Genomic DNA, 72,089 nt, shown 5'->3' with positions numbered 1-72,089 from the left:
TGAAGTTGTAATACTGGACCAATAACCTCCAAAAGCGAACGAACCAAAACCCCCTTGATTAGTTGAACGGGATAAAGAACAATTAAAATCCTAGATCCGATGGTTTCCGATGAGAAGGGCAGCGCACTAAGAGGATGTGGAAGCTTCCGTCTAACCGCTTGACTCCTTCTTCTTCTCTTTCGGAAACCGAAAAATTACTAACTAGAGTCTCCAAATTTGAAACCCTGAGTTCGAGATCTGGTTAAAAAGTTCCTCTAGAGATATTAGCGAGAAAATTAGACAAGGAAACAAGTTTTGATTCTCGCCGGAGATCCGAGTTGAGCGGTGTAGGGTTTGTTGTTTTTGTAGAGAGAAGACAACGAGATTTTAGTGAGAGAGAAGCAGATACTTTTAAGTTTTGAGGTGTACAATATGGCATGAAAATAAAAACCTGGTAAGAGATACTCCCTCCGTCCCTTAATACTCGCACCGCTTTCCTTTTCGGGTCGTCCCTTAATACTTGCCCCGCTTAAATAAATGGAAAATTTTACCAATATTATATTATTTCTCACACTTACCTACTAACCCACCTACACTCCTAGTCCCCTACTCCGTACAAAAAATCATATAAAAATTCACACCCCCACTCACCACTCCTCACCCCTTACTCATTTGCCACTAACTATACTAAAAAAAATCTCATTCTCAACTAACACTCATTAAATTAATAAGTCAATTCAAATGTCTTAAACTCCGCATCGGTCAAACCGGTGCGAGTATTAAGGGACGAAGGGAGTAGTAATGTAACTTTATCAAGTAAATATTCCTCCTACAACGAGTTTTAAATATTAAAGCGTAAAATTTTTCACCTCTACACATAAAATAATTATTTATGATATCAATTACTACTCATTAAATATTAAAGCGTAGTATATAACTTTAAATGTATGAGTTAATATCGATCACCACTCATTAAAAAAGTATTGTAACTTCAAATTACAGAGAGCTTCATATTTAAACTTTTTGAACCATGTAATTGCACAGGTACAATACTAGACCATCGAGTAAAGAATAAACAATCTAAATATACATACATTATCCCATTGAATATAAGAATTTGTACATTTATTTAAAAAGCCGTAATTTCTTACAGGTATAACTTGTACATTGCAGGAGCTTGATGAACAACATCATTTATTTTTTTGTAAAATTAAAAAACAACACAAGGATATTAAAATTTTATCAAACCCAATTCTCTGCTATCAGGACTGCGTCAAATAGATGTATAACATAATGATTTTGGTCAAGATATTCATTTGAGCTCGCATTTGGGGTGAAATATAAGTAATCAGTAAGCTGGAGATGGAGTGTATGCAGGGGACTCGTAAGATGGTGGAGTGTAAACTGGTGATGGTGTATATTCAGGAGAGTTGTATACGGGTGATGGCGTGTATTCAGGAGAGTTGTATACAGGTGATGGGGTATATTCAGGAGAGTTGTATATGGGTGATGGGGTGTATTCAGGAGATTTGTATTCAGGGGATTTGTATACGGGTGATGGGGTGTATTCAGGAGAGTTGTATACGGGTGATGGGGTGTATTCAGGAGAGTTGTATACGGGTGATGGGGTGTATTCGGGGGATTTGTATTCAGGGGATTTGTATACGGGTGATGGGGTGTAAACAGGTGATGGTGGAGTGTATGCTGGGGACTCGTAAACTGGCGATGGTGGGGTGTATGTTGGGGGCTCGTAAACTGGCGATGGTGGAGTGTATGTTGGAGACTCGTACACCGGTGGTGACGAGTATTCCGGAGAATAAATTGGCGCCTTATACGCTGGAGTAGGGTAGTCACGAGCAGATGAAAGTGTTACCAAGGTCATGAGCATGAAAGACATGAGTGAAGCTTTATTAAGTGCCATTTTGTTAGGAGATGAGATGATTCTCACAAAAGCTTTTATTGCTTTAAACTGCTTATTTGCTTAATGAAGGATGAGTTATGAAACATATGATTTGCAAAAGGATTTATATAAGCCATTTCCTTTGATTAATTCCATGACATAAAATTCACTAAAATAAATGAAGTTGAGTAAGTCTTCGATAAACTTTTAAATAGATCCAGTAGATAATCACCCATGTAAGCACGATTATTTCAATTCAAAGACATGAATAGTTCTTTAAATTGTGAATGTAAACTTTTACCAATTACATTCAGATTACCAGATACTACATGCAATAATTTCTTTGTCAAACTTTATAAACTTTGACCATAAATTTCCGTTAATCTACGGAGTATATAAGAATAAAATAGTCCAGTAAACTCTTGTTAAATTTGTTTCAATTTGAATTTTATAATATCATTTTTTTAAAATAAACTATATGTATGTAGAATTGGGGATATCCGCAGCTTAGTTTATGACTTGAAAAATATAAGAGTGATGATAAATGTCGCAAGTTGCGATAATATTTAGTTATCGCAATTTTACGTGTCGGAGTTTAATTGGTACATACAGGGGCCACCTAGGTTATGCGTTATCAGAATATTCTAACTATCAATGCAATATCTTCACAATGAAAATATGTAAATAAGGTAATCGATATAAAGAAGAAAATAAATTAGAATATTAAGATTTTCCTACATTTTTTTGAAACATGTATAATAGGTTATATAAGTTAAATATTTTAGTTTTCAATTTAAAGCATGACACATAAGCATGTTATGTCATCAATGTGACACGGCTTAAAAGTCGCATGTTACGACCTTTATCATTTCCGAAAACGTAAATAGTCAAATGGAGCAATGTTAAAGGGTCGGAGGGAGTAACGATTACCGAATACCGAATACCGAATACGTAAGTCACAAACCTACCATCGTCAAATGTAATTATGTAAAGGCCCTCTTTTGAAGATTTAACACGAATTATCTAGTACTACTTGGATTTGATGATAAGAACGTAACGAAGAAAAAACTCTCTGAAGTTATGAACTAGTCAAATGATCTCCCTTCATTTTGTCATGAAAAATAAACTAATACTAGGAAATTGTTATTTTTGGACGAAAACACGGTGAAGTCGCTTGTTTATTGCTTGTTTATTGCTGGTTTAATAGTCGACTTTTTCTATTGAAAAAAGATATTGGAGTAGTACCAAATCCATGCGTAATATTGCATTTAATTTATGTATAAACTAATCTTATATGTACGCGATGTGTGCGAATATAAAAAAATAAATTTGATCTTCTTAAGCAAATATACAACTAGTTATTCGTTCAAAGAGCGATTAAGTAAAACAACATTTATACACACTTTAAATAATTTCGCATTCTACTACAAAGTCCCAATTCATCTCCTCCGAGACTCCCACCGTTAATCATAGGCCCGACCCTAGGGGGTAGGCGAGGGGTGCGACCGCCTAGGGCCCATGGCGGAAAGGGGCCCAAAATAATAGGTTGTTCAGTAAATTAGTAATAAAAATAAACAACGCATTAAATACACACGTTATTTCCTTGGCTCATTGGTAGAAAGCAGGTGCTATAATTTTAATATCTACCATTGGTCTAGAGTTCGACGCCCCTCATTGACATTATTATTATTTTGTTTTCGTTCCCTCATTGTTTTTCTTGTTGACTTCCATCTTCCTTTATTCGTTCAACTCTTTTTTTTTAGCTTTGTCAATATTTTTATTTTGTGTTTGTTAGCTTGTACTGTAATTTTTTATTTAATTTTTTATTTAGCAACTAATTTTGTCATTTATAATACTTCGTACATATAGTGTCTCAATTACTTAAACCCTTTATTTGTATTAGCTTTGTCCTTTAATCCTTTACAAGATAATTAAGTTTTACGTTAAGTTTATGTATGTAGTATTTGACTTTTAGTAATCAGTTCTAATTTATGTAACTATATGTGGGCGAAAAAAATGCTTAGTTGATGAACTATGTATTATTATTTTGTTTTCATTCCCTCATTGTTTTTCTTGTTGACTTCCATCTTCCTTTATTCGTTCAACTCTTTTTTTTTTTAGCTTCGTCAATATTTTTATTTTGTGTTTGTTAGCTTGTACTGTAATTTTTTATTTAATTTTTTTTAGCAACTAATTTTCTCATTTATAATACTTCGTACATATAGTGTCTCAATTACTTAAACCCTTTATTTGTATTAGCTCTGTCCTTTAATCCTTTAAAAGATAATTAAGTTTTACGTTAAGTTTATGTATGTAGTATTTGACTTTTAGTAATCAGTTCTAATTTATGTAACTATATGTGGGCGAAAAAAATGCTTAGTTGATGAACTATGGGTCTATAAGTGTTAAAATAGATATCAAATTTTAATAAAAACAAAATTAATTGATACTTTATATGCTCAAAATAAACCTTTATTTAAAATAAAATAAAAACACTTTACGCACATTAATTATCTTGTAATTAAATAAGTATTTATTTTATTGAAATATTTCAAAAGATTGACTAGAGCAGGATTTTGAAATTATAGGATCATGTGAAGGAGATCTAATAATTTTTTTTTATTGATTTGAATTTAACAATATAATAGATTTAACAAAAAAAAATTATATTATTTCATTTAAAGACGTATCATTTCGAAAGGGGCCCTGTTTCTTATTTCGCCTAGGGACCTCAAAATGTCAAGACTGGGCCATATGACACTTAATATGGTCATGCTAGCTGAATTAACTTTAGTTTTCAAGTTTCAACTGTTAACTGTCATCTCTGCCAACTTATATAGTATACCATTATCCATTTCAAATTATGCAATCTGCTTCTTCCAAAAAAAATAGCTTCTCTCTCTAAATTTTTTTCTCTCCCTTCTCTCTTCACCCACCACCTCTTCCATCGCCTAGGTTTTCAGCCTTCCTCGCCGGCGATCGGTGATAAATATCTTCATCACCCTCGCCGGCGAGAGATCTGTGTTAGTTTCATTCGTTTTCCTTGTTTTCTTCGGTTTTATCCGCTTTTCTTGGCCGATCGGTGCTCTCGAAGGTTTCAAGTCCGGTTTCACCTACCGTAGTCGGCGGCCAATTATTTTCAGCGGTGTTTAGTCAGTTTTAATCGGCTTTGGTGTTGATTGGGTTTTCTCAACGGCGGTTCGGGGCTCTATTCGGAGTTCTGAGTTTTAATTCCCCACCGGGTGTGGTGGTTTTGGGGTTTCTTGGGCCGACTATCTCCGTCGACGTTCTCCTCCGGTCCTTGAGTTTGGTGATCATAGACCGTCAGGGGTTTTTCTGGTTATCTGCTTCTTGCCGATTTCAATAAAAGCTGTAAGTTGTGTAATCTAGTTTATTAATTTCATGATGTTTTTTGTGTATTTTGTTGTATTTTGTTGTTTAGTTTGCTTCTGGTTGGTTTGAAGGAGGGTCAGATTACTGATTTTATACACACTTTTGAGGGTTTTGGTGGGTGTATAAGATGGTTGGTGATTTGGGGTTGCTTGAGTTCAAATTGCCCTGTTAGTAGTGTATGTACTATGTTATGTTGGCTTGGTTTGATCTGGATTAGTTGGTCATCTTGGGGGATTGTTTGTTTGTGGATTTGGGTGAGTCAAGGGGTCATGTTGGTTTTTTGGGGTTTGCAGGAGGAAGTTTCACCTTGTTTAAGGTGTTTGTACAAGGTGATGGACCTCTCCTATGTGGGGGAGGAAATTCAGTGTATTTTAGTTCCTAAGGATGTTAGATTTAGGTATCCTTTAGGAGGTAATCTGATGGAAGAATTGGTCTCTGGTTTAGTTGGGAGGAGGAGATTTTCGTCTGCGTACGGGGTTGCTATTCCTGTTGTGTTCATTGCTAGTTTGTTGGTGGTGATTTTGTTAGTCATCGCTGTTAATCGATTTATTGAAGGAGGCTCCCCAGCTTATTCTGGGGCAAGCAATGTCCTCCAGTTTCTTGCTACCTTCTTTAAAGGATGTGTGAGAAGAGGGCCTGCATTTAAATGTAAGGTTTCTCGCGGTAGAGTCATCAAGGAAAGTGTCTCTCTGGGTAGTGGTTTGAGTCTTCTAGGCGGTTGTGTTGATCGACCTCTAGGGAAAGACCGTTGTTCTGTGTCCGTGTGTGTTGTTCAACAAGTTGCATTCTCCGTCAGGGATTGTCTTCACTTCTTTTCATCTTCCATCACCAAAGAGCTTCTTCGTCTCTGCAATATAAAGACCTATTTGCCAATGTCAGTCTCCAACCATCGTCAAATTCACCCGTCCCTTACAATGTTTGTGATGTGGGTTCAAGTTCTACCTTTGGCTAGGTTCATCCCCACGTGGTTTTCCAGGTTCCAAGCCACTATTTTAGGTCAAGGCTTTTTCTCAGGCTTGGATATCGGCCATCATTGTTCCATGTCTTCTGTGTGTATGCTAGTGTTCTTCTCTCTTTCAATATCTTCTTGTTGTGCTTGTTTTATAATTCATTACTTTGTAGTATGATTTAATGTAGTTTCTTTAGTTTATAGGTTGTAATCGTTTCCTTTCGTTATATGAATCCTTTGTCAAAAAAAAAATTAAATAAAAAATTATGCAATCTGTTTATCTGCATCTCTGTTGGCGTATGATATATCGTGATGTTATATGCATCACTTGTTTAGTTGTTCTTATCTTTGGAGTAGTAGTGGTTGTCAATGCTTGTTGTTTTGGGACAATGCCTATTAGCTCAATTGGTAGAGCTTTGTGCGATTGCACAATGATGTAGGTTCGAATCCTACACAGGCAACTCTTTGTATTCCGCTTATGATAATAATTCTCATATTTGATGATTATTTACTTTTGAATCATTTTTATTTACTTTAGAACATATGCATAAGTTTTTAGAACATTAGCCTTAATTTTTAGAACATGAAGTCACAAAGGAATTAGAAACATAAACAATGCTTATTTTAAATTTTGAATTGCATTAAATTTCAACTTATAAAAGAAAAGAGAGGTTAAATACATTACACACTTAAATTTATTATTATTGTTATTATTATTCTATTGAAATATGATTTATCATTTTTCTTGAATTCTTGAATATATGCAAAAGAATTTAGAACATGAAACTTAATTTTTTAGAACATGGACGAAAAAGGCTTAAAATGTATTGAACATTATTTAGAACATAAGCTATAAGTGTGAGTTTGTACAAGCTCAAATAAAAGACACTTCAGCCTTGCAACAAACTACAAGCCCGGCCAAACAACAAAAAATATCTATAAGCTGAGCTAAGTTGATAGAGCTTATAGAGCTGCACTACAAAGCTTTAAAGCTAAGATTATCAAGGACACGATTGGCATTCCCGGGTCGTGGGTGGGTGTTTAAGACACTTAGCTCAGTTTGTGGAGGGTAAGTCTCTTGTAGGACCTATCCCTATAAATATATTGGGGCTAAGTTTATGTAGGATTTGAACCTACATCCATGTGCAATGACACATTGCTCTACCATTTGAGCTAATAGGTTTTAACAAAATATTCAAGACAAAATGCATGTATTACTATCTATAGAAAATATAACAATTAGAACATATGCAACAATAATTAGAACATACGACCCTATCACTATTTTCGGTGGCACATTGATACATGCATCCACTTGTCAAGCAGCTAATTGATATATGTACCTGTTGAAGGAAATAATGCCCTTGGTCCAAGTATGCATTCTATGTTAAGTCTAATAAGTGCGGTTCAGTATTAATTAACAAGTTAATAATTCAGTGAGATCAAGTGAGCTGAATGCCTAGCTAGAGGCCGCTTTAGTTCAAGTGGAATTAATGATATTAATCCACAGCTTACTCTTGACTGAACCCGTAGGGTCACACAAATAGTACGTAAACGGATCAAGTATTTAATGGCATTAAATACTCTATCTATGGATATTCGGAATCGACGGATCTTGGTTTCAGTGGGAGCTGAGATCGTCACAAGCAAGAAATGAATACTCCGGAAACGATGATATTGCCGGAAACGGAAATATGGATCGTATCGGAAATATAAATATTATCCAAGTCGTAGATGTTGCCGGAAACGGAAACATGGTACGTATCGGAAAATATTATCGGAAATGGAAATATTGCCGGAATCGGAAATATTGCCGGAAACGGAAATATTGTCAGAATCGGAAATATTATCGGAATCGGACAATAATTCCGGAAACGGAAATATTAAATATTTGTTCGAAACGGAAATTAATTCCGGAATCGGAAATATTAAATATTGTTCGTATCGGAAATGAATTCCGGAACCGGGAATTTAATCGGAAGCGTATCGTATGAATAAGCATCGGACGAGGCCTGCCGGACGAGGGCCCAGCACGAAGCCAGGCCATCGCCCAGCAAGCCAAGCGCGCCACACGAACAGCCAAGGCCACGCCAGGCCCAGCGCAAGGCCAGGCCCAGCAGGCCATGACAGCGCGCGCAGCGCGCGCAGCAATGGGCTGCAAGCTGTGCTGCTGCTCGCGTGGGCTTGCGGCTCGCGTGGGCCGAGCGGCCGTGTGGGCTGTGCGCGGGCATGGCCTGCACGCTCGTGGGTCATGCTCGTGTAGAGTTTGTGTTCACATACGAAACCTAAATTGTATAGGATTTGTTTGATGATTAAATTCCTAATCCTAAAAGGATAAAATTAATTAGTTAGAGTCCTACTAGGATTCTAGTTTAACTAATTAGTATCCTAATAGGATTCCAGTTCCTTTTCCATACCTCTATAAATAAGGGCCTAGGGTCATTATTTGCAGGGACGATTGAAGTATTCAAAGGGTAAGTTTTTGAAATAAAATTAACCATACACTTGCAAACACTAGCCGAAATTCCTAGTAACCTTAAGGGCGATTCTAGTTGGGCTAACTTGAGGCGGATCCGGACGTACTGTGGACTATCTACGGAGGGACGACATTTGGAGTCCTAAAGACTTGTTCTTGTTCGGTTCGGGCGCAGCTAGGGAAGGCACGCTACAACATGTATGCATCAATTCTATGCTAAATGATTATGTGAATATAATATGCTTTCCTGGCTTTATGGTTTTTCCGCATGATTTATGAATTGTCATATGTATCATAACCTAACAGTGGTATCACGAGCCTCTTATTATTTTCATAATATAAATTGCATGAACATGGTTAAATATTACAAATTTGCAAGAATTAAAAGGGGTGATTAATTTTCGTAATTGTTAATTAATTGCAAATTGCGTTTATTTAATTATACGTACGCAGTTTTTCGGCAGTTTCTTCGTTACTCATCTAAATCGAGTGATTTTTGTGTCAATTCCGCATGTAAAATGCATTCTAATATTTTGACAAAAAAAGTTTTTTTTGGCCGAACCCAGAATTCTCAAATTCGAAGCCTAACTATGACTTTTCGGAGGTTTTAGTTTTTCGAATGCAAAATTTCGTAAATTTAAGATGTTAAATTAAATATTTGCGATTCTTGTTGATAAATCTTGAATTTTTGATTGACCTACTGTATATGTTTAACAAGTTTGAATGCCTAGCCTTGTTAATTATGCAATCTAATTTGTAATTATGATTAATTTGTTGAAAATTGGAATAATTTAGAATTAATTTGATTTTCATAATTAGTTATAATTTAATTAGATACCTATGATTAAAAACCACCATAAAAATTGTAAATTTATGTTAAATTTTAAATTTTTATGACCTGGACTTGAATCCATGTTAATCGGAAATCAATTAAATAATAAATTTTCGATTTTTTCGCCCTAAAATTATGAAATTAATATTATTTATTAATTTGTCATTAATTTTAAATATAAATTTTTAATTTTTTATGCGATTCGCTCATATAACTTGCACGCACAAAGCAATGGACGCTACGTGTTACCCTTAAGAGGTGTTGTATAGTGCGGGCATGCGACGACGAGCAAGGGAGCTCGTCGCCCATGCGGTACGAATGCAGCGAGCAAGGGCATGGTGCACGAGCACAAGGCAGCAGCCCTGCCTTGTGTCGTGGGCTGTGAGCAATGGGCGCATGGGCAAGGGCGAGAGCAAGGCACGAGCAGTCGCGTGAGGGCAGCAAGCGTGCTGCGCCACAGAGCGCACTACCTCGTGCAAGCATGCGGAGCCTCGCGCGCAGCGAGCGCTAGTGTGCGTGCGACGAGCGCTGCGCCCAGCGATGGCGTGCAGCGTTCTTGTTGCGACGTGCGACGAGCGCTGCGCCCAGCGATGGCGAGCAGCTTGCTTGTTGCGACGTGCGACGAGCGCTGCGCCCAGCGATGGGCTGCGGCACCATGCTTGTTGCGTCGAGCGCTGGCGCGCGCAGCGAGCACTGGCTCGCGTTTTCGATTGACGCCTTGCGATGGGGAGCAGCAGCGATGCGACGCAGCGCATGGGCTGCGCGCACATGGCCAGCGATGGCTGTGTGCGTGTGGCCCATGGGCGTGCGTTGCGTGGGGTTGTTGCGTTGCGATTAGATCGTTTTGAAATTTTAATTTGAGATTTTCAGTTTACGTAATTTTAATTAATTTTAAAATTAATAATTTAAATTATTTTCTTGGATTTTAATTTTGAATATTGTAATTATAATAAATTTTATTTATTCTAATTATTTTACTAAAATTAAAATCATGAATTAATTTAAATACGACTGAAATTAAATTAAATTTATGGATTCAATTATAAATTTATATGAGCTTTAAATTTTAATTAAATTTGTATGTTTCCGGTTAGACTAGAAATACATTTTTATGTTTAAAATTAGTAAAGCATATGAATTTATTGGTTTAAGTGGGAGCCCTTTTTAGTCATAAACTCTTGATTAGGTCTACAAATCCTTAAGGTTAAAACAACTTGATTAGAATTAATAAGGACTGAATAATTTGTAGATTATTGGTGCCCTTGATTAATTGCTGCAAATGTTTATGTGATGCATAATGTGTTTTACTAACCAGCTATGTGGGCCATTCATGATAATGAATGGGTGAATGGTATATATTGTATATGTACTGTTTTGCAGGTTATGAAGTGACTAGTATGGCCCAAATAGGATAGAAAATATGGTCTGCGTACCATTAATTTGAATGTAATTGGTCTAAAGTACCAAAGTTGTTTTTCAATTCAAATATGGTCTTCGTACCATCAAATAGTTGTAATTAGTTTTAATTATAGCTTATCCTATTTGAAGAAAATGGTGCCTCCCACGGAGATTTTCAAGACGGACTTTGAAGTTAAAGCTTCAAGATGAAGTCGGGCCATACTAGATCACATTTATCTTATGCATGTTTTAAGTTATTTATTGCTTTTAAATATGTCTTAAAATGCATGAGATCAAAGCTTGATTATGTTGCATGATTAAGGATTTTAGTTCACTTAAAATCTAACCAACATAGTAAGAGCCTTAAGTTCCAAACTTAAAAATTGAGCTAAAAGGTGCCATGCCAAAATATACACTTGCTTGGATATCCTTTACATCAATCTAGTAATAGTTTTCGCTCAGCGAGGTGTTACTTATTGGTCCTAAAGGGGCAAGGTACACAAATAATTGTGAATTTGTGAGTACATGTTAGTTTTGGTGAAACTCAACGATATAAGTAAGGAGTCCTTTTATGTCGTGGCAAAATCCATAGGATTACCTAATAAGTTCTTAGACGTACCTATCAACCAAGAATAGTTTCTAGACTATTAGCAAAAGGCTTTTGCTTACCTAAGATGTTTTAGGATTAAGTCGACAAACTGAGCTTAGTTCTTCAATGATTTTAGGATCTTGGAATCATTTTATTCACACCTGCCGGAACACATAACTTGAATAAAATGCTTAATGAACATTGAATTATGCATGTATGCTAGAATTTAAGTTTATTAAGAGAAACTGTGAATGGTTATTTATTTGTTTATTCTTTTCAATTGTAGTTTTAAATATGGCAAACAACAATTCATTCAACATTCGATCAATTCTCGAAAAGGAGAAGTTGAGCGGGAAAAACTTCCTTGACTGGCAAAGGAACTTGCAAATAGTTCTTATGCAGGAAGAAAAGGAGTATGTCCTAGAAGAGGCGATGCCCAAAGCCGCAGGCGACGGGGTCACTCAGGCAACCCTCAATCGTTGGATTGATGCCAACAAGGATGTGAAATGTCTAATGCTCGCCACCATGAGTGCAGATCTGCAGAAAACGTTCATCAACTCAGATGCTTTCACAATCATCAGTGAGTTGAAGAACATGTTCCAAGATCTGGCTCGAGTCGAAAGATTCGAGACTCATAGGCAAATTCTTGAGACCAAGCTTAAGAAAGGCGAGCCCGTAAGTCCACATGTTCTCAAAATGATTGGACTCATTGAGAATATGAGTCGGCTGGATCAGCAATTTTCTCACGAAATGGCTATAGACACCATCCTCCATTCTCTTCATAGCGGGTATGATCAGTTCAAGCTGAACTACAATATGAATAGTCTGGACAAAACGCTCACTGAGCTTCACGGTATGCTGAAGACCGCTGAAAAGACGCTCAAAAGTGATAAGCAAGATGTGCTTATGGTGCGTGGGGGCAAGTTCAAGAAATCTGGAAAGAAGAGGAATGCTAAGAAAGGTGGCAACAAGGCCAGCCCAACTAAGCAAACTGGCGCCAAATCTGTAAAGAGGAAGGTCAGTCAACCCACTTCTGAATCCGAATGCTTCTACTGCAAGAAGAAGGGGCATTGGAAGAGAGATTGCTTGAAGCTAAAGGAAGATCAGAAGAACGGAACAGTCGTTCCATCTTCAGGTATTTTCGTTATAGACTGTATACTTGCTAATTCAACTTCTTGGGTATTAGATACAGGTTGTGGCTCACACTTATGTTCCAATCCACAGGGACTAAGAAGAAGTAGAAAGTTAAGCAAAGGTGAAGTCGACCTACGAGTGGGAAATGGAGCACGGATTGCTGCATTAGCTGTAGGAACTTACTATTTGTCGTTGCCCTCCGGGCTAGTTTTGGAACTGGAAGAATGTTTCCATGTTCCAAGTCTTACTAAAAACATCATTTCAGTTTCTTGCTTAGATGCTAAGGGATTTTCCTTTTTAATAAAAGACAATAGTTGTTCGTTTTATTTTAAAGAGATGTTTTATGGATCTGCTAGATTAGTCAATGGACTTTATTTATTAGATCACGACAAACAAGTATATAACATAAATACCAAAAAGGCCAAAAAGGATGATTCAGATCTCACCTATCTGTGGCATTGTCGATTAGGCCATATAAACTTGAAACGCTTAGAAAGACTTCAAAAGGAAGGAATTCTAGAACCATTTGACTTAGAGGATTATGGTAAATGCGAATCATGTTTACTTGGCAAAATGACAAAGCAACCTTTCTCTAAAGTTGGAGAAAGAGCAAATGAACTATTGGGTTTAATCCATACAGATGTATGTGGACCAATGAGTACAAATGCTAGAGGTGGTTTCCGCTACTTTATCACTTTCACTGATGACTTCAGTAGATATGGTTATGTCTACCTAATGAAGCATAAGTCTGAATCCTTTAACAAATTCAAGGAATTTCAGAGTGAAGTAGAGAATCAATTAGGCAAGAAGATTAAGGCACTGCGGTCTGACAGAGGCGATGAATATCTGAGCTATGAATTTGATGACCATCTGAAAGAATGTGGAATTCTATCAGAATTGACTCCTCCTGGAACACCACAATGGAACGGTGTGTCGGAACGGAGGAACAGAACCTTGCTAGACATGGTCAGGTCAATGATGGGTCAGGCCAAACTTCCATTAGAATTTTGGAAACATGCACTAAATACAGCTGCACTCACTATAAATAGAGCTCCGTCTAAAGCTGTCGAAAAGACTCCATATGAGTTATGGTTTGGAAAGCCTCCAAATGTGTCTTTTCTTAAGATTTGGGGATGTGAAGTATACGTCAAACGATTAATTTCAGACAAACTTCATCCAAAAACTGACAAATGTATCCTTGTGGGCTATCCAAAGGAAACAAAGGGGTATTACTTCTACAATACATCTGAGAACAAGGTGTTTGTTGCTCGAGATGGTGTCTTTTTGGAGAAAGATCACATTTCCAAAATGACAAGTGGGAGAAAAGTAGACCTCGAAGAAATTCGACTCGAACAACAAACTCTAGAGAATGCTCAAGATGACATTCAGGATGAAACTCAGAGATCTTTAGAAGAATCTGGTGAGAATCATGGTCAATCTAGAAATGTTACCCCGCGTAGATCGCAAAGATATAGATCTCAACCGGAAAGGTACTTAGGTATTTTGACGAACGAGAGCTATGACGTTCTATTACTTGAAAGTGATGAACCTGCGACTTACAAACAAGCTATGACGAGCCCTAGCTCCAAGCAATGGCAAGAAGCCATGCAATCTGAATTAGACTCCATGTCTGAAAACCAAGTATGGGATTTGGTCGATTTGCCAGATGGCTACCAAGCCATTGGAAGCAAATGGGTTTTCAAACTGAAAAAGGACAAGGATGGGAAACTTGAAGTTTTCAAAGCTAGATTGGTTGCAAAAGGTTACAGGCAAGTCCACGGTGTGGATTACGATGAAACCTTTTCACCAGTTGCAATGCTAAAGTCTATTCGGATAATGTTAGCAATCGCTGCATATTACGATTACGAAATATGGCAGATGGATGTCAAAACTGCTTTCTTAAACGGCATTTTAACAGAAACTGTGTTTATGACACAGCCTGAAGGTTTTGAGGATCCAAAGAATGCTAAAAAGGTATGCAAGCTAAAGAAGTCAATCTACGGATTGAAGCAGGCATCCAGGAGCTGGAATATACGTTTTGATGAAGCAGTTAGTGACTTTGGTTTCATCAAGAACGCAGACGAATCTTGTGTATACAAGAAGGTCAGTGGGAGCAAAATTGCTTTCCTAGTATTATATGTCGACGACATATTACTTATCGGAAATGACATTCCTATGTTGAACTTTGTCAAGATTTGGCTTGGGAAATGTTTTTCGATGAAAGATCTAGGAGAAGCACAGTACATATTGGGCATCAAGATTTACAGAGATAGATCTAAAAAGATGATTGGACTTAGTCAAAGCACTTATATCAATAAGGTGCTTGATAGGTTCAAGATGGCAGACTCCAAGCGAGGCTACCTACCCATGTCTCATGGAATAACTCTAAGCAAGACTCAGTGCCCAAAAAACACTTGATGAGCGTAGACGAATGAATGGGATTCCATATGCATCATTGATTGGTTCAATAATGTATGCTATGATATGTACACGCCCGGATGTTGCGTACGCACTCAGTGCTACGAGCAGATACCAGTTAGACCCAGGAGAGGCGCATTGGACTGCTGCCAAGAATATTCCGAAGTACCTGAAAAGGCACAAAGATGACTTCCTGGTCTATGGTGGAGATGATGAATTAATTGTTAAAGGTTATACGGACGCAAGTTTCCAAACCGACAAAGATGATTTCAGATCACAGTCTGGGTTTGTCTTCTGCCTCAACGGAGGTGCAGTAAGCTGGAAAAGTGCTAAGCAAAGCACCATTGCGGATTCTACAACTGAAGCGGAGTACATTGCTGCACATGAAGCAGCAAAGGAAGCTATATGGCTAAGGAAGTTCATAGGTGAACTTGGTGTAGTCCCCTCCATTAAAGGACCAATAGCCCTGTATTGTGATAATAACGGAGCTATTGCACAGGCAAAGGAGCCTAGACACCACCAGAGAGTCAAGCATGTACTTCGTAGATTTCACCTTCTACGAGAGTTCGTTGAAAGAAAAGAAGTCGAGATAAGCAAGATTGGAACTGATGACAACATATCAGATCCATTGACTAAACCTCTGCCGCAGACGAAGCACAACTCGCACACTGCAGCTATGGGAATCAAGCATATTGGAGAATGGCTTTGATATTCTTGTTTAATGTTTTAAAGTTTTAGAGTTTAAATCTTTGTAAAACATTATTGGTTAATCATTCACAATAAATGAAGAGAATTTATTTTTCCATTTAATTTGTGGTTTATTAAATGATGAGTCCCTTCAATTTGACGATATATTCAAGATAGACTGTCAGGACCAGTCCTGTGACTAAGAAATGTCTATCAAGTGAACTTGAATGTCAAAGGTTGAAAATGGTCCCTAGTCGGAGTTTTCTATAAAATTGGACGCATAGAAAACGTTAGACGATTAGAATGCAAGATGACTAGTAGTTCTGTTTCTTGAACTATGTGGACATGGAAATTTCATAATCATTTGCATAGATACTTACTTTGGGAAGACTAGTATCGGACAAGACCTATGAAACTTTACTGTAAGAGATGAAAATCTGTCATAAGTAAATTTCATTAAAATTATTAGACACTAAATCCTCAATACCTGAGTAATTTGAGATTACTTGTTTGAGAACTGGTTGCTTTGACGTTGACCAACCGTCGCACCGTAAAAGGAGGCTATAAAGGCAACGCTCAGGTAATCACCTATCAAACGAAGTCTAATCTCAAGATCGCAAGATTGGGATTGTCCTCCCATAAATCGGGATGAGATGCTTAAAGTTGTACAAGGCCACTCGGAGAGCTAGAAACTGTGAAATGCATGGCCGTGCTCGGATGAATCATAGGCTATGATTATCTGTTTATTTGATCAGTTGAACTCTGAAACCGAGGAACACCTCTGGACATAATAAGGATGACAACTCTTACCTTATGTTCAAGAGCAAGCATCGAGCGACAAAGGAATTAGGAAATGCACACTTGTCCCTAAGGACACGTGGGAGACTGAAGGAAATAATGCCCTTGGTCCAAGTATGCATTCTATGTTAAGTCTAATAAGTGCGGTTCAGTATTAATTAACAAGTTAATAATTCAGTGAGATCAAGTGAGCTGAATGCCTAGCTAGAGGCCGCTTTAGTTCAAGTGGAATTAATGATATTAATCCACAGCTTACTCTTGACTGAACCCGTAGGGTCACACAAATAGTACGTAAACGGATCAAGTATTTAATGGCATTAAATACTCTATCTATGGATATTCGGAATCGACGGATCTTGGTTTCAGTGGGAGCTGAGATCGTCACAAGCAAGAAATGAATACTCCGGAAACGATGATATTGCCGGAAACGGAAATATGGATCGTATCGGAAATATAAATATTATCCAAGTCGTAGATGTTGCCGGAAACGGAAACATGGTACGTATCGGAAAATATTATCGGAAATGGAAATATTGCCGGAATCGGAAATATTGCCGGAAACGGAAATATTGTCAGAATCGGAAATATTATCGGAATCGGAAAATAATTTCGGAAACGGAAATATTAAATATTTGTTCGAAACGGAAATTAATTCCGGAATCGGAAATATTAAATATTGTTCGTATCGGAAATGAATTCCGGAACCGGGAATTTAATCGGAAGCGTATCGTACGAATAAGCATCGGACGAGGCCTGCCGGACGAGGGCCCAGCACGAAGCCAGGCCATCGCCCAGCAAGCCAAGCGCGCCACACGAACAGCCAAGGCCACGCCAGGCCCAGCGCAAGGCCAGGCCCAGCAGGCCATGACAGCGCGCGCAGCGCGCGCAGCAATGGGCTGCAAGCTGTGCTGCTGCTCGCGTGGGCTTGCGGCTCGCGTGGGCCGAGCGGCCGTGTGGGCTGTGCGCGGGCATGGCCTGCACGCTCGTGGGTCATGCTCGTGTAGAGTTTGTGTTCACATACGAAACCTAAATTGAATAAGATTTGTTTGATGATTAAATTCCTAATCCTAAAAGGATAAAATTAATTAGTTAGAGTCCTACTAGGATTCTAGTTTAACTAATTAGTATCCTAATAGGATTCCAGTTCCTTTTCCATACCTCTATAAATAAGGGCCTAGGGTCATTATTTGCAGGGACGATTGAAGTATTCAAAGGGTAAGTTTTTGAAATAAAATTAACCATACACTTGCAAACACTAGCCGAAATTCCTAGTAACCTTAAGGGCGATTCTAGTTGGTCTAACTTGAGGCGGATCCGGACGTACTGTGGACTATATACGGAGGGACGACATTTGGAGTCCTAAAGACTTGTTCTTGTTCGGTTCGGGCGCAGCTAGGGAAGGCACGCTACAACATGTATGCATCAATTCTATGCTAAATGATTATGTGAATATAATATGCTTTCCTGGCTTTATGGTTTTTCCGCATGATTTATGAATTGTCATATGTATCATAACCTAACACCTGTTTCAATGGTGAGATAAGTGGCATAAAGGTTATATTTGGTCAAAGAGAGGTTGGTCAAGAAAATAGAGGACTTGGGTTGTTTTGGGAGCTCAACTATGTCAATCAAAACCTGTAATACATGTTTGGATCAGTCCTCTAATTCTTATTCTGAAGAAGCTAACTAAGCAAGGTTCTTTTATAGAAGATTTGTAAATTGGTAAATCAGAGACATAAAAGACAATTTTTCACATAATTTAACACTTCCTTTCATCCTTGTCACCTGTATAATGCTGCTTCCTACACCATTTTAACATGTTCCTAATTAATAACCCTTTTAAATGAACAAGGTTGTCTGTATCAATTATCTCTCCACCTTCTTAGCTAGTTATCTTACTATAAACTTGCGAGATGTCTCTGCCACATGTAACTACTATCTATATATTTCCCCCTTTATCTAGGAGTTTAAGGAGGGTTGCTTACCCATAAGCAGAGGGAAGATTGGCAATTCAAGAGGTCTGTCTGGAGCACTAATCATGAATAACTTTCGGTGAGTTTTCCAGAGTGCGATCAAAGGTAAGAGACTGTATCAATTATGCCATCCATTGTTCCAACAGCAGCCTATACACATTTCTACTCATTATTAGGAACCATTCATGTAAGCATATGTACATAGATTCAAGGGTCCAATTTTAAATAGTATTAAATAGAGTTACCTGCAACTATTGAGGGTCACGGCTGACCAAAAAGAAATCAGCACCAAGACGATTGACAACTTCCTCCTCCTTGTTAGGCGAGGTACTGATAAATGTGACCTTAGCACCAAAAGCCCTAGAGAATTTTACAACCATGTACTTTGCCTAGACCACCAAGCCAAACAACACCAAAATGGAGTCCAGGTTTGTCAGCTCAAAGTACTTCAAAGGGCTGTAGACTGTGATACCAACACATAGAAGAGGCCAGAGGGGCAGTGGTATCGAGTTCCATGTTTTCTCTTAATGTCTGGAATTTTATTGTCCTCCAAACTAGGTAAACCACAATGACTTGCTTCCGTGAAGACTGAAAATGAAAACGGTCTCTACTTATATGGGCCATGCTAGGATGCACCGTTTGATCAATTCCTGCGGAACTTAACTGCTGCGTTTGGTGTTGCTCTGTAACATACCCGCTTTGCAGCACGTACTACATCTTAAATTTGAGTCACCACTCGGTGTAGGAAAAGTAACTGTCGAATCAAGAATTTATGATTAACAATAAGATAAGATGTTACCCGATTATTGATCTCATAGGAAAATAGTTGTGTCGTGGTATGGAGGCCACTGACTTAGAAGCGAATTTCGCCACTACCGGTACATGCTCTCAAGTGACGAACGCCCCCCAAGGTTAACACAACTCTCCTTCAAATCCGTGCACCCGAACTTGAAAGGTGGAACTGCTCAAGAACTGCTCAGATCTCTAATAGAATTTAAGGTTTGTATTTTTGGTATGTTATGTTTTGGGTTAATATCGGGTATTTAAATATATGCTTAAACGGAAGGTTCAATTACACGTACACTCGTCAATTGCCAATGACCAAAAACGTGAATAAGGAAATCATTGATTCTTATCCTAAAGAAACATTTTGAAAAGAATTAGGAAAAGTCAAAAAAAAAATGGGTGGGAGAGTTTTGTATCCACCAAACTCTGACTTCCGTAGGATTTAAGGAAAACAATTGGCATTAATTACTTGGTATATTTTCTTCCTTCATTAACAGCCAAGCCCACGGCCTTCCCGTGGCTCAGGATACAAGCCACACCTTGGCTGTGATATTAACTGACCATCATCCAAATAGTACCAAGTTTTCTAAAATTTGCATTACGACTAACATTCCCCCACTAATGCAAAATAACACGAGACTTAGAGAACTGAGCAGTAAATAATAGGCTTAGTACTTAAATGTTAGTATCCAAAGGTTTGAACTAACACATAGTGGAGTAGGGTGTTTAACGGTCAAGAGAGTGTCCAAAGGATTGAACTCCTAGATTATTAAAGTGACCCAACAACACGTACCTTCCCATAAGAGCTTGAGCAATTCCTCGATAAATAACACGGCCGCTCATCTTGGGACTCTTAGTGAACGCTATAGAGAGATATCCCATCACTCATAGAAGGAGGGCATCCCTTCACATTCACCGCAGGTGTTCCACGAACATTAAGAACTTTTAAGTTCAACCTTCCATCTATACAACTCACCGGTCATCTCACGACACCACTAACTCGAGTGATCTATGTCTGTGAGGCTAGTTGTATAGATCTTCTCATGACACCATTAACTCGAATGGTCACGGTCTATGAGGCAAAGCAAAGAAACCATTGTATCTACACTCATGACATCACTTAGACATGCAAGTGACCTCGGTCTATGAGGCTGGATACCAGAAAATCAACAAGAACATCTCATGACATCACTTTGACAAGTGACCTCGATCTATGAGGCTAATCATAAATATTAGTGTTCACGTCATCTCGTGACTCTGTCCATCAGAGAGGCCAATCGGATCTATGAAGCTAACACATTAAGCAATGTATCCACCATAACTTCTCATGACACCATCCAAACAGGAGGCCTGGGTCTGTGAGGCCAAACAAATGCAAAGCCTTAAGCTCTGACTCGTCATCACCCTGTAAGGGATGGATCAACGCATGAATTTTTAAAACTCATTCCCCTCAACGGGTTAGACACCATCACATAGTGATTCATTCTTCGCATAAAGATTTGAGTAGTTCTTCTCTTGTCTAGCATATATACTCCACGTGGAGTACCACGTTCACTAATTGCTCACGTCTCACACTATAGTGTTTTTTACCTTCAGAAAGATCAGAATTTCTGGATGCACATGCAAGCCAGTGAGTTAAATTATAGAGAATCAGAGGAATTACCAACCCCCACATCGAACTATCATGCAATAATAATCACTTGACTTCTTGACTAGCAAGATCCACCAATAAGAAATTGTCTTCATAGTGGAACTTCAATACTCATTTGCTTTTCCGACTCCAAAGATAAATACAAATGATTCATCGCCAGGTCTGTCCGAATACGTGACATAAAAAATCAGTGAAAGTCGACGTATCAAAGAGGGAACCTATGCTGCCCAGTCTGAAAGGACGAATCTATCCCCAACCGATCGCGAACCCAAACCCCAAAACTCAACGTCAATCACTGTCATTGTCAATGAAATGAAGATTTCCCCGGGTGCCCGAGTCACTCCGCCAGACCGTTCATGAATATGAGAACTCCTAGGTAATAAAACACGACCACTCAAACATGAAAGTTGGCTCTGCTAGCAAGTTTACTTCATTGTAAAAGCAACACCTGGTCAAGAAAATTTGTCAAGTATTAGAATCTCAAACTCATAGCATACACAACTTTTTGAGACATACCTTCTCAGTTACTTTTAACATCAGTTGGCTAGAGTCACAATAAATGTTTATTAACTAATATACACAATAGTTAATTTACCACATATCTTCCCTACACAAAGAGATTGATTTTATATGTACCTTACCAATTCATTGGTCTTACCACCAATAATGCATTAAACTCAATTAACCAACACTTTGGCTTGAATGGATTCAGCTTTAGTCTCTAAAGCTTCCTGTGTATACTTTATGTAACACCATGTGATTAGTCAATCATCAAAGTCCAACAATACATACACAACCAATAATAATCAAGCCAATGAGGCAATACAAGTTACATGAAACTACTCATACCACGCTTAGGTATCTGCAACTGACCTTAGACTTCTCAAGACCACTACCAAACATTCCTTACTAGGAAACAACTAGCAGATAATTACACTATTTACACTTCCTTATACAAGGTGCCACACAACAATGCAATTTGAAAATCTCTTTGAACTTCAATCACACATGTAACCATGTTGATGCAAATAAACCCCTAAGTTAGGAAAACTTAGTCACAAGAGATACATAATATGTGGTCAATACTAAACCTAGAGTGAATCCTCTAAATACCTAACTTGCGCTGCCCTTAGCCTTTTACAAGCTCTTACCTTTCAACTCACACTTGAGAGAAACTTAGTAGTCAACCCTGCTAAGATTATTGCGCAACCCTGGTCTAACATATCCAAGGCACAATATGTCTTAATTAAAAGACTCATAATCACCTTTATATTACAACACTCGTCCAACTAGTCCCAACTAATGCACATGACCTCTTAAAATGATTCATGAAAGTTATCCATTACTTCTCGACCATAAACTTCACTGGTCCATCATAACTTCTTTAAAATAAAACAAAAGATATTATGGACTCCACTAGTTATGCTCTTACCTTTGCTACACCTCAGTAAAACTGGCTCATCCAGCACATTAGAAAGGACTGGAAGCAAAGCGAAATTAATAGAAATGAGTGAATATAAATGTAAATTTAGCATATCCCTGCAGGATTGTTAATCAAAAGATGACTTCACGAGATCCACAATTAGTGATATCATTCAATTCAAATAAATGAAAAGACAAGCATAATCCAAATCAGCTTAGACAATGTCCACAACATTACAAGTACATAAGCCAATTTCAACACACTGTAAGGATAAAAAGGCTCACCTCCTTATTAAACACCCCCACAGCTCCAAGAACTCACAGTCATAGGAAAAACAGTAATACAAGACATGGGTGAATTAACTAGATAAGATCTAGTGAGACCATCCTCAACCTCATGAAAAGTTAAAATCACTGATACCCCATATATTGGAACTTACACAAATTCATGAATCTCGTTATCTTTACCAGACCACCAAGTATAGTCTCCTATACAAAATACTCACCAAAGTAAGCCAAGTTGATTTTCTAGTTAGTCTCAAACTTAACTCGCCCCAACATTGCATAATAATTCACCAAAAATATTACCATGCATAAAAAAAACATAATAAACATATTATGTATAGTTAAAGTTTGACAATAAATAAAGTGAGAATGAACTTTCCTGTTAGCATGTTGCAGTCCTTGAGTCGTTTCATAAACTTGATCACTCACTTGAATAGTAACCTGTATGCGTGCCATTAAATGTCTGCACCAACCAGGCCACGACCACCACAACACCTTATCCAGAGCCCCTATGTGGAATGACTAAGCATCATAGAACGACAAGTAACTTCTTATGACTCAAATCAGCAAGTTCTCTTAATTAATTTTGGGGTACCGACGATGAAAAGAAGGCGAGACATATACTTCGGATTATGTTGTAAACAACAACTACTGTGCTGATTGAAAATCCAAAGCCACGTTCATGTCGCAGACTCTACTGATCAAATTAAAGCTCTAAATCAATTTCCTTCCCCGGAACCCGCAAAGCCACAATGAGGACGAGGAGTCTACTGGTTATGGACACTCAAGCCCCACAACACTACCGAAAGTACGCAACACCTCTCACATAAACACACAGTAATATACACATTAACAACACCCGCATGCCGCAGTGAGTGATCAAAAGACTAACCGTCGCATCTACCAGTATAGGAATACACTTTCCTTATTTTATGATGGCATTACCAGTTAGACCCTAAGTTTCCCAATAAATTGAAAGTTCAAATCAATTGGTAAATTGTAGTAGAAATTTGATTGATGACCGAATAATAAATTAGGTAATCCATGAAATAAATTAACCTAAATTCACCGCCATAGAATTAGTACTTGTTAGATTGAACATGATTTCTCTCACTTTAGCCATTATACTATTGATCAAAACTCATACTCCGTATAATCCAGCCATACCTTAGGCATACACCATATGATACACACCTTGGTATTAATAATCAATTCATTACTGAAGTCAATTCAGAGATCAATTTGACGACAACTAAAAAGTAGTAAACTTTATCCAACCAATGCAACGAATTAGTTAATTCGGATAATTAACCAATTCCCACACACAATAGTTCTTCATCTCCCAATACAAATTGTGTATCTCATAATAAAGAATCAACAGTAAAAAATTCGCTTCTAAATTGTAAGAAAAGTAACTGTAGAATCAAGAATTTATGATTAACAATAAGATTAGATGTTACCCGATTATTGATCTCATAGGAAAATAGTTGTGTCGTGGTATGGAGACCACTGACTTAGAAGCGAATTTCGCCACTACCGGTACAGGCTCTCAAGTGACGAACGCCTCCCAAGGTTAACACAACTCTCCTTCAAATCCGTGCACCCGAACTTGAAAGGTGGAACTGCTCAAGAACTGCTCAGATCTCTAATAGAATTTAGGGTTTGTATTTTTGGTATGTTATGTTTTGGGTTAATATCGGGTATTTGAATATATGCTTAAACGGAAGGGTCAATTACACGTACACTCGTCAATTGCCAATGACCAAAAACGTGAATGAGGAAATCCTTGATTCTTATCCTAAAGAAGCATTTTGAAAAGAATTAGGAAACGTCAAATAAAAAAATGGGTGGAAGAGTTTTGTATCCACCAAACTCTGACTTTCGTAGGATTTAAGGAAAACAATTGGCATTAGTTACTTGGTATATTTTCTTCCTTCATCAACAGCCAAGGCCACGGCCTTCCCGTGGCTCAGGATACAAGCCACACCTTGGCTGTGACATTAACTTACCATCATCCAAATAGTACCAAGTTTTCTAAAATTTGCATTACGACTAACACTCAGAAATAATAACCACCCTCAAATAGTCAAATACATATAATCCATGGAACCAAAACAATGTCTTTGAAGTTAGTCAAAGGGATGACAACGTAAATCCCCCAAAACTATGAAAGTAATATATATAGTTATATACTCTGGAATTCACGTCTGTTTCCTCACTATGATTCAGTCAATAAGGTCAATAGAGTGTGAACCTGCCAAAATTTACAAAGAAATGTAGATAAAGGTTTAGAACAGATATAGAAATCTTTAGAACATATGCAAGCGATAATTCGAACATACACAACAATAATTACAACATACGATATGATAAAAGTTTGTGCTAGACGAGCTCTTCCATCAACAACCTGCAAATCTGCAATAATTAACAAATAAATTCAACTGAAATCTTGAACTCATATAAAAAATTTGATATTTTATGGAAAATTTGTCAGAAATGACCTTTTAAAACACAAAAATTGTGAGAAAGGATCTTTTAAAAAAAAGTTGTGAAAGAAGGCCCAATTGGGTTTTTTTGTTGTGAATAAGGACCATAAACCATATTCCGGTGGTCAACGACTGTTTTCCGGCCTTGACCATCACGTGACATGCACGTGTCTTAAACTTTTACAATTTTTTTTAAAAGTTTCCCTCCATATTTCCCCCACCCCCCACCTAACTTATTCAGATCTTAAAAAAAAAACGATTCTTGAAATTAGGTAACATTAAGAACCTTAATTTCAAGAACAAAAAAATTGGAGAATTTGAGGAAAAAATTAAGAATATCACCCAATTTCGTAGGTTCTGTCCAGGTGCGACCACGGACAAAGCGAAGCTCAAAACGAAGCCCTATGTGTCCCCAACAAGCTGGCCAAATTTCAGGCAAAATTTAATGGTTGAATCTCCGGAAATCGACAACTTCGATTCGTGCAGGTTGTCATGAAAAATCCGAGCAACTCTTCTCTCTTTCTCTCATCTCCTTTTGGGTGTGTATTCTGATTATTCTTGTTGCTGACCTAACCCTCTCATAGATCATACATAGCTCAAAAACAGTCAAAGGCATCCAAGATAAGCTAATCTATTAAGCCACAAGTGGACTAAACACATAACCCATCATTTTGGGCTCTCCAACACAAGTCAAAAGGACTTACTTTAAGAAAAAAAATCCTCGTGAAAATGAATGGACCATATTTTTTTCGTATATATATATATATATATATATATATATATATATATATATATAGGATCCGGTGAGAACCACCCCTTAAGATGAGAACTGAGAACTAATCTCAGCCATCGAGCAATTCAATCCAACGATCCACATCTCACCCGAACAAAACAAAAAAATAAGGGTAATATGGTAATATCGCATAGTTGAATGACCTCCTCCCCCTGAATCCGATTTTCAGTTTTCGTTTCTCTCTCTTCCCCCGTTTTCTCTCTCCTCCTGCAATTCCCCTCTCTTCTGCGATTCATGTTGACCCAGTTCATAGCTTTGCACTTCTAACATTCGCATCTTCTCTCATGCAGCAATTTTTCGTAAAGTAAGTAATTTATTTTATAATCGTTTTTTTATTTTCTGATTTTAGATTCAAGTGTTTGCGATGTTCATTGTTGGAATTAGGGTTTATAAATTTTTTGTTTTCCAGTATTTTCCATTTTGTTTTCTCATATTAGGGTTTCATTTTAAGTTTTTTGTTTGCTAAAATTGGGGTTTGTTCATTTCAGTTTTTTCGATTTTGATTGTTGAAATTAGGTTTTACAGTTTTTTTAATGCAAGCTCTATTCGTTTTTGCAGAGATGCTCGTCAATTGGGTATTAACTGGGTGATCCCTGGTCATCTAGAGAGAAGACCCTGTCAAATGCAACAAACGATGTATGATGTGCCACCTTCAGACTTTCTTGTTGTTCGATAGATTATTATGTCTTGTTTTGTTGACTAAGGTGTCTTTTTTGGACTTTTTTCTTATATTTTCTCTTCCAGTTTGTTGCAGACAAGATTGAGTATGAACAAACCCAAGGCCTGGAAGTAATTGCTTGCGTAGGTGAGACTTTGGATCAACCTGAAGGAGGGACTACAGTGGAGGTAGTTGCAACTCAGACAAAAGCTATTGCTGGTAAAGATGATGCTATTTGTTTTGAACTGGTTTTAGAGGAAACTTATCCTTCTCAAATCCTCCAATAGGCAACTTATATTTTCTTAAATCCTCCAATATCCATTCTCCAATTTAGCGATCCTTTACTTCTGAATCAATTTTGTTTACTTTTGTAAGTTATTTGTCTACTTTTAAATTGAACAATAGACAAAATTCACTATTACATTCTAATTCTTCCTACTATATTTCTAAATGGAAATATATAAGACTGCAACTGGTTCTATTTGTTTTGCGTTGGATGTTTCTTTTTCTTTTTAATTCTGTTTTTGGCTTTTGTGGGATTCGACAGTTGTTGGGGTTCAGACTAGATGATGTGAATTGATGGATGGAGCCATGTGAATTAGTTTTTCAGGGGTTTTGGCCTTGCAGAGATAGTGTAGCATATCTCATTATGTTAAGTGTGTGCATTACAGTGACGAGACTCTTTACTGGAGTATAGTTGTGTGTTCAATTAGTTTCTACTAATATTTACTTTTTGTATTGTTTTATTTACTTTTAATAGGATAATATTTACTTTAAATATTTTGAGAATGATAATGAAACATTCTGCATATGTCTGCATCAAGCTAGCAAATAGCTACTGCCAACAGACCTCAAAACTAGTAGACCAGAACATAGCGTCCTAGCTGCTTAGAACAAAGGGGCATCTGATCAACATTAAAACTACATCAGCAAACAAGCATGTTGTGTGTGTGTGTGTGTGTGTGTGTGTGTGTGTGCGCGCGCGTGTGTATGTTACTTTCAGTGTTCAACATGCCTGATGCCTGTAATACAGTTCTTGTTTCAGAAAGGTTGAGTTTACTATTTTCAGATTGTTCGGTGTGTGTGTTCACACATTTTGGTGATGACTATGGGCACCATATAAGAAATTATACTCAATGACATGTCTGCAAACATTAGATGTGTAATTTGAGCTACCATTCTCATTGTTCTGGACTAATAGAGAGCCTTCCAAAGCTGTGATATATCAATGGACATTGTTGGCTGCTGAATTGCAGGTGACATGAGTTGACTATTCTGCTGGTCAATATAGGGTGGTTTTGTTAGGTTGCCTTTGTGTCTCTTGTTCCTATTGCCTTATTCTGTTGCTGTTATGTTATGACAAGTCACTTGTCAAGTCTGTGCTGCTTTTTTGCTGGTTGTTGGTGGTCAGAAGATGAGAGGTGTTCTGGGATGTGGTTAGGTTTGAAGACAGGGTGCTCTGTTGGGCTTCCAAGTTGAGTATTGTTTACTGATGCTTGTTGTTTTTTGATATCCTTTTACTTTTACGAGTTATTTATAAATATATGATTGCATTCTAATTATTCTTACTACTCTATGGTCATATAACACTAGCCTACTAGCTCAATGGATAGAGCGTTGTGCAAAAGCGCAAAAATGTGGGTATGAATCCCACGTAGGTTATCTTTGTAAGGGTTTCATTACGGTTCTTTTCCTAATAAAAAAAATTAAATGGCTTTGTTTGTTTTGAGCTTTTTAGTTTACTTTTGAATTCATTTAGTTTACTTTTAGTAGTATTCATTTACATAGCAAAAAAACTCTTTTTCAATTTCTATGAGTAATAATGAAACAATAGAGTCATTCAATTTTTATGAGTAATAATGAAACAATAGAGTCTTTGAACGATTTCGACTCAAGGAGAGGCTTCTGAAAATACACATACCTCTGATTTGATATGCCATTTTCTTTTTTTTCTTTTTTTTTTATGGAAATTTGATATGCCATTTTCCAGTGCAATGTTAACAACGTTCAGATAACTTTTGAAATTTTCATATTTACTTTTAAGATTTTCTTATTTACTTTAGTGTTTTTTTAATTTACTTTTGAGTTTATTATCTAATTTTGAGTGTTTTTTTTTTGTATAGATCACCAACCTATGTATAACATAACTTGATAAAACAACTTGATCACTGAAAGACAACAGTGGTAATCGGGCTTTCTATAAGAAAGGTGATATGTGAGGAGCTCAAATAAACCATAGAACATAAACTATCAATACATAACCATTCCTTGACAACATTTAGATAAAAAGGTCATCGCCCATGATTATGTTTAGTTTCAAATAAACATACAAACAAAATCGAGCTCTCATATCTCCCACATCTGATAACTCGACTAGGTTAATTGAGTTCTTCATGTTGAATTGTTAAAACTTTATATAGAAATTAAAAATCTTTAACTGTTGAACTGTTAAAACTTATGACCTATGTAGGATTTGAACCTACATCCATGTGCAATTGCACATTGCTCTACCATTTGAGTTAATAGGTTTTCATAAAATATTTAAGAGATATTTATATTTGAAGTTTTGTTATTATTTAGTTTACTTTTAGAGAGATTTTGTTTACTTTTGAAGAGATTTAGTCTACTTAAGCACAATTTAGTTACTTTATATGTTGGGTCAACACACCATCTTTGTTATCAACTATTATTCCAGCTTCAGAAAAGTGCTTACTTAGAGATTTAGTAAGCACAGGGAAAGGCACTGGTTCTGCACTAAAATCACCATAAGCAGGATTCGCAACTAGGATAAAACCCATGAATCCCAAGATCTTTGCAGTGTTGATGATGGAAGTGAGAGAGGAAGTCTGGTTGTAAAATCCAGCTGAGAAGTTGCATATCAGTATATCACTATTCCGAATTCTCCAACATACCTCAGTTTGGATTCTTTGATCAGGAGTAAAGATAATACCACCACATCATTCCACATAATTTTTGCAGGTGATCAGGCATTATCAGTAGAGGTTATAGATGTATAGCCAAGATGCCTGGTAACCACGCAAATAAAATGCTATTTTCTCTATCTGAAACCCAAAAATCTCTTAACATTGCACGTTTTTTAGCTCCAAAAACAACCAGCTACAATAATGAAGCACAACAGCAAGAACAGAAAGGGAAAACAAAGAAAATGAAGCACAACAGCAAGAATAGAAACTACTGCCAAGCCAACAACATCTAGCGCTCCCAACTGACTGACACAACCCCCAAGAAGCTCCTTCTTGTACTCAACCACTACAGTTTAAACTAGCAATCAAAGCACAAAAAAAGAACCAGGCTGCAAACCAAACCCTAAAAGTAAACTAAATCTCTTGAAAAGTAAAGTTAATCTCTCCAAAAGTAAACAGAACACGTTAGGGTATAAACTAATTGAACACACGCCTAAAGTTCAACACAATCTCGTCTTTGCCTACATACATCTTAAGTACAAACCATCACCTACCTCAACACACATTCTCCCAAAAACCACTAAGAAACACCACAACTTTTCTGCATTCATACATGACCAGGTCTGACAACGATTGCAACAACTAGAAGATTCCGACAACTCTGAACCTAGTTCCGAGATTGATTCTAAGCCACCAACACTTAACAAAATGCAGTCACACTGATGTTGGCCTACTACTAAGCAGAAACAAACCAAGCTCACAAAATGTACACTCCAAACTCAAGCCAGAAAAAAATAACTCACAGCCACGAGAACTTACCTCTATCTTTGAGAAATTTTATCAACATGTCTAAACATTGCACGTTTTTTAGCTCCACAGCCCAAGCTTAGAACATACACAAAAAGATCGGCAGAAACAAAGGCCGAACAGAAGCAGATCTGCAGCAACACAACAACATGGAATAAAACAGAACACCATTTATTAATAAGCCATTGCATTTCTCATAATAGTCGTCATAAGAATTCAAAACCAGGAAACCAGCCTCACGAGTTTACTTCTGAGCATAATTGATTTACTATTACCAAGTTTCGATCTACTTTTAAAAATAAGAGAAAAGAATACTTCTTGAGAGACTATTTCTAGCAACTTACCTATGTGAACCTATACTTGCCGCAGGCAGTAATATATGATAACAAAATCACCACCAGAAATAACCATAAGAACATGCTCTCCGTAAGGTCATCTAAAACTAGGTGGTGCATATTCATGTAATTGCAAAATGATAGACACCAACATTCCTAAGATAATTGTCACTTTTCAAAAGATATGCATCATAGTATATTACAATAAGATTTTTTTGTTTACTTTTAGAGGGATTGAGTTTACTATTAGAGAGATTAAGTTTACTTTAGTCAATTTGGTTACTTTCATTTTGTAACCAACAACAGCATCACCCTCAATTAACAGCGCAAGCAGGAGAAAGTGTTAGGTTATGATACATATGACAATTCATAAATCATGCGGAAAAACCATAAAGCCAGGAAAGCATATTATTTACACATAATCATTTAGCATAGTATAGATGCATACATGTTGTAGCGTGCCTTCCCTAGCTGCGCCCGAACCGAACAAGAACAAGTCTTTAGGACTCCAAATGTCGTCCCTCCGTAGATAGTCCACAGTACGTCCGGATCCGCCTCAAGTTAGACCAACTAGAATCCCCCTCAAGGTGCTTAGGATTTTCGGCTCTTATTGCAAGTGTATGGCTGATTTATATTTCAAAAACTTACCCTTTGAATACTTCAATCGTGCCCATAAATTGTGACCCTAGGCACTTATTTATAGGAGTATGGAAAAGGAATTGTAATCCTACTAGGATGTGGATTTGTTAATTAGAACTTTATTAGGACTCTAAATAACAAAGAAAATCTAATAGGATTAGGATTTTAATCTTTGCACAAATCCTAATAGGATTAGGATTTCCCGCACACGCATCGTACAAGCCGTGCACCCGCGCAGGCCTTGCGGCCCACGATAGGCGCACAACCCATGTGAAGTGCTGCGCGCGCGCGCGCCCTTGGCTGGGCCTGGTCGAGGCGTGCGTTGCTGCGTGCGGCTCGCTGGGCGATGGCCTAGCTTCGTGCTGGGCCTTCGTCTGGCGGGCCTCGTCCGATGCTAATTCGTACGATACGCTTCCGATTAAATTCCCGATTCCGGAATTCATTTCCGATACGAACAATATTTAATATTTCCGATTCCGGAATTAATTTCCGTTTCGAACAAATATTTAATATTTCCGTTTCCGGAATTATTTTCCGATTCCGATAATATTTCCGATTCTGACAATATTTCCGTTTCTGGCAATATTTCCGATTCCGGCAATATTTCCATTTCCGATAATATTTTCTGATACGTACCATGTTTCCGTTTCCGGCAACATCTACGACTTGGATAATATTTATATTTCCGATACGATCCATATTTCCATTTCCGGCAATATCATCGTTTCCGGAGTATTCATTTCTTGCTTGTGACGATCTCAGCTCCCACTGAAACCAAGATCCGTCGATTCCGAATATCCATAGATAGAGTATTTAATGCCATTAAATACTTGATCCGTTTACGTACTATTTGTGTGACCCTATGGGTTCAGTCAAGAGTAAGCTGTGGATTAATATCATTAATTCCACTTGAACTGAAGCGGCCTCTAGCTAGGCATTCAGCTCACTTGATCTCACTGAATTATTAACTTGTTAATTAATACTGAACCGCATTTATTAGACTTAACATAGAATGCATACTTGGACCAAGGGCATTATTTCCTTCAGTCTCTGTAACAACAGGCTACAAAAGCAGCAACAAAACCATTAAGTCATCTGATTTTCTAGAGATTTAGGGTTACCTTTAGAGAGGTTTAGTTTACTTTTATAGATATTTAGTTTACTTTTGATCGAGCAGTTCTAAAGACCTGAAATTCAGTGAAAAATAGGCACATATTGAAACAATTCAGCAGAAAACCTCCACTGCTTCATATTTACATAATAGTGTCTGGTACTGGCCTACCAGTTATAACTCAAGTATGCTAAATCACCCACATGAATGGATCTTCCAACTAGGCATTAACATTCATGTGATCCAATTTGCTTCCTTTGGTCATTCTAAAATCTTAACAGTCTCTACCCCATACTTCCTGTTTTTCTATGATTATCCTATACAAGTGTAACAGAATGTGAAATTGCTAGTTTTAACACAAGTTTACTTCTTACCGTATTTGATTTACTTTTACTATCTTTCTATCTACTTTTCTAAATAAGAGCAAAATAATACTTTGGAGTCTAAATGATTTACTTTAGATTTCTATCTACTTTTAAAACTGACATTATTGTAGGAAACAATGATAGTTTAAATTCAGCAGAACTTATAAGCAACAATTTTGGACAAATTAAAGAAGAATTAAGATACCTAAAAACAATCAAGCCTGAAACATGATTTCGAAGTCAATTCGATCAAATCAATATCTAATAATCTGAGTGAAGAAAATTACCAAATCACACAAATTCAAACCAAAATTCACAAAAGTTCAAGCGCAATAAACCTCGACAAAATTGACTAAAAATTCACTGAATTTGTAATTATAGGTTGCGATTTTGTAGTGAATTATGGAAAAACACAAAAAAAAAAAAAAAAAAAAAAAAGGTGAAAATTACTTCTCCAAATCATATTACGGAACTCAAGTAATACCTGATTTTTGGCTTGCTCTTGCGATTGGAGGGAGTTATTATTTGTCGCCTGAGAAACTAGAAGTAAATTCTTCAAATTAGCATTCGAATATGCAGAAAAACTATGACGATCTCCAAATTTTCGGGATCAATTTTCTGAAATTTTGAAAGAAAAATTTAAGAGAGAAATCGCAGTTTCAATGAATTACTGAGGGGTTTGAAATTAGGTGAGGAGAGAGAAATTGATGTGAGTGGGTGCGTGAGGGAGAAAGGAACCGCGTATTGAAATTCATTTAATTCGCGAGATATAATCTCAGCCGATCGTTTTATTTTAATCCAACGGTCATGTGAGGTTCTCATTGTAAGGTAGTTCTCATCTTAAGGGAGGTTCTCACCAGAACCTGGTCCTATATATAATGGGCCATATTTACTATTTCTATCGCTATAGGAAACTGTTTGAGAAGTTAATTAATTTAAATGCATGTGGCCATGATTAAATAAAAGCAAAGGTGGTGTTTCATCTTTCATGTGTTGCATGCAGGATGACGTTAAATGAAAGAATTATTATTGATTTATGACTTACAAGAGGAATGCATATTACATCACTGTACTAGTTTAAATAATTAATTAGGAAGAAACAAATTAGAATGCATTTAAGATAATGGTTACATTAGCTGAACCGTGGACATGCGATCGATGTTGGACTTGACAAATGTGGCTTCCCGTGCTCTCTAAGAGACAACCTATGGTAGGTCGGTAGCCACCTCAAGCTCGGCAACTTCATCCCCACTAACCAACTTGGCTGACTGGCTGGCTAGCTGCTACACCACTACATCCGTAAAGGCCGTAATTAATTAGCTTAATAATTGGGTTCGGACTTTAGAAACATAGAGTAGTAATTATGACGAAGATAATAGAAAAACTATTTATAATGGGTTATAAATTTATTTTACTTATGTTTCTAAAGGTGAGTTAAGCTAAAGGTTGGGGTCCAACCTTTTGGTTTTTTCACCCTTTAGGACCTCAACTTTTTTTTTTTCACCTTTTGGGGACTCATATACATTTTCGGCCAGTTAACCATAGTTTAACTCACCGTTAACTATACTATCACTCAAATACTAAATTAAGAAAAAGGTTAGGGTCCAACTTTTTGATTTTTTCACCGTTTAGGACCCGAATATTTTTTTTCACCTTTTGGGACCTCATATCCATTTTTTTATACCAACGTTATTTACTATAAAAAAAATATCAGAAAATGCAAAAAAAAGTTAGCGCTCAAATTAATAATTATAATAATAGTTATTAATATTTTTATTTATATTAATTATTATGTAATAATTGTTATTAATATATTTAACAATAATAATAATAATAACAACATTCGTTCTTTTTTTTCATCGTTTGTGTTTTGCTTTGAATAAGGGTGTTGGAGCCCAATTAGTGGCTAGGCTCCCATCCAACTTTGTGTAATCGCTTCTTCATAATAATAATTCATCTTCCCCAAACCCCATCATACAATTAAAACTACATAGTACTCTTCTCCAAACATCATAGATAATCTTTACTCATTCATAAGACCTTTAATAGTTGAAACTTAATTTACGTAATCCAATACAACGGATTTGAATATGTTTATAGAAAATTTGAGGTCATAAATTTTAATTCGGAAATTGCTGATTAATTTTGATCGAGTTAAGCATAAATCATTTAAATACCTCATCAAATATGAGCATAAATAATCCAATTGTCTTTACTCTCATAAAACAATCAAGAACTAGTATGATATATTAACTTGTGATCAAAATCAGAATTCGTTTAAAATTAACCTATTTTTATTATTTTTACATTTTTGTGTGGACATTATTAATATTCTTCAAACAAACCACAAACAATTATGAGGATGTACCATCAATGGCGGATCTTCCTAACAACTTGGGTCCCGGGTGGAAAATTTCGTAGTGTATTTTTAGTTCCACCATCCACGTAAACCTTTGAGTATAATTGTATGAATATCGTACTCTACTATATAAATTGCTTAATTCTTCTATTGTCATTGGACACCATACCGAATTTATAAAATATGATCAGCTTGTAAATAATTATTTGCTTCTTTATTCATTAGATTATTTGATACCCAAATCAATTTATATATGGGCTAAGTTTATGAATTAAGTTACATATTATTTCAATTTGAGCTTATTATATGTTAATGATTAGAAACTTTAATAATTGAATTGGAATTACATGAAAACTTAAATGAGGTCTCAAAAGGTGAAAAAAGAAAGTTCAGGTCCTGAAAGGTGAAAAAACGAAAAGGTTAGTCCTCAAACTTTTGATTTACTTTAACCTTTTAACCCAAGGACCTATCCTTTTAATGTACTCTAGTTAAATTTGGCCGGAAAAGAGAAATGAGGTCTCAAACGGTGAAAAAAAAAGGTATAGGTCCTAAACGGTGAAAAGTTTAAAAGGTTAGACCCCATTTATTAGCTTAACTCTTCTAAAGGTAGTCAGAGCCCTAATTAAGAGTATGACGTTACAAGCAATGTTAAGAGCTCAAGACCTAGGCCCATTCAATTAAGAGTTTAACGCAGTGAGTGAGGAAGGAGCTTTTCTTATTTAAATAGTACTCTCTGTTTCTTTTTTGTTATTTACGTTTGACCAACACTTACTATTATTTACCAAACAAGACAATGACCAATTGACCACATTACCAATGATCCCATTTGTAATTTATATTGCCCTTGTGGCTCATTCGCACCAAAAAAAAAAAAAAAAACAATTGACCACATTAACAACCAATTTCCAATACTCATCCCACCTCTTAATCTTAAACCCAAAACTCTCATTGGCATATATCAAACGCACCGTGATTACTTTAGATTTCTGGGTCAGTCAGTCCCAATTAAAATTCTCCCTAATTGCCTAATTAGCCTTAGCAGTTAGCAAGGGCCATCTTCTAATTTATTTTAGAATTATACAATCTGTGTTTCTGTGTGGCAAAGTGCCCTTTCCCTTCCTTTCTAGTTTCTACAGGTATATAATTTAGAGCATAGCCACCTTCAAAAAGGGGTATTAGCCATATTTTACAGTCAAGCTCCTTGTTAACTCCGCACGTCTCTCTCTTTCTCCCTCCTCTTACCTCAAATTTCAGGTTAAACCCTCCTCTCTTCTTCTCTTTAATTAATCAAGTACTTTTACCTGTTTCTGATCTTTGTCTTTGGATCTGTGTGTTTTATATGACTGCTTCACTTTTATTCTATTTCTTTATTTTTAAATATTTTTGAATTGATTTTTTATTGGTTTTTTTCTTTTGAGAGTGAATGTTTTGGATTCATGTTTCAATCTGAAAGTGACCCTCTTCAAAACAACAACAACAAAAATTAAAAACCAAAATTTGGTGATTCGCTTCATCTTCATCGATTTTCCGATCAATTAACATCGGGTTCTTCCCAATTTCATTCACAAACGGTAGCATTTATCGACTATTAGTAATCTAGGAAAATTTCTGCATTTTGAGAAGCTGTGAGCTATGATTTGATAAATTAATCATCCTTTTTGGATTTTGGCGATTAATCTTTAAAGATGAGTGCAGCACCTTTGTCTTCACCTTCTTCATTTTGACGATTAATCTTTAAAGATGAGTGCACCTTTGTCTTCATCTTCTTCATTTTGGCGATTAATCAAAAACCTCAAATTCAACTACTACAACTCTTAATACTCCCACAATCGGCTTACATTTATCAAACACATAATCAATCGGTTATTTTGGAGTTTTTAGTTGTTGGGATTATTTGGGGTTTTATAGTTGCTGGGATTATTGTTTGACCTTGAAATGTTGATATCTTTAGCTAATTTGTTGGGTAGTAGTTCAAGTATGTTATTCCTTTACCTTGAAATGTTGATATTTTATAACAGCAGCAAGAGTAGTATTTTTATGCCAAACAACATGATTTTATAACCAGCATCAGTAGTTTCTTTTGATTTATTCTTTTCTATTGTACATGTATGATGTAGAACATAACACTACAAAATTTATTCCTTTCCTTATTACTTACCAAACATTAAGTAAGGAAAACGTATATAAGCAATTCCTTTCCTACGATATACCAAACAACCCATAATAGTAATACTTAACCTTACCCTTTCCCCTTCTTATTTGTTTCCATTCCACTCCCTTTCCAACATTCATACCAAACACCCCCTTAAATTCCGATTTTATTGATGGTAACGGCAACTAAACTATTAATAAAAAAGTTGGTCCGCTTTGGCATGAATCAGAATTAGGGATTGGAGGGATTGATGATATGATGTTTATCATTGGTTATATTTTTAAAGGAAATCAGTTTATTTTTATTGTGATATTTAAGTAAGTGTAAGATTGCAAATTGGTTGCCTTCTGTAGTGTAATCGTAATTGTTGCGAGCTATAGTATACCGGGATAGCATTGGAGGATACTAGTTTTAGATGATACTGAAGTTATGCTAAATCATCTAGATTTTTTTCCCATCTTACATGCATCTGTTAGCAGCTTCTCCATTAGTTGTAGTAGTATATATGAATTTCTGAAAGTAATACACAAACTATAGGTGGAAAATATTTTTGAGAGTGATAATCTAATGTAAACTAGATAAACTGATTTGAACTGTTAGCTAGACAATGAAGTCTAAACTCTGGCATTGCTGCGAGAAAACATTCTTCAGAAATGTATATTGACAACATGACCCTTAAGGCTATTGTTTTGTGTCTATTGACTCAAAGCAGTTACTTATAGCTCATATTCAATCCTATACATGAGATTGAATTTCTCCAGCTTGACTGAATAGTTCAAGATATTATTATGCAAATCATCTAGATTTTTTTTCCTCTTATATGTATCTGTCAGCAGCTTCTCCATTAGTTGTAGGTAGTATTATGAATTTCTGAAAGTAATCACAGTCTTATACACTAATTATACGTGGAAAATATTTTTGAGAGTGATATTTCTGATGTAAACTAGATAGTTTGATTTGAACTTGTTAGCTAGACAATGAAATCTAAACTCTGACATTGCTGCGAGAAAACATTCTTCAGAAACATATACCTAGTGCACTGTGCACCCCTGACAATCAATTTTTACATTGTTACCAAGGTTTGTTCTCACAAAGTCACAAGTAGAGGAATGGGCATAAATATTGCGTGATAGAGACGTTATCACTGATTTTTCCCTTCATCATGCTGTAACTGTTTTACGAATTGCAGTACAAGTACTCCCGGTGAATGCTTCCAGATTTTAGAAATAATTACTCCGCATGAAAAATTCTTCTGTGCTGCTAATAATAAATACAATACGAATTAATAGAGTCTGTGTTGTTTAATTTCTAGATGAGAAATATTACATGTAAGAGACAATAATGATTAATCCACTTAGACAAATAGATTCAGAAGATCAAGAAATAATTTTAATCCACTCATCATACTGAAAGACAGTTTATTTCAATACTTGAACAGCTGACTTAAATGTTGTGTATAAGCCTATTGTATATTGGCTTCCCATAGACAGGCATTGGTATTGGAGTGTGATGTGGTATTTTGTGCATTGGGAACGGGTGGTTGTGCCTGGGCATCTTATGCTCCGGTGATGGTGTAGTCACAGGTATCTTTGGTATGGGTATCACCGTATCAGACTTGTTGATGTAAAATGCAAAACTTGATTGAATTTGTAGTATTGATTTATGAATTACGTAACTGCATTTATAGAGTTGAAGTGAATTTAAGCCTTGAATTGTATGCTTGCTTCATCTGGTGTGTGTCAAAAAGTTGTCCCATTGTTTATGAATGTTATTCATACTGAAGTTATTGGAGGTCTTGAAAATTTCTTTCTTGCTACTCCTTAATTTTGTGTTAACAAAGTTTGAGCTATTTTCATACTAAGCTATGTGTCTTTGATGAAATTAGGCCAAAACATGTCGACTGTGAAAGTTCCTGCCCAATGTGTGATCAAGACCATTCCAAAGGCAACAGCGATGACCCCCATGGTGAAGTGCCCTGTATCTTTGGGGTCTGTAAAAAGTATCTCCAAATCATTTGGGTTGAAATGTTCATCGAGCTATAGAACTACTGCAATGGCAGTATACAAGGTTAAGTTGATCGGACCAGATGGAACTGAAAATGAGTTTGAGGCTGCTGATGATGTTTACATCCTTGATGCAGCAGAAGAAGCAGGAGTTGAGTTGCCTTACTCATGCAGAGCAGGTGCCTGCTCAACCTGTGCTGGTCAGCTAGAAAGTGGAGAAGTTGATCAGTCTGATGGTTCCTTCCTTGATGACGGTCAAATGGAAAAGGGTTATTTGCTCACATGTGTGTCTTACCCGAAATCTGACACTGTAATTCATACCCACAAGGAAGGTGATCTTTACTGAGGTGATAGTCTGGTGTGTGTTCCTCAAATTGCGTAGAGACCATATATATTGCGTGCTGTTAATGGGTTGGATGGCAGGATCGTAGTTGTATGATGTAATAATTTCGTGGCTTTTGGTTTTAATTTTTTTCCATAGATTTTGCCTGCCTTTCTTTAGTTTTGCTTCTGTTGATCAAAGGAGTGTCCCCTAGAGTAGAAGGTAAACTCTAGTGTCAAAAGACGCAAATAATTTGGAATCGCGAAAGTCATTTACATGGTTGTCTGATGACCCCGACCACTTCAGTATGATTTAGAAACTTTATGATTGTCATGACATTTATGGTTCTAGGCCCGATTTTATGATCACCTGCTGGATAATTCATTTTCGATTGGATTGGTATTTCTAGGGGTGTAAATTGGATGGATTGGATTGGACTTGGTCAAGTCCAAATTCAATCAAAAAAAATTGGACTTGAATATTTGAGTCCGAGTCCAATCCAAACTTTTTTCGAGTTTGATCCGGTCCAATCCAAACAAAATTGCTTGATTGCGAATCCAGTCCAATCCGATCCGATTTTTTTAGAAAAAAAAACTTTACTTTATTTTATTTTTTAAAAAGTAACTCAAATGGTTAGAATAAATTCAAATAATATTGTTAGCGGCTAAATTTTCTGACACTTTAAATAAAATATACGTGGATTAAACATTGGGTATGAAATGCTACAAGGCTATAACTACAAGTCACTTTTCTATAAAGGATAATTAAATAGCCATTAAGTAATAGATATAATTGCAAATAACAATATGTCTTGCACATATAAATACTTAGCCAAAAAAGTTACAGTTCTTAAAAACAAAAATTTAAAATATATTAAAGCTCAATAATCAACCATCACAGCCAACTAGAGAAAGCGAAAGAGGATGATAGAACATTTTTGGGTTATGGGTTTTATATGGAGTGTAAATATGGTTGTGTTTTGTTGTACGCAGTAAATAAAGGCCCAAAAATCACATATTTCACAATAGTTTCTAAATTACATATGTTTATTTATAAATAAAATTTTAAAACTTTGGACTCAATTGGATTTTTGGACTCCAAAAGGTTGAGTCCAAGTCCAGTCCGAAAATAATTGGACTTGGTAATTTGAGTCCGAGTTCGATCCAAAAAATTTCAAGTCCGATCCAGTCCAATAAATTTAGACTGGACTAGATTAGAATTTGGACTTTTCTCAATCCACTTACACTCGTAGGTATTTCCTTTACCTTTAGGCAGGTTTATTTCAGGGTCAGAAGTTGATTCACTTGATATTTCGCATATACATGGAAGTGCACACTCTTTTATGCTTTCAACATCATATGATATACTTGACCGGTAACGGTGAGGTTATGTACATTTATAATTCTATATTTTAGTGGGTTACGGAGTACTCATTGTTAGCGGGTTTTTTTGAGGGAAAAGTCGGGGTTAATTGAGGGCGATGAACTTATGACTTAGCTCATGATCAAAATTTCGAAACAAGTCCAAATGTAATGCTGATTTTCGTGTGCAGTGAGGCTGTTAAAAAGTCACCCAATTCGAGAAACCGACTGAATCCAACCGACATTTGAAATGAATATATTCGAGAAATAAGAACCTCAAAACCGACCCAAACCGATCCAAAGCTAAACCGAAATCAGATATAACCCGTGAACCCACAAACCAAACCTGAACCGCTAACAACCCGAGGAGACCTGTAACCCGATTGCATCCGATACCTTTTATCCGAACCGAATCCTCCTTCAACTCGATAACAATATGAAAACCAACTTTACCCGATAGCAAACCGTAATCGACCCAACCCGGTAAATTGCGATATATGATTTGACCTTACCCACGTTAAACTGAGTCCGAATTCAACCGAGTTGTTGTATGTCCGATTCAATTATACCCGAAATCTGAAATGATAATCAGACCCATTGACCCGATAACTGAAGGCCATCCGAAATAAAACAGGCCCGATACAACTTGGACCCGATTTAATTTTAATCATTATTAATTTGACTCAAGTAAACCAAATTGCGTTACTAATAATTTAAATTCAAAACAATATATGAAAAAATATTCTTTGTTTTTTTATTAAATAATTTGGAGAAGTCTGAGAAATCTTACTTGCCATGAAATATTAGAAATAATAAAGTGATCCAAATTTGATTGTGAACTTGACAGTCACTCGATTCATAGAATACATGCATGCCTAACCTGATCTAAACTCGAATTACAAACACAATCCGCAATTGACCAGTCTTAGATACGTCCGATCCGAACTTGACCCGAATCCACTCAAGACTTATCCGATCCGAACTTGACCCGAATCCACTCGAGACTTATCCGATCCGAACTTGACCCGAATCCACTCGAGACTTATCCGATCCGAACATGACCGACATCGATAGTAAACCGGAAAATTATACCTGAACCAAATCAAACCCGTATGAAAAAGTTTTAAATGCTAACCATGTCAAACCGACCCGAGATTGAACCGAACCGAAATTATCCGAACCGAAGCCGACTCAAATCCAGAATAACATATGACCTGACTTCATCTAAATTCAAAGTTTCGCAACAATCTGAATCGACCTGAATAAAAGCATTGACCCGACATTATCTGATTTTGTCTTGACCCGACATATATATCCATCTGAAACCAATCCGATGCCGCAATTTAACAGCCCTAGTTAACGTTATGCTAATTGGATTTACATTAATAGATAAGTGGATTAGCCCAATGGAGCAACGCCTTTCGCTATAAGTCCAATATCCATTAAGGATAAAGGAAAGCAACGAATCGGCCCAAATTAAAAAGGTCCAATTATCTGGATGATTTGGCTTAATTATAAGCAGAATCGTTCCACATTTCCAATTATATAAAAGAGTGAGCTTTTTGACAATTAGAGTTGGGGAAGAATAAGAATAAAGTGTCATATATTTGTAATCCAACTTCCACATTTATACAATTATTAGTAGTACTAAAATCAAAAGAAGTTTGACGTCTAGATGGATATGCCATTGCAAGATTTGTTTCGTAATGTCTCAAAAAAAAAAAAAAAAATATGATGCCTTGTTTTCTTTTGGAATTGACATGCATGTCAAAATTACATTTAACACACGAGTTAAAAATATATAACGAACTTTTTCTATACATATTGAAACAAAAATTTATGATTCTTTTGGTCGTAATAGTCTAGTATTAATATGATTAAATTTGAAAAATGTATTCTACTTGAATTTAGCTCCTCTACTTCACTAATTAGTTTGTACAACGCGGTAATAATTAAGTGTCATGTGGACTTATGTCATTAATTGAATAGTTTATCGATGAAAGCTATGAAAATGAGAGGTGAAAAATGATAGTAGCTCTTCCATTATACGAAAACAAATAATTCAAAGGCCAACAAATTTGTGTACTAATTATAAGAGCATCTAATCAAGTTGACCTTTTTGGTGGTTGGTTATATCTTTTCAGTCTCTCAATTATGATTAATTGATTATGATTGCACTTTCCCTCTTTTTAATTGAGTAAACATCAATTTTTATTATTAATAATTATTATTATCGAATCATAACAAAGATACAACCAGTGGATGTGAGGAATTGGAGATGATGTATGGTTTCTCTAACTTCTTTGCTTTCATCAATTTTTATTGAAGATTGGTTAATTAGTTTGTGCTTTGTAATTTAGTGTTTTGACTATCTTGGTATGCATGATGATGCATTGATAATGCCTGTGAGCCTATCTATTGCAACATTTTTTTTCTACCTTTCCTACTCTCTGTGTTTCGTAATAATACTAGTGTACCAATTTGACATATATATTCATCAATGCATAACTTTGACCACTAATACTATCTAATTTTTTGTTATGAAAAATTATAAAAAAAAAATTGATATTATGAAATATACGTTGTGACTAATCAACAACATATTTTATCCACGTTTTTTTGACATATTAATAAATATCAACTCAAAGTTAACATATAAATAGTGTAAAAGTCCAGATAATACATTTATTCATAAACAAATGGAGTAATATTACCTTTTAATCATCAACTACACGAAAACAATGGAGTAGTCAATATAGGGTATTTCTTTTTTCCAACTGACTTGTTGATTTGCCTCGATATACGCAGTATATACTTTCAAAAAATTTACGGAGTATTTTTCAAAAATATAATTGTTTCTTACAAAGATAATTAATAACGGACAATAATCCAAGTAGTGTATTGACTTCAGTGAAAATTCAAATATTTGCAATAGATAAATGACAGAGGAAACATTATCTAAGCTAACTAGTTTTTGGGCCTGTTCGACGAACGGGCTGGTTATGTGTTGGTTGGGTAATGAAATTTAGAAGTTATATTGTTCTTAAGTAGGTGTTAGAAGGTGTTTAAACCAATGACAATAATTAAAACTTTAACATATGAAGTCTTGTCTTTTTAATCATTATATTTTTCTGCTTATATTCATCTTCCCTGAAAAAATAGATCCACTTTAAATCACTTATTACCACCAATAACATATCATTGGTACAAATACCAAACATATTTGCAACTGTTACAGTTTACGACTATACTCATGTTATCCAATTAAGGGAAAGACTTAACAAAGTCTAACTATTGAACTATACTGACAAAACTTTTCTTATAGAAGAACTAAAACTAATTGTAAGTTCCCCTAACAACAAAAATATACAAATAAAACCCACCTAAAAGTCTCAAAATGTCGATGACGATTTGCATGCATGAAAATAAACAATAGAAATGTTGAATTAAAGCACCCTATAATCTCCTACCGTTTCAAAACGGATCAGTAAAAAGTCTATTAGTGAGGTTAAATTTTGAATTAATGCTACAGGAGAAAGGGAGAAGATTTGGGGATTGAATTAAATTGACATTGAAAATAATTAAGCTTGGAGAGTTAATGGGAAGGTGAAGAATGGGGAAGATGAAGTAGGGGGCGGTAGTTTAGGCATAATCAAGTTGAGTATCGATCCTAATTTTTGGTAATCCCTCCATCTCATTTTTGTAGTCCTGATTCTATTTTAAGCGTCCCAAAATTATAATCATGTTTCTATTTCTGGCCATTAAGTTTTCCATTTTCCCATGCACTATATTAATTAAAAATACACTGAAAACCCAACACAACTTCTCCAAGTACTATATTCCTTTGTCCATGTATTATATTTCACTTTCTCATACAAATCAATTATCAATGTACTACTCCGTATATTCTAAATTTTCGTGTACTATATTACACTTTCCTTAAAATCCGTGTTTTTAGTCAAATAATACTATAAATATGGGATGGATGCAGTACAATTCTAGTAAATTAAAGAGACGGAGATTAGTAGTATACTACGTAATAACTAATGACAATAAAGTAGAATAATGAATGACCATTATTTTTTTTATAATAAAAAGTAAATAGAAAGATTAATAAGATTGAGACACGTGTCATCAAAATAGTATTGCTTATGTGTCATTGAAATGATGATGGTTATACTTTTTAAATATTAGGTATTGATTACGTATGATCTAAAGGATACTTGCTTTCTCTTCAAGGCCCGGCCATAAATGATTATTATTGATGATAGACTTTTCTTGTAAGGTTTTTACTAATTATTACTCCTTCCGTCCCGGAATACTCGACCCGGTTTGACCGGCACAGATTTTAAGGGACTTGAATTGACTTATTTAATTTAATAGGTAGTAGTTGATAGTGGGGTATTATTTTAATGTAGTTAGTGGGGGGTGGGTTAAGAGGTGGGGTTGGGGGAGAGTAGGGGTTGAATTTTTAATTATTTTTTGTATGGAGTAGGGGGTAGGTGGGTTAATAGGGGTGGAGTGAAATAATATAATATTGTTAGAATATTTTCATTTTTAGAAACATGTCAAGTATTAAGGGACGGCCCGATAAGGAAAACAGGTCAAGTATTCCGGGACGGAGGGAGTAGTTTTAAGTGTCGATTAAAATAAAACTTACATTATAATTAAGACGATGAAAGGAAAAAATAAACAGGCTGATGTACGGTGTGTTAAAAAGATTGATACCAATTTTATGGAGTTAAGCTAAAGGTTGGGGTCCAACCTTTTGGTTTTTTCACCCTTTAGGACCTCAACTTTTTTGTTTCACCTTTTGGGGACTCATATTCATTTTCCGGTCAGTTAACCATAGACTACAAGAAATTGTACCATTAACGACAGGACATCCCGTCACTAAAGGCCAATAATCGATGATTAATGACGAGATTTTCTGTTGTGAATCGTCACAAAACGGGGCCGTCGTTAATGAAAATCTCGTCGTTAACCCGTCGTAAAAGACATTTGTGACGGTTGTTCCCGTCTTTGTTTGGCAGTTAGCCCCGTCGCAAAAGGCTTTTGATACGGGATTTTTGACCCGTCGTAATTAGGTTGTCGTTAAAGATACAAATTCTTGTAGTGATAGTTTAACCCACCGTTAACCATACTATCACTCAAATAATAAATTAAGACAAAGGTTAGGGTCCAATTTTTTGATTTTTTCTCCGTTTAGGACCCAAATATTTTTTTTCACCTTTGGAACCTCATACCCATTTTTTGCATACAAACGTTATTTACTAAAAATATCAGTAAAATGCAAAAATAATAATTAGCACTTTAATTAATAATTATCATAATAGTTATTAATATTTTTATTTTTATTAATTATTATTATGTAATAATTGTTAGTATTATATTTAATAATAATAATAATAATAATAATAATAATAATAAATAATAACTATTATGATAATTATTAATTAGAGTGCTAATTATTATTTTTGCATTTTACTGATATTTTTAGTAAATAACGTTTGTATGCAAAAAATGTGAGCGGCATGTCTATGCTTCTGGTTGCTTTTATCAATGCCTTTAACATGATGGACCATAGTACTATGCTTAGAGAAGTCCGACGTCGGTGTCCTTCGCTCGCTCCTTGGGTTGAATTCTGTTATGCACGGCCTGCTAGGTTGTATTATGAGGGTTCTATCTTGTTATCTTCTCAGGGGGTTCAGCAGGGTGATCCTTTGGGGCCTTTGTTTTTTGCGCTCACTTTGCATCCACTTGTCCATCTGGTCCACGAAAAATGCAATATTGATTTCATGGCTTGGTACCTCGACGATGGTACCATTATTGGGGACACTGCTTTTGTTTCTTTGGCTTTGCAGGTGATCACTACTGAGGGTCCGGCAATGGGGTTGCATTTAAATGTTGAGAAAACGGAAATCTTTTGACCTACTCCTAATCCAAGGAGCTACGATTCCACACTTTTCCCTCCTACTATTGCCCGCCCCAGGGATGGAGTCAAGCTTCTGGGTGGGCCAGTTAGCTTGGATGCTGACTTTTGCAACCGCTTGATAGAGGACAGGGTCACTAGGACTGTGGGTTTGATGGAGGCCGTGGCTGGGCTTAATGATCCTCAATCGGAGTTGCTTCTTCTACGGAGTTGTGTGGGGGTTAGTCGTTTGTACTTCTCTTTACGGACTTGTCCGCCGCATATGCTCGGGTCTGCTCCTATTTCCTTTGATCTCGCCTTAAGGAAGGTTGTTCAAGATATTATTGTGGATGGTGGTGCTGGCTTTGGAGATTGGCAGTGGCGTTGTGCCACTCTACCTTTTCGGTTTGGTGGTTTCGGGGTCTACACCGCGCAGGATTCTTCTGTATATGTGTTTGTTGCTTCGCGTCTCCAGTCTCTTGGTCTCCAGAACAGACTGCTTGGGCATGGTGGTGACTCTGTTTTGGGCCTTGCTTGTGATTTAGCTTTGAATAGCTTTCGGGATTTGTGTCATTTTGATCCTCTCGATCTCTGTCGTGTGGTACCAGCCCCCCCCCCCCCCCCACCGTTTATGAAAAAGTTGGCTACAGTGTACTTTGATATGGTAGAGAAGAAGATGATGGCACAACACAACCCGAGTCCTAGGGAAAAGACTATACTCATTAGCAACCGAGCGGCACACTCCTTAGACTTCTTGAGAGCACTCCCAATTGAGGGGTTAGGGCAGAAGATGCACCCAAGAAAATTCAGGTGTGTTTTGTGTTATCGCCTTGCGATTCCTATGTTCCCTCCTGACTTTACTTGTCCTTGCTGCTCTTCCAAAATCATAGATCGTTTCGGGGATCACGCAGTGCATTGTGGTAATGATGTTGGCCTGAAATTCCGCCATAACTTGGTTCGAGATGTGTTAGGGGATATTTGTTCGCAGGCTGGGGTTGTTGTGCAGAAGGAGGTGCCTTTGGGGTTTCTGTTTGAGGAAGGGAAAGATCTCCGACCTGCAGACCTTCTTGTCTACTCTTGGGACAAAGGGAAAAATGTATGCTTAGATGTCACGAGTATCTCTCCATTCACCGGGCCAGGAGTTGATGCTTTTGCTCCTGGGGTTGCTGTCGCTAATGCTGTTGCCAGGAAGAAGAAGAAGAAGTATGAAGCGAAGTGCATAAGCAACGGATATGGTTTTATCGCTTTTGCTTTCTCCACTCTTGGAGAACTAGGGAGTGATGCCCTCGAGTTCATGGCTAGGGTCGCACGGGTTGCTCAGAGTAACACGGCTACTGCTAACATTCGTTCTTTCTTTTTCATCGTTTGTGTTTTGCTTTGAATAAGGGTGTCGGAGCCCAATTAGTGGCTAGGCTCCCATCCAACTTTGTATAATCGCTTCTTTTTATAATAATAATAATAATAATAATAATAATAATAATAATAATAATAATAATAATAATAATAATAATAATAATAATAATAATAATAATAATAATAATTCATCTTTCCCAAACCCCTTCATACAATTAAAACTACACATTACTCTTCTCCAAACATCATACATCATCTTTACTCATTTATAAGACCTTTAATAGTTGAAACTTAATTTATGTAATCCAATAACAACTGATTTGAATATGTTTATAGAAAATTTGAGGTCAGAAATTTTAATTCGGAAATTGCTGATTAATTATGATCGAGATAAGCATAAATCATTTATGTACCTCATCAAATATGGGCATCAATAATCCAATTGTCTCTACTCTCATAAAACACTCAAGAACTAGTATGATATATTAACTTGTGATCAAAATCAGAAGTCATTTAAAATTAACCTATTTTTATTATTTTTACGTTTTTGTGTGGACATTATTAATATTCTTCAATCAAACCACAAATAATTGCGAGGATATACCATCAATGGCGGATCTTCCTTACAACTTGGGTCCCGGGGCGGAAAATTCGTAGTGTATTTTTAGTTCCACCATCCCCCGTAAACCTTTGAGTATAATTGTATAAATATCGTACTCTACTATATAAATTTCTTAATTCTTCTATTGTCATTGGACACCATAACCGAATATATAAAATATGATCAACTTGTAAATAATTATTTGCTTCTTTATTCATTAGATTATTTGATACCCAACTCAATTTATATATATATATGGGCTAAGTTAAGAATTAAGTTACATATTATTTCAATTTGAGCTTATTATATGTCAATGATTAGAAACTTTAATAATTGAATTGGAATTACATGAAAATATGAATGAGGTCTCAAAAGGTGAAAAAAAAAAGTTCGGGTCCTGAAAGGTGAAAAAACGAAAAGGTTAGCCCTCAAACTTTTGATTTACTTTAACCTTTTAACCCAAGGACCTAACCTTTTAATGCACTCTAGTTAAATTTGACCAGAAAAGGGGAATGAGGTCCCAAACGGTGAAAAAAAAAGTTATAGGTCCTAAACGGTGAAAAGTTCAAAAGGTTAGACCCCATTTATTAGCTTAACTCATTTCAATCTTCAATGTACTATATTCCAATTTCTCATATACTATATTTTACTTTTCTTACAACGCGTGAAGGTCTTATAAATTCAGATAAGTTCAGTTAAGATAATTTAAGGTTATATAAGTTGAAGAGAACAAACCATTTCTAATTTCGCTACTAGATGAGGGAGTTAGAGAGGATCCTGACTCTTAAAATCGACCAAGAAAGGAAGAGCATAATTTGCCATAAGGTAGAGAACCTTCATTGAAACATAAAACATTAAATCAGACGTAGCAATAGGAGGAAGTATTTTCGGATATCTGATATGTGTGGCAACACATATATCAGAGAAAATACAAAATACCTAAAAGAAAAAAATAGGGAAAATGAAGTATCATTCATGTTTAAAAAAAAGTACCACTCTGATAAAAAAAAAAGTATCATTTTTGTTTTAAAAAGTACAATTCAATTTCTTTTTTGTCTTTTTTCTATTTTTATCTTTTACTATGATATGCATTTGCAAACACATATAAAATATCCGAAAATACTTCCTCGTAGCAATAGCGCGAAGCAGGACATGGTGATCGAATATACCAAAGTTGAATAATTGACGAGGCTTTAAATCTTTAATCCTTAATGAAAAAAGTCATAATGTTAAAATGGATAAAATACGGTTATATTACGTGGAAGATAACAACCTCTATGGGTGTATCTACGCATATTGGTAAACCAAAATTGAACTGAAAATTTGGATAACATAGAAAGACACTAGCTTAGTCCAATTACTAATTAAATAATATAAACGAGCAATGTAGCACAAGTGCACAACTAGCCCAACACTTTTGAAATAAAGGGGGCTTATTTATTTATGTTATCCTCTATAATTCAAAATTTGCAATAGCTACTTAATTCTTCCACCAAGAGGGGCGGGATTAAACCATGTCTTTATGCAATCCTAACTATTTAATGCATCTTTAAAATGAGTACTACTCGCTCCATTTTTTAATCTTAATCTTGTTTTCTTATCGAGTTTTTTTTTTCTATTTTATTAGTCTTACTTGATATCTTTCCCTTTTTTTTCGGCTAATATTTATCCTCGTTATACCTGCATATCAAAATTATAATTTCAATTACGTCCCAAGTAAATTCCCTTAACCTTAATCCATCATCTCTCTTACCTACAAGGGTGAGCACATAGTACAGAGTATTAATTTACAAAAGGTCTTGCGCGCACAAGGTGTACAATAAATTTAGTGTACACCAAGATAACTTTTTCCCATTTTTTTAGAACTTTAACCTAGTTTTGATTAACTTTTATATTAGTAAAAAAATAGTTGATAGAAAACATATTAAAGGTTTAAATGATTAATTTTATACATTATTAGTGATTTTGAAAAAATAAGTTTTACTGAAATGAAAAAACTTATCACTAAAAAATTAATAACTTTTACCTATATAAGCTTAACTTTTAAGCATTTTGTGTTAACTTTTACTTAGGTGTACAATATTTATTGTACACTCTTTTTAAATAAGAATTTGTGATTAATTTAAGAGTACTTGACAAAAAAAAAAAAACACGTTGATCGGTATAATTAATTTTTATTTTAATAGTTGGTGAAATAATTTAGCAATAACAACTTTTATAAATGAAAGAAGAAAGGTTAGATGAGTAAAATTGATCATCCAAGTCTAAGAAAAAACGGCACTTAGAGGCTAAGAAAGGAATTATTATTTACTTTTTCTTCTCGTCTTCTTTTATTATTATTTAGGAAATGACCACATGTCCGATTACATTTGTCAAGATACATACTTAGAGAGCAAAATCTAAGTTGATAATCTTTGAGATGAGATAGAGAAAATAGATACCGAGAGAAGAATAAGTATTGGCGGCTGCTAGTACGTAGTTAATTTAAGTTTTTCATATTTATAATTTGCAAAAAGTAAAAAAAAACACAAAATTACATTTTTATGCGAGTTGGTCGGGTTAATCTGAACGAATTAGTTATATGCGGGTTGCTTTTGGGTTGAAAATTTTAACATGACCCAACCCATTTAATTAAACGGTTGGGATGGGTAGGCCCATTTAATTAAACGGGCAAAAAATCTTGACCCAACCCTTTATCATTGAGTTGGTTTCTGGTTAGGTTGGTGAGTTGGGTCAACTTTGGCCAGCTCTAACTTTAGAAAGGATTGCCAAAACTGACATATAAAAGCGGAGGGAGTACATAGCACAATATTAATTTAAGAATATTTGACAAAAACACGTCTGTTTAACTAAGCAAAATATTTTAATTTGTTTTAGCTTTTTAGGGCATTAGTTATTTCAAAATATTTTGACTAATTTCAGTCAAAATAAGTACATTTAAGTTCGGTGATGATTCTGACAAAATAAATTGTACGGAGTAATAACTTAAGCATAAAATCTCAATAAATTAGAGATATAAAATTTTCATAATATTTCATATAGTTTAGAAAAGAGTAGTTGAATGTAAGTATTGGCTCATATAATTTCTATGTAATATCAAATACGGATTTTTCATGAAATACCCCCGAATTATGGCGTAATTCACCAAATGCCCCCGAATGTAAGTTAGTCCTCCGTTAGCCTAATTTTTAAATTCACCAAATACCCCTATTTTATTACTTATTTCATATAATACCCCTATTCTGAAACTTAATTCACCAAATACACATAACTTAAAATTACCCATTTTGATGCTCAGCGGCTAGTTTTTATGTTTGAAAATTAGCCGTTGCTTATTGTTTGCTTATAAAAACCCGTTTTCTGACTATTTATTGTAGTTTTTCTATTGTTTTGTTAATTTCATATCATTTTTGTCATGAGTTTTCTTTCAAAATCATCATCCACACCCATGAATCCACATATGTAAGAGTCCCAAACAATTTCTAATATTATGGGAGGAAATTTCCATCTGAGGCTCCGATACAACACTCAGTAAGTTTCAATTATGATCCAATAAGTTCAGGCCTCATCCAGTAAAGACAATGCACTTTAGCTGAGCAAAAGGCCAAAAAACCCCATTTTCAAAGGGATCTTATGTAAGTGAAGCTGAAGTAATTCAATCTAAAGCTAACACCTTAATTTTCTTATTGTCCGAATGGTAAAGAAACTAAGAAATCAAGTTCAATAACACATACATTTTTATCACAACCTCGATTTCAACTTGGATTCATGATGTGAAAATCTTGAGTTTGGAGGCAAATCTTTGTGCCAAGATTCATGTTTTTTCACTGGTTCATGAGCTTTGGAACATACCTTAGTTTCATTTTTTTTTCTTGTTCCCTCAAATCCAAAAATAGACATTTGTCCATAAATCTGACCATGTCAATAGGACCTAGCTCAAAAGAAAAGTGGGAAAACCTTTATGCCTCGACTGTAAGGTTGAGAGAAAGTTAGGAGATTGAAGAAAGATGTTTGGAGGCAGTAGAGACAGGAGACAAAAGGGAGTTAACGTTAAATATGTGGCATGGAAGCAATAGAAGCCGAGGTAGCTGGAACATATGCGTTAGAATAAAATTAATAAGAGCTTTATTTTTAATCTGTTTGCATATGTTAAAGATATTTCCCATATTGAAAAAGGAATACCTTCCGATTGCGTGGTAAATATAATTAATTGGTCACATAAAGAATAAGGTACAAAAGAAGTAGCTATTTTCTTGAAGAGTTGCGACGTTTTGAGGTGTTTTTAGGAGTGTTTTCTGTTTTAGTGTTGTACCGGAGCTTCAGATTGAGTGTTGTATCAGATATTCGGATGTCAAATTTTCTCCCATGATAACAAAATTTATTTGGGACTCTTACATATGTGGACTCATTGGGTGTGGATGATGATTTTGAAAGAAAACTCATGACAAAAATGATATGAAATTAACAAAATAATAGGAAAACTACAATAAACCGTCAGAAAAAGAGTATTTATAAGCAAACAATAAGCAACGGCTAATTTTCAAACACAAAAACTAGCCGTTGAGCATCAAAATGAGTAATTTTAAGTTATTGGTATTTGGTGAATTAAGTTTCTGAATAAGGGTATTTGGTGAAATAAGTATTAAAATAGGGGTATTTGGTGAATTTGAAAATTAGGTTAACGGAGGACTAACGGCGCATCATTAGTAAGGGTATTTTGGGTATTAAGTCATTTGTGAGGGGCATTTGGTGAATTTCTGAAAGTCGAGGGGCATTTGGTGAATTACGCCAAAATTCGGGGGTATTTCATGAAAAATCCGTATCAAATATAGTGTCTAATGTTTACTCTTTGTATTTAGGTTCAGAACAAACCAAATTAAATAAAATTTAATCAAACAATCAAATTTAATTTGGTCTAATAAATTCAGTAATTCGTACTCTATAAGTCTATACGGAGTAGTTATTTCTTCATCGATCTAGTAGTAAAGAAAAGACACCTCTGAGTGAAGGGCTTTAATTCTGACTTCTGTGATAGAATTACACGTGAGAAATAATAGTAAGTGAAATTACACGTGTAGTCTGATAATCTGATGTAGATTCGTGTCAGCACCAATTTTCCACATCATCTAAATTCTACGCTTTTTTTCTTTTTGACTATCTGTGACTCAAACCAAAACCCCCTGTTATCGTGTAAACACAGATTCTTATTTACAATGGGTGTACAATAAATATTATAATCGGAGTAAAAGTTAACCCAAAATGCTTAAAAGTTAAGCATATATATGTAAAAGTTATCTATTTTTAAGTGATAAATTTTTTCATTTTAGTAAAACTTATTTCTTCAAAATCACTAATAATGTATAAAATTAATAATTTAACCTTTTAAAATATTAATCTATCAATTTTTTTTACTAATATAAAAGTTAAGCAAAACTAAGTTAAAGTTACAAAAAAAATAGTTAAAGTTATCTTGGTGTACAATAAATTTATTGTACACCTTGTGCGCGCAAGACCTTTTGTTGTATAAAAAGGTATTAGTGGTGGGCCCCTAGTGGTCTTACTTTTAACTAAAGAATCAAATATTCAACAATTTTATCTTCACGGTTACTCTTTACTATTATCATCATCATCATCATCAATTTATAGATAAAGTATTAATTCCAATGTGTTAAACGTTACTCCTAAATTAGTATTCCATGTTTCTTTTTGTTTATTTCGTTCATATATGATCTTTTGGCCCTCTTCTGCTCGATAATATAAAAACAAATCTGTCAATACCAAATAAAAATCTTCTATGTGAATGAGCTAAATCTAACAATGTGGCAAATGATTAATATCCGTTGCAAAATTCGCGTAATCGATTCTCAATAAAGCTTTATCAAAATTAAATACCAAGTATAAACAAACATCCTACCTAGACCTGTCAAAAATCAACCCGACCCGAACCCGACCCGAAAATACTGGGTCCTGAACAAGATTTTGTGACCCGTAACCCGATTTTATCCGAACCCGAGCAACCCGAAAAGTAATGGGTCAAAACCCGACCGAACCCGTTTTGGACCCGACCGATTGAAAATCATTGTATTTATACTAAAAAATGAGATTATGAGAAAATTTAAGCATAATAAGCACATTGATTTTACTATTGTTGTGTGTAATATGATTTTATTTATACTTATACGTCATTTTATAGTTGAATTTGGCTAAATATAAACTTGTGTAGGAAAATTTGTTAATTTCTGCTAATACTTTGTATATTTATCACCTAAATTAATGAAAATATAATGCGCGTTTTAAAATCTCTCAACCCGTTGGGTCGACTCGAACCCGAAAGTTCTGGGTCTTGAACAAGCATTTGTAAACCCGAACCCGAAAATGACCGACCCGATTCAATCCGAACCCGAAAATAATTTTTTACAACCCGACCCGACCGACCCGTTTGACGGGTCTAATCCTACTCATCGTTTGAATAACCGGATGTGTTATTTTTCCTACAACAACAACACTATTAGCAGACTCTTAAAATAAACAACAAAAAATGAGTTTACCTTCACCGAAAATGATAGATGAGAAAAGGGGGAGAGCGGCGGCAACTAAAAATATACCTACATAAAATGCAAAGTTACTTTATACTACGTATGCGTAAAAATTATCTATTTATTAGTGATAAAAAATTTCATTTTAATAAAAATTATTTCTTCAAAATCATTAATAATACTTCCTCCGTTTCGGAAATATCGCACCATTCGACTTTGGCCATTTTTTGTGATTCGTACGTAAGGTAATTTTAGTCATGTGGGGTCATGTTAGATTCGTTTCGATATATATTTTCTAAATATTATTTTTTTTATAATTTTTACTTGCACACGATTTTAGATATTACGAGTCAAAGTAATGGTTAGAAGAGTAAAAGTCAACCATGGTGCGATATTTCTGGAACGGAGGAAGTATATAAAATTAATTATTTAATTCTTAAAAATATTTATCTATCAACTTCCTTTTTTATAATATAAAAATTAATCAAAACATATTAAAAATTACAAAAACCTAGGTAAAAGTTACAAAAGTTTAGGAAGTGAACACTAGTAGAAAAACATTCATTTGCTGCCATGATTTTGCTGCGTTAATTACTTAACGCCTCTAACTAAACGACAAATTCGAAGAATTAGTTAAAAATTAACACTTTGCGGCGTTATTTACTATTATGACGCAGCAAATTAATAAAAAAATAAACGTTTTGCGGCGTGGCTCCTTTAACGCCGCAAAGTTGTCACCTGTCCCCCACACAGAGACACGCGTATTAACCCCATATTTTTGGAGCCAGCTGCTTCTCTCTTTCGTCTCTTTCGTTTGGCTTGTCTCACTTCACAGAAACACCAACACCTTCTTCTTCCTTCATACGACTGACCCTGACCTACTCTCTTCACCATCGAATTTCGCCGGAAAACTTAAGCTCCACCGCCGCCGTGGTCATTCGAACTCATCTCCGCCGCCGCCGTTCTCAATTGAGGTAAATTATGCTTCCACTGCTCCTCCTCATCCTTGCCGTTTTTTCGTTTAATTGCTCTATTCCCCCTCATATCAGTCTCGCAATTAACATGAATTGTGTTTGAATTATCTAATTAGTACTCTCTTGCTCTGTCCTCTCCTCTCCTCTCTCCCCTGAAACTGTAAATTAATTAACCCTAATTTTCAATGTCAAATTTTGGCTTAATAGAACCTTTAAAATGCCTAAACTTTATCTCTGATTGTATCCTACAAATTTGGTATTGGTTCAGGCTCAAGACTAAGAAACTTGAAAATTTACCTAGTGACTGCAGCTTCTCTTGTAGCCCCTGAGCTGGACCGACTTCCTCGCTGTCTTTGAATATGTAAACCCGTAAAGGTTGTTTCTAGACTCTGTACTCAGATTTTAATTTCCTTTAACTCTTTCAGGTTAGCATTTTCTCTTATATATATGGCTTTTTGCATATTTTCAGTTGTGCTTGGAATTGGGGAACTTGCTGATTCATCTTTCTGGAGATAACATTTCTCACTGAAGAGGTAATTGACTGTTGAGGATTGCATCGTTATTTTGATTAAATAATGTAAAGCACTTATATACCGTTGTATTCACGCATATCTCTGCTTGTCAAGTTGAATACTCTAGCAGAAAATTGATTTCAATTTGTACTTCAAAAGTAAAACTTAGATTGACTGAATGCTACAATGAAATTGCATATTCGATTTGACACAGTTAGCCTATTATTATTTGTAGTCCGACTTTTTTCCATGTTTAAGCTCAGTTTGCTCCAATTCAAATGAATACTCTTCTTGGCCACCTTGATTATTTTCCTCAGTAGGCCTTCACTGGTAAATCCTATGCCACCATGACACAGGTCACAGGAACTGAAAGCCATGAATTTGTTATTTGGGTCCAGGTTTTTTGTTCATGTTGTTGGGTGTAACATGTTGTTCTCTGTTTTTTTGTTTTGCTAGTTCTGATTTGCTTAGTTTTTGTTGTTGATCTTATTGTTGTTGCTTGCTTTTGTTGTCGTTGTTGCTGTTTTTTCTCTTGTTGTTCTTGGTGTTGTATGTTCTTTTTGTATAGTTCAACTATGTTTCACGAAATTCATTTAAGCATGTATACAACGTGTTACACCAATTTCAATGTGAGTTGCTATGTGTTAATGTGTTGACAGTTTGGTTGTATCATGACTTTAGCCGGTGAAACAGAAGGTATGAGTCGAAGTTGGATGTATGAGAAGCGAACTTCGTCGGGGTTCTTGAACGGGGTAGAGGAGTTTTGTAGATGTGATTTGGAGCATCAAGAAAATGTACAAGATAATGGGTTTTATTGTCCATGTGTCGATTGCGAAAATGTGAGTAGGGTTAGTAGTATCAAAACATTAAGAGATCATGTGATTCGTCGTGGGTTTAGGCAACAATACCATGTGTGGATATGGCATGGTGAGATCGGAGGATATACGGGAAATTCCAGTGAAAATCCAATTATTGACCACCATGTACACACTGAACCTATTGATCGGACCGAGGATATGTTTTCGGAGGAAGATGATGAAGGTGAAGAAGACGTGGATGATGATATTGAGGAGGATCATATAGATGAAATGATGGAGGCAATTCAAGATAAGCCTCATTTATTTGAACGTTTGTCAGAAGCTGCTGAGAAACCTTTGTATCCTGGATGTGTCAAGTACACTCAGTTGTCGGCTGTGTCAGTGTTGACCAACCTGAAAATAAAGGGCGGTGTGACTGACGCAATTTTTTCACAATTTTTGGAGGCATTAGAGGACATGTTTCCCGAAGGGAATGTGTTGCCTAAGTCGACTTATTATGCCAACAAGTTGATGTGTCCTTTTGGATTAGCATATGAGAAAATAGATGCTTGTCCAAATGATTGTATTTTGTATCGAAAAGAGTTTGCAGATTTAGAAAAATGTCCTCGGTGTGGTAAGTCTCGTTACAAGCTCCCAGATGGAGTTATGCCCGGGGAAGGCAAGAAAGGTCCCTCTGCTAAACTGCTTTGGTATCTTCCAATAATACCAAGGTTTAGACGATTGTTTTCAATAAAGAAGGAGGCAAAGAACTTGAGGTGGCATGCAGATAAGAGGAAGAAAGATGGGTTGCTTAGACATCCGGCAGATTCTCCTCAATGGAAAGATATTGATGAAGAATTTCCAGAATTCGGCAAAGAAGATAGGAATCTTAGGCTTGCGCTTTCTACTGACGGAATGAACCCATTTGGTAGTCTAAGCAGTCAACACAGCACTTGGCCTGTTCTGTTAGTAATTTATAATTTGCCTCCTTGGTTGTGCATGAAGTCAAAGAATATTATGTTATCCTTACTTATACAAGGGCCGAAACAACCAGGAAACGATATTGATGTATACCTTGCTCCGCTCATTGATGATTTGAAAAAAATGTGGGATGAAGGTATTTCTGTTTTTGATGCGTATGGTGATGAGATTTTCACGTTGCGTGCAATGTTATTTTGTACCATCAATGACTACCCGGCTTATGGTAACTTGTCAGGGTATAAGGTAAAGGGAAAGATGCCATGCCCAGTTTGTGAAGATGATATGGAATCAACCTGGTTGCCAAATTCTAGAAAACACGTGTATCCAGTTCATAGAAAGTGGCTAAATAGGTTTCATCCTTATCGAAAGAAAAAATCTCTATTTGATGGCAACGTGGAAGAACGTAGATTTCGTAGACCGTCATCTGGAAGAGAGGTTTACAACCGTGTTAAAGGCATAGAGACGGTTTTTGGAAAATCTGGGAAAAATAAAAAAGATGGAATTTGGAAGAAGGAGTCTGCCTTTTGGAAACTGGAATATTGGAAGCATCTGTCAGTTAGACATCGTCTCGATGTAATGCACATAGAAAAAAATGTGTGTGAGGCCATTTTGGGTACATTGTTGAACATGGATAAGAAATCGAAGGATGGCATTAAGGTGCGGAGAGACATGCAACACCTGAAGATTCGACCTCATTTATGGCCAAAGCTTAAGGAAAAGGCCAGAAAGGGGAAAGGTAAGTCTTACTATTTACCCCCTGCTTGCTATACATTGTCTAAAGTTGAGAAAAGAATATTTCTAGAGTGTCTTTATGGAATTAAAGTTCCTAAGGGCTACTCATCGAATATAAGAAAGCTTGTGTGTATGACTGAATTGAAATTACATGCAATGAAATCCCATGATTGTCATGTCATGATGCAAGTATTGTTGCCCATTGCAATTCGTGGGATTTTGCCTAAGCATGTAAGAGATGCCATCACGAGACTTTGTTCGTTTTTCAATACAATATGCAACAAGGTACTTGATCCGGAGGAATTAGACAAACTACAAGCTAATGTAGTTGTAACACTGTGCCAGTTTGAGATGTATTTTCCGCCTTCGTTTTTCGACATAATGGTTCATTTAGTTGTCCATCTTGTTCGAGAAATCAAGCTTTGTGGTCCAGTGTTCATGAGATGGGCTTATCCTTTTGAAAGGCATATGGGGTGCATGCAGAGAAAGGTGAGGAATCCCGCACGACCAGAAGCAAGTATGATTCAAGGAACTGTGTCGGCGGAGATTGGTGCGTTTATTGCTGAATATATGTCCAGAGCTGAACCAATCGGACTTCCTAAATCTCGACATGAGGGGAGACTTGAAGGCAAAGGCACAATTGGTGCTAAAGATATCAGTGCTCCATTAGAGAAACAGATGCAAGCCCACTTATGTGTGCTACAACAACTCACAGAGGTTAGTCCGTACTTAGAAAAGCATATGCAGGAGTTAAGAGCTCGAAATCCGACTAAAACAGAACGTGCCTTGGTGTTGGAACATAATCGTACTTTCAGTGATTGGTTTCAAAATAAAGTGATGGCTGAGTTGGATGTTAAAGGCCACAAAATCTCCAATACGATAAAATGGCTATCATATGGTCCACAAGATACTTTGCACTCATATGAAGGGTATGACATCAATGGATATACCTTCCATACGCTACGTCAAGACAAAAAGTCAAGGTCTACGCAAAATAGTGGTGTTACAATGGTTGCTTCTTCTAGAGATTATGCAAGTGCTAAAGATAAGAATCCAGTTGATGCAACACATCCATATTATGGGGTCATTCAGGAAATATGGGTGCTTGATTATAGTGGAAAAATAAAGGTACCACTTTTTCAATGCAAGTGGGCAGAGAATAGTCGGCGCGGTGTTAAGCTTGTTGACAATAATATGACTATAATCAATATGACACGGTTGCGCGACACTTCAGAGCCATTCATACTCGCATCCCAAGCAAAGCAAGTTTTCTACATAAGAGACAATGTCGATCATGATTTGTCTGTTGTTGTTAAAGGGAAGAGATATATTCTTGGTGTTGGTGATGTCGATGATGAAGAAGAGTACGATCAGTTTGATGACTCACCACCGTTCTCAATTTCAGAGAGCGGTGTGCTTGATGGAACGGATAATGATACCAATTATATGCGCTTAGATCATACAGAAGGCATAACTGTTGATGAACCTTGATGATGATTTAGGTACTCACTGTGTAGACATATTTCTCATGTTTTGTAGTTGATTGATTTCTTATTTAAAGTACTTGTTATTTTTGTTCAATTTTGTATTATTCTGTCTGTTCGGTTATTTTTTTATACTAATTCTGTTGTGTTCTGTTTATTGTGCTAGTGTTCTGTACAAAAAATACTTTAACTTTTTTTGGTTTTGTACTGTTTTGTAGTGTGTACTTTAAGTGTGTTGGGTTATGTACTTTTCTGTTTTGTATTATCCTTTTAGTTTCGCTATTGTACTAAAGTTAAAAGATTCAAATTTTGCAGAGCTATGGCTAGAAATGGGGATGAATCTGATGAAGAAACGCCAGAAAAAGATAAGGACTATGATGCCTTGAACGAGAAAGACCAAGGTGAACCAGAAGATATAGCTAATGACGAGTATTTGCGTCGACTTGATGAGTTTGAGGAGCTGGCTGATGCTGCTGCCCTTCTCGGAGTTGATACTAATCATCCTACAGAGGAGTCAGGTAGCAAGAAAGGCAAGGGTAGGGGAAGGGGGTCAGGAAAAGCTAGGGGTCCGACAAAAGGGCTAGGAAAGACCGGGCCCATGTTCCTGCAGTTTGACAGCCTTTTGCGTCCATCCGGCAAATGGAGATTGAAGTATGGTCAACAGATCGGTTTGTGTAGTCGCAAGTTGAATATTAATTGGGATTGGCCAAGTGTTAGTCAAGGTTTAAGGAGTAAATTATGGGAGGACACAATGGTAAGTGCTAAAATTATTCTTTTTTTCATTTTTCTATACCTACTGCCTTTATTTTTTGAAATTTTAAACAGCCCGGTCGTTGGTTTCTACTTGATTTAGTGTGATTTTGTAGAAGTTGGGAAGGTTTGGGGTTATTTTTTATTCATTTTGCCTCTGGTTTCTGTTGAGCTGCTTAGAATATGTTAGCTGGTTTTTCTGTTTCAGCTGGCATGATCATTGTCCAGCGATTCTTTTGATGTTTGGGCTACATGTTGAGTGAGCATACTTGCTTCTACTTGACATGCTCTTGGCAATTAATGCTGTCGGTGTAGTTTAAGGCTTGAGATATAGGGGCAGCAGGTTCATCTAGTTCAGTAGTTTAGTTATTTGTTTTGTTCACTCACATCTGTATTACTGGTTCATCTGTCAGTGTTGTTTAAGGCTTGAGATATAGGGCAGCAGTGTCACATTAGCTTTGGATTACTGGTTGATTATTTAGGACTAATAAGGATTTGTAGTTTAGTTTTAGTATAGCTGATGGTTGCTGTTAATTAATTATCTGAGTGTTTTAGTTTTTGTCTCGTGTTCTAGGTCTGTTTAGAAACTACAGTTGTATATCGTGTATTCCAGCCTCATTCTTCAACAGGGCCTCATTCTAGCATGCAGGTCGCGGTCCTTAACAGTCCTGGTCCATGCCTAGCCCGGCCACTCTGTTTTGTGTCAGGCCCTGCTGGGTTGAGTAGTTCAGCTAGTTGAGTAGTTCAGTAGTTCAGCTAGTTCAGTAGTTCAGCTTTAGTAGGGCAGCAGGTTCAGCAGTGAACCTGGTTCAGTAGTTCAGCTAGTTCAGTAGGTCAGCTAGTTCAGTAGTTCGGCCTGTATTTCAGCTAGTTCATTAGTTCAGTAGTTCGGTAGTTCAGCCTGTATTTCAGCTATTTCAGACTGTATTCCTGCCATCTCTTGATTGTTTTGTTTTAAACGTGCAGGCAAGATTCCACCTTGAAGATGATCCAGTAATCAAAAAGAATTTCCTCTCTAGTGTAGCTAAGAGATTCAGGGACTTCAAGGGAAAGCTAGTGAGTGGCCATATTATTTTTACAAGAAAGTTGAGCAAAAATGAGGTCAATCGTCAACCATATGAGATTTGGAAAAACATCCAACGAGAAGATTGGGAGACATTTAAAAAGTCAAAAACATCTGACATAGCAGTGGTAAGTTTATATTTCACTATTTTATATGATGTGTATAATTGGCTATGGTATGAAACTAACGTAAAAATTTATGTTTGTTAGCTTAAGCGTCAAAAGGCCCAAAAGAGTGCAAAATCGAATGATAATCCTCATCACTTGGGACAATATAACTATGAGGATGCTCGGAAAATATGGATCCACGAGGGCTTTTACCCAAATTCTGAACAAAATCGAGGTGATGATTGGTATTGTTCAATGCATAAGAAAGACAAAAAAACAGGAAAAAGATCTATCCCAAAGCCCAAAACAAAGGCAATTGCTGACAAATATGTAAGTAATTCAATTCTTGTGATTTTCTATATGCGGCCCACGAGATAAAGTCTAGTTCATAATGTGATACACTGAATGATAATGGAGTTAATATCTTGCCACTTATTATATGAACTAGAGCCTGTGATCGATACTTTTTTTAAATCAATGGTGCTTATAGTGCTTCCTTTGTTGGTTTGCTTGTGTATAAGTTTTGATGCCTATTCTTTTATATAACAACTATGAACAGCTGGAGATTAAAGAAAAGCAAGCAAAAGGGGAATTTACTCCACATCGGAACCAAGATGCCTTATCCGAGGCTCTTGGGAAGTCAGATCATTTGGGCCGGGCACGTGGATTTGGAGGGGTGAATGTCGGGGTCAAAAGGGCGTTTGGAAAGGCAACATCAAAGCCTAAGTCTGATCATGAGACAATAAAAGCACAACTTCGGGAGGAACTTCGAGAGGAAATGAGAGAAGAGTTAAAGGCTAGCATGAAGGCCAATCTCCCTTCCATTTTAGAATCTATGGGTTTAAGTACCACATTGCCTTCAACAACTCCTTCGAACCACTCTCAACGTTCACCACCCAGGCAAATTGAGCTACCCCATGAGAAGGCTCTGCCATCTGAGTTGGAGGAGGTTCTGCCGCCCTTCGAGGTAACTTATCACTCACTGAATGTCTATTATGAGCTTATGCATACAGATTCTAGCTTTTTCTAGACTCAAGATTTTCATAGCTAGAGTAATGCCCGGTTTTTTGAGCTATACGAGAACCACTACACTGCAGCACTGATCCACTTGTCTACTGCACAGCAGCACTGCACCACTGCATCACAGCATCATTGCACTGCTTTCCTGCTGTGCATTGCACTGCTTGCAGTAGGACAGCAGTGCAGTGCACAGTAGGACAGCAGTGCAGTGCTGCTACAGGACAGCAGTGCTGCTACAGGACAGCAGTGTAGTGATGCACATGTCCGGAAAACTGACCAAGTTGTTCAGCAGCCAATGCACTGAGAGTGGCACTTTAATCCAATTCACAAAGTTCTGTTAAAAATTGAGCATTAGACGCCGTATCATACAAGTTAAAGTTATAGAATCCCAATACACAAACATATCCCAAAATTCCGACTTAATTAGAAAAAAAATCTAATATATGTGTCTAGGAATCAAATTCACATTGCAAATCTGATGCCATTCTGTTGTTAGTTCTGGTCAACAGGGTTGACTTTTTTGAGGTTCAGGTCAAAGTTGACCAGAGTTGACTTTTTCAAGAATCTAGTCAAAGTTGACCAGTGTTGAAGTGCAAATGTTTTGCCTTATTTTGTGTAAACTTATTTGAAGTTTACTTATCTCTAATATATATGTCTAATGTGATAAAAATCCTTACCCAGGTAGAAACTACATGCCAACTTCTACTTAAAGACCCGGAATCTGGAGCAATGTATGACGTGGCGAGTGCTACCGCATATCCACCTCGTGAGAATGAAGTTTGTCACACTGTACCGTTACTTCCCGGTCATTTGAAGGTGAAAATTCAGAAAGTGCCAGATGAATTCTTGGGCTTGCCACTTCCTGTTCCTGTTCCGGCGTTCGAAATTGAGGCAATGGAGAATGCTATTGTTACATATGTGCAATGGCCTACTACATTAATTAGGTTTTCAGTTGAGGTAATAAGATTCTAATTGTATTTATTCAATTATATGTATTTCATATTCACCAATCATGTTATCGATTATAGTTTATATTCTTTGATTTTAATTTTTAGGCGACACCGAAAGTTAAGAAGTTGAAGCGGATGTCGCCAGAGATGATTTTTAGCAATGAACTAGCCTCTGGCTTGTCGGCTTCTCGAAAAAGCCCGGATATTCCCGATACAATTGTAGATTCCCTTAGTCAAGAATGTGAGTGGTTGCGGACATTTGTTGCCTCCATGCCAAATGGTGATTCTTTTGAAGTGATTCTAGATGGTACCCCGTTCCATTACAATGAAAATGGAAAAATTCAAGTAGACAAGAATGATATTTCACAGTTCTTAAGAGGAGCAAAGATAAATATATCCATTATTCAAGTTTTCATGAGGTAATTTTTTTTAATCTCAAGTAGGTAATATATTTAACTTTCTTTCACGTAAATCATGTAACCTATTCAATAATCGACCGCTCAGAGCACTCCAACATGAATTGAACTCAAATGACAAGGCTTCCAAAGTTGGGTGGCTATGTCCAGACACTACTTCTGACACCAAAATAAAATCAAGCACAGAGGAAGTCAACGCATACATTTTCAAAGCAATGAACGAATCAGTAAAATCCAGAAATGAGTTTGTTCTGGCACCTATTTTTGAAAAGTAAGTATGAAATGAGTTCGTTTGTTGCTTCAATTCTATTGTATGAAATGGTGTTCACAAAATAAAAATTGGCGAAAGCAGATGCACGGTGTACAGATTGAATAACTACTACAATGGGAGGGGCAGCAGATTGCCTTTGATCCAATACTCAGTCACCGTTTACCAATTTCTAGCTGCATTTCATCTTCTAAACTACATTACTCAGTCACCGTTTACCAATGAACTCTCTTGCAAGTAGCCAGACTTTCAGCAACAATAATACATCTGATGTTCTTTTTATTATGCTGCTGCTGCTACTCTTTTGAAATGGCATTCAATTCTGTTGTATTGTGTTGCTGCCACACTGTTGTTGTTGCTTCAGTTCTGATGTATTGTGATGTTGCTATCTGATATGTCTGATGTATTATTGCTTCTGAAGTTCTTGTTATATGCTGCTATTGTTATGCTAAGTTGCTGCTGCTATGCATGATCAGTTATGCTAAGTTGATGCTGTCTGATAGTTACTGTTCTAAGTCAGTGCATATGTTGTTGTTCTAAGTTGTTGCGCCTGCTGTGTTGCTCATATTCTTACTTATATTATTAAAATGGTAATGGAATTGTTATTGGATCCAGCGACCATTGGATGCTCCTTGCAATATCTGTAAAAAATTGCACCATATATCACTTCGATTCCATTTGCTTGAGTTTAGGTCGAAAGATATAGATGAAGACAATAGTGAGACAGTAAGTCCTTTTAGTTTTTTCGTTATGTAATTATGTTTTTATCAAGTATCCATCTAAGGATATAACCAAGCAATAACTTAAGATTAATTGGGAATTTCTAGTTTTTTTACAAGGTACAAGATGTGTGGCAACCGTGTCAACAGGAAAGAGCCTTTATGGAAATATGTGGAGGTAACTGCACACGTAAAAATTATTTGATATTTATAGTTTGTATATATTCCATTTTTACTTAATCTAAATTCTACCCTTGTTTCTAGTGCGCTCAACAAAAGGGAGGCCTTGAGTGTAGATTTTACGTAATGCGGTACATGTTTGATTTAGTCTCTTGCTGCAATGATGTTTCAGACTTAGAGAAGGTAAGGGTGTTATCCTTGTTATATAGTTTAATTTATTTTTGGATTTTAATTTGGTTATGTTTTAATTTGGTTTAAAATACCAATCTAAGTTCACGGGTTAGAGTTGGGAGCAAAAACGACTATAACGGTCAAAATATGACCTATAATGATCATTAAAGCCTTAAACGCGCATAACTTGACCAAAGTAGATGGTAATGATTCTAAGTAACCTAATACTAAGTATATTAAACATTTTAAGGGTTTAGAATACCAATCTAAGTTCACGGGTTAGAGTTGGGAGCAAAAACGACTATAACGGTCAAAATATGACCTATAATGATCATTAAAGCCTTAAACGTGCATAACTTGACCAAAGTAGATGGGAATGAGTCTAAGTAACCTAATACTAATTATATTAAACATTTAAAGGGTTTAGAATACCAATCTAAGTTCACGGGTTAGAGTTGGGAGCAAAAACGACTATAACGGTCAAAATATGACCTATAATTATCATTAAAGCCTTAAACGTGCATAACTTGACCAAAGTAGATGGGAATGAGTCTAAGTAACCTAATACTAAATATATTAAACATTTAAAGGGTTTAGAATACCAATCTAAGTTCACTGGTTAGAGTTGGGAGCAAAAACGACTATAACGGTCAAAATATGACCTATAATGATCATTAAAGCCTTAAACGTGCATAACTTGACCAAAGTAGATGGGAATGAGTCTAAGTAACCTAATACTAAGTATATTAAACATTTAAAGGGTTTAGAATACCAATCTAAGTTCACGGGTTAGAGTTGGGAGCAAAAACGACTATAACGGTCAAAATATGACCTATAATGATCATTAAAGCCTTAAACGTGCATAACTTGACCAAAGTAGATGGGAATGAGTCTAAGTAACCTAATACTAAGTATATTAAACATTTAAAGGGTTTATAATACCAATCTAAGTTCACGGGTTAGAGTTGGGAGCAAAAACGACTATAACGGTCAAAATATGACCTTTATTGATCAATAAAGCCTTAAACGCGCATAACTTGACCAAAGTAGATGGGAATGAGTCTAAGTAACCTAATACTAAGTATATTAAACATTTAAAGGGTTTAGAATACCAATCTAAGTTCACGGGTTAGAGTTGGGAGCAAAAACGACTATAACGGTCAAAAAATGACCTTTATTGTTCAATAAAGCCTTAAACGCGCATAACTATACCAAAGTAGATGGGAATGAGTCTAAGTAACCTAATACTAAGCATATTAAACATTTAAAGGGTTTAGAATACCAATCTAAGTTCATGGGTTAGAGTTGGGAGCAAAAACGACTATAACGGTCAAAATATGACCTTTATTGATCAATAAAGCCTTAAACGCGCATAACTTTACCAAAGTAGATGGGAATGAGTCTAAGTAACCTAATACTAAGTATATTAAACATTTAAAGGGTTTATAACCGTAAGGCACACAGAACACCTAACTATAAACAGGCTGGAAAACTACAGAAACTATAACAGCAAATATGAATCTTTGCTAAATCCTCTGACAAATGGTAAAATCATATGTCAAGCATTTCATTCTTGCATGAAACTAGAGCTTTTCAGCGTAACATCGTCGCACATTCTGCTTTATCCCGTTACTAGAGACACTGGATAAGTTGACAACTTGACATGGGCATCAGTATTGAATCTAACCGAAGATAACTAATTTTATGATGTATATATTATTTTGTTAGGTTTGCACATCAATGAGTGGAGATCCTTTCACCGATGAGCAAATTGATGAAATACGAGACAAATGGGCATCATACTTCACCGAACATTGTGTGTAATTAACGCTTCATCGATCTCTTTTTGTGGATGTTTCATGCTATTAAAATCATATATAATTGCCTTATTATATTTTTGGTGCAATTTTGTAACGTGTGAAGTGTAAAAGATATATTTATTATAGACTTGAAACTATTTAGGTGGTTTATTTTGTAAACATATGATGGTTAACTTATATGTAAAAATCAAAGTTTCTTGGAAGTTATTGGTGGTTGATGACACTTTTGAACGTTGTATAAATGTGGCGTGAGTACAGGTTTTATATTTTTGGGATTGTTTAGTTCACAAAAAATATATTATTTATTAAAAAAAAATTACAAATTATTTGCGGCGTATAAACTCCCGCAATTTTACCAAAGTTTGAGGCGTTCAGGTAGAAACGCCGCTATAGAATTCATATAATTTGAGGCGTTTTTGTTTAATAGCGCCGCAAATGAATGATTGATTTGAGGCGTTTTTTAACGCTGCAAATCAATACCATTCATTTGCTGCCACTCTATTTGCTGCTACGCCTAAAACGCCGCAAATCAATATAAAAGTGACGCCTCAAATCAATATTTTTCTACTAGTGGAAAATTTTACTTCTTCCAAGGAAATCCACATTTTTTAGGAAAATGCTATATGTACACCTAGTGTACAAGATTCTCTTGTACACCTTCATTAATTTGTTGACGTATCATCAAACCCACTTAAAAGTTAAGAATAAAAAATACTCCCCCCGTCCCGGAATACTTGAAACGCTTTCCTTATCGGGCCGTCCCGGATTACTTGAAACGCTTCTAAAAATGGAAATTTTACATAATATTTTATTATTTTCTCACCTTACCTAAGGGCCCACCAACAACCCTACTACTCCAAATAAACATTAAAAAATTCATGAACCCCCACCCAACCCCTTTGCACACATCCCACTATCTATATTAAAAAAAATCCCCACTACTATCTACCTTTCAATTAAATAAGAAGTCAATTATAATGAATTAAACTCCGTGCCGGTCAAACGGTTTCAAGTATTCCGGGACGGAGGGAGTAATAAATATGTCATCTCAACCAATAGAAAAGCATGGTGTACAAGATGTCTTGTACACTAGGTGTACATGTAGTAGGATCCCATTTTTTAAAAGGTGATTTCCTTGGAAGAAGTGAAATTCTTCCTTGGATTTATCATTTCCCCAAAAGTTTGGGTAAAATTATATTGGTGTACCATAAATTTATTGTACACCTTGTTCGCTCACGACCTTTTGTAAATTTAAGTAATTAAAAGTGATTTATTTTTATTGTTATTATTTTAAGGAAAGAAAATTAATAAGACGTAGGGTGTTCTCTTTATTAAAAAAAAAACTTTTAGGTCTAATAAGTCCAAATAAGTTACAATTGGATCCTTTAACTTCAATAAGTTTCAATCTGACCCTATAAGTTCTTTAGGTCCTATAAAATCAATACTTCTAATCAGGCCACATAAGGATGAGTTTTATTCACCTGTTTTCACTTATTTTTCTAAACTTAACTGAACTTATTATAGTTATAAATTGTATTTGGACAATTCTTAGTTTTTTTAAACTTATCTTATCTGAACTGGTCGTGAACAGAGCATATTCTAAATTTCAACCAGGTTTTATAAATTTAATTTCCAAATTTACTATCTACTAATTAGGTTTGTTCAAGTGTAATAAATTTCAGTTAGGTCCCATTAAATTAAGTGATCGAGTTAAATTAGTTCTAAAAAATTGAAATAAGTTAATTTATATAAGTTCAATTTTCATCCGATAAAAAAAACGCCGAATAGAGTGGATAACGTTTCCATAAAATGTTAAACGGATAGGCAACTCAAGAAACTTGATCTTTTCCATAATAATCTAAAATAGTCGCTACTTTATAATTTATTTAATTTAAGTATCCAGTGTCAAGACGGCATGAAACGTATCGAGTCATCATTGTGTTCTAACGCGCCATGCATTCTTTTTCCTGTAGATTGGAGAGGAGACAATGGAGTCGCGTACCCGTGTTGCCGTCTACGTATGAACGCGCTACTCGTACATCACCGCAGGCCACAGTTGTAACTTTGTCACCCGGGTTTGGGGTATACAACTACGAAGTATATCGTATATGTGGTTCGGCAGGGGCGGATCTAGGAATTGGAAAAAAAAAAATTATGACTTGCTTTCTAGTTTCTCATATTTGCTCTTTTTAGGGGGTTAAAGTTGAGAGGTAAGTACTCAAAATATTAAAAACACCATAATAAAATATGTGTAGGATTTATGAACTTTGATTTTGGATTTTCATAACAATAAAATTCAAAAACTAATCCAAATTGCAACAACAATATGGCACGATTTCAATTTAAAATGGAAAAAACGACTTTTTCATACTTTGAAGGAGATTTACTTTATTACAATAATTGCTACTGAACAAATAGCAAACAAAGTCACTATTTTTTTTTTTTTTTTTGGTGTTTTGGTAAAAGCAAAATCATGAACCATTATAGAAAAAGAAAAAAAAAAGCGATGAAGGAAAATGACTTGCATATGAACAATATAAACAATATAATTCATGCGGAAAAACCATAAAGCTGGCCAGAAATCCAAATTAATTGCCACATAGTCAATTAGCATAATTCAGGATACATACTATGTGATGCGGGCCTTCCCTAGCTGCTCCCGAACCGAACAAGTACATGACTCCAAATGTCGTCCCTCCGTAGATAATCCACAACATGCATGTTCGGATCCGCCTTAGATTCAACCAACTAGAATGATTTGCTTTCTAATTTCTTATATTTGCTCTTTTTAGGGGGGTTAAAGTTGAGAGGTAAGTACTCAAAATATTAAAAATGCCATAATAAAATATAGGGAGGATTTATGAACTTTGATTTTGGATTTTCATAACAATAAATTTCAACACCTAATCCAAATTGCAACAATAACATGATACGATTTCAATTTAAATTGAAAAACGAGTTTTTCATACTTTGAAGGAAATTTACTTTATTACAATAATTGCTACTTAACAAATAGCAAACAAAGTCACTAATTTCTATTTTTTGTTGTGTAGTAAAAGCAAAATCATGAACCATTATAGAAAAAGGGAAAAAAAAAAGCGATGAAGAAAAATGACTTGCAAAGAGAAAGGAGAAAAAAAAATAAACATGAAGAATTTAGAAGATGATTCGATTCAAACCCAGACTTCCTGTATAGCATAGTATTTAACCAACCATTGTGCAACAAGTAATTTTTATTTTTTTTTGACGGGGACAAGTAAATTTAATGTAAGTTAATAACACATAAATTAACCATTTCAAGTGCAATTAATTATCCCAAAATCAATTTTACAGTATTTTTTTTCAAAAATAATGGGGTTCCCTTTGGACCCCTCCGGACCTATGTAGGCCCGCCCATGTGGTCCGGTAGTATAACAGTTTGATATTTTTCAAAAACCAAATCCAGTTATATTACATGTCAAACCGGACCAAACTAAACTCGGTTTAGTGCGGTTCAATTTGCAATTTAGCTTTATTAATAATTTATGGCATTATCTTTCTAGAAAAATAGTTTATAGTTTATGCCTAACTAAACAATTAGGATGCGTTCTATTCACCTGATTTTCACTTATTTTTCCTGAATTTATCTTATCTGAACTTATCTGAACTTAACTGAACTTATCTGAACTTATTAGAACTTATCATGATCAAAACATATTTTAGTTATAAATTGTACTTGGTCAACCCTTATTTTTCCTGAACTTATCTGAACTGAACTGA

General features: G+C 35.8%; 3 protein-coding genes and 1 long non-coding RNA gene across 7 annotated transcripts; 2 read left to right on the top strand and 2 right to left on the bottom strand.

The window, feature by feature from the left end:
- Positions 1-1,044: 1,044 nt before the first annotated feature.
- LOC110796066 (repetitive proline-rich cell wall protein 1-like) lies at positions 1,045-1,984 on the bottom strand. The gene has a single exon (XM_022001098.2). The coding sequence runs from the start codon at positions 1,898-1,900 to the stop codon at positions 1,328-1,330; it is 573 nt and encodes a 190-aa protein (XP_021856790.1). The 5' UTR covers positions 1,901-1,984; the 3' UTR covers positions 1,045-1,327.
- Positions 1,985-18,152: 16,168 nt separating this feature from the next.
- On the bottom strand, positions 18,153-33,546 carry LOC110796070 (uncharacterized). Of its 4 annotated transcripts, XR_002535509.2 has the most exons (5): positions 31,122-33,266; positions 30,351-30,469; positions 25,034-25,085; positions 18,772-24,924; positions 18,153-18,676 (listed from the first exon to the last, which is right to left on the bottom strand). It is a non-coding gene; the product is annotated as an uncharacterized lncRNA (long non-coding RNA). The 4 variants fall into 4 exon arrangements; XR_008922738.1 differs by adding an exon at positions 33,273-33,546 and having other exon boundaries at positions 18,311-18,676; positions 18,772-30,469; positions 31,122-31,297; XR_008922736.1 differs by having other exon boundaries at positions 18,311-18,676; positions 25,034-30,469; positions 31,122-33,242.
- A 2,559-nt stretch (positions 33,547-36,105) lies between these two features.
- On the top strand, positions 36,106-39,912 carry LOC110796071 (ferredoxin, root R-B1). Its single transcript, XM_022001101.2, has 2 exons — positions 36,106-36,401; positions 39,185-39,912. Exon 2 carries the CDS (start codon positions 39,193-39,195, stop codon positions 39,646-39,648), a length of 456 nt encoding a protein of 151 aa, XP_021856793.1. The 5' UTR covers positions 36,106-36,401; positions 39,185-39,192; the 3' UTR covers positions 39,649-39,912.
- A 16,142-nt stretch (positions 39,913-56,054) lies between these two features.
- On the top strand, positions 56,055-60,873 carry LOC110796059 (uncharacterized). The gene is made up of 4 exons (XM_022001090.2): positions 56,055-56,360; positions 57,193-57,270; positions 57,344-57,421; positions 57,532-60,873. Exons 1-4 carry the CDS (start codon positions 56,055-56,057, stop codon positions 60,871-60,873), a joined length of 3,804 nt encoding a protein of 1,267 aa, XP_021856782.2.
- The last annotated feature ends 11,216 nt before the right edge of the window (positions 60,874-72,089 follow it).

This window comes from Spinacia oleracea, chromosome 6, assembly GCF_020520425.1.
Source record: "Spinacia oleracea cultivar Varoflay chromosome 6, BTI_SOV_V1, whole genome shotgun sequence".
NCBI classification, from domain to species: domain Eukaryota; kingdom Viridiplantae; phylum Streptophyta; class Magnoliopsida; order Caryophyllales; family Amaranthaceae; genus Spinacia; species Spinacia oleracea.
This window is presented reverse-complemented; position numbering and strand designations above follow the sequence as displayed.

What these genes read in the sequence shown, in the direction of transcription:
- LOC110796059 (XM_022001090.2), top strand. Translation starts at nt 56,055, where the DNA reads ATGACGCAGCAAATTAATAAAAAAATAAACGTTTTGCGGCGTGGCTCC. An exon ending in CGCCGCCGTTCTCAATTGAG is followed by an intron (nt 56,361 to 57,192) that starts GTAAATTATGCT and finishes TTTCCTCAGTAG; the next exon opens with GCCTTCACTGGTAAATCCTA. An exon ending in CTCTTGTTGTTCTTGGTGTT is followed by an intron (nt 57,422 to 57,531) that starts GTATGTTCTTTT and finishes ATGTGTTGACAG; the next exon opens with TTTGGTTGTATCATGACTTT.
- LOC110796071 (XM_022001101.2), top strand. Translation starts at nt 39,193, where the DNA reads ATGTCGACTGTGAAAGTTCCTGCCCAATGTGTGATCAAGACCATTCCA.
- LOC110796066 (XM_022001098.2), bottom strand. Translation starts at nt 1,900, where the DNA reads ATGGCACTTAATAAAGCTTCACTCATGTCTTTCATGCTCATGACCTTG.